This window comes from Arachis stenosperma, chromosome 6, assembly GCF_014773155.1.
Source record: "Arachis stenosperma cultivar V10309 chromosome 6, arast.V10309.gnm1.PFL2, whole genome shotgun sequence".
NCBI classification, from domain to species: domain Eukaryota; kingdom Viridiplantae; phylum Streptophyta; class Magnoliopsida; order Fabales; family Fabaceae; genus Arachis; species Arachis stenosperma.
In genome coordinates, this window is record NC_080382.1 from 97,013,780 (window position 1) to 97,085,868 (window position 72,089).

At 41.4% G+C, this 72,089-nt stretch overlaps 3 non-coding genes across 3 annotated transcripts; 2 read left to right on the top strand and 1 right to left on the bottom strand.

Moving 5' to 3' along the window:
- Window positions 1–17,231: 17,231 nt before the first annotated feature.
- Window positions 17,232–17,335, bottom strand: LOC130937552 (small nucleolar RNA R71). Its single transcript, XR_009068766.1, has one exon. It is a non-coding gene; the product is annotated as a small nucleolar RNA R71 (small nucleolar RNA).
- A 28,227-nt stretch (window positions 17,336–45,562) lies between these two features.
- Window positions 45,563–45,666, top strand: LOC130938182 (small nucleolar RNA R71). Its single transcript, XR_009069357.1, has one exon. It is a non-coding gene; the product is annotated as a small nucleolar RNA R71 (small nucleolar RNA).
- Window positions 45,667–65,207: 19,541 nt separating this feature from the next.
- On the top strand, window positions 65,208–65,311 carry LOC130937734 (small nucleolar RNA R71). Its single transcript, XR_009068937.1, has one exon. It is a non-coding gene; the product is annotated as a small nucleolar RNA R71 (small nucleolar RNA).
- The last annotated feature ends 6,778 nt before the right edge of the window (window positions 65,312–72,089 follow it).

Below are 72,089 nucleotides of genomic sequence, written 5' to 3' on the forward strand. Positions count from 1 at the left end.
AACTAACTTCATGAGGTCTCAACTGTCGTGAGGCATACGCCACCACATTATGATGCTGCATCAGCACGCACCCTAAACCCTTTAATGAGGCATCACAGTACACCTCAAATGGCTCATTCGGCTCAGGTAACACTAACACAGGTGCAGTGGTCAACTTTTTCTTCAATGTCTGAAAGCTCTCCTCGCACTCGGGATTCCAAACAAACGGAGTGTCTTTGCGGGTTAACTTTGTCATTGGCAAAGCTATTTGTGAAAAGCCCTTGATAAACCTTCGGTAATAGCCAGCTAAGCCCAGAAAACTCCTTATCTCCGTTACGGTGGTTGGTTGCTTCCAATCCATCACAGCCTCCACCTTAGTTGGATCTACGGCTATTCCCTTCTTACTCACCACGTGACCCAAAAACTTCACCTCACTCTTCCAAAACTCACACTTAGACAGTTTTGCATAGAGTTTCTTCTCCTTTAGAATCTACAACACGGTCCTCAATGTTCCGCATGCTCTTCTTCAGTGTTGGAATAAATTAGTATGTCATCAATGAAGACAACAACAAATTTATCTAGAAACGGACGGAAAACTCTATTCATGTAATCCATGAATACCGCAGGAGCGTTCGTCAACCCAAAGAACATTACAGTGTACTCATAATGACCATATCGAGTCCTGAAAGCGGTCTTTGGGATATCCTCACCCCTCACCCTTATTTGGTGATAACCGGATCGCAAATCGATCTTGGAGAAAACTCCAGCTCCTTGCAACTGATCCATGAGATCATCAATTCTCGGCAGTGGGTACTTATTTTTTATTGTAACCTTGTTCAACTGCCTGTAATCCACACAGAGCCGCATACTCCCATCTTTCTTCTTTACTAGTAGCACTGGAGCACCCCATGGAGAGACACTTGGTCGGATAAAATTTTTACCCAACAAATCCTCTAACTGAGACTTCAGCTCGTTCATCTCTAACGGTGACATCCTATAAGGGGTGCTTGAGATTGGTCCCGCCCCGGGCACCAACTCAATAGCAAACTCAACCTCTCGGTTAGGTGAAAACTCATCAATATCATCGGGAAACACTTCCGAAAAGTCACACACAACCAGAATCTGCTCCAACCTTTGATCATCACCTGAAATACCCGCGGTTAACAACAGGATACCCTGACATTCGATTCCAGAACAGTTCACCATCATCGAATTCAAATAATAATTATTTACCACGACCGGCCCTTCTGTATCTTCCGGCATAAAGTACACCGACTTTGTAGAACAATCAAGCAGGACATGGTTCTTAGATAACCAGTCCAGTCCCAAGATAAGATCAAGACCGATCATCGGCAAGCAGACTAAATTATGAATAAAATCACGCTGCTTGAACCTAAAGGAAACTTCTGGGCATCCTAGCCTAGTTACCATAGCCTCATGGGTAGCATTATACACTTTTAGATCATAATCTAAGGTTACAATCTTCAAGCCTAACTCATGGGCTTTCTCAAATGCAATGAATGAGTGCGATGCTCCTGAATCAAATAAAGCATTTAAAGTTTGACCAGCTATTTCACAGTTACCTCGAATGAGTGTCTTAGATCCCTCAGCACCTATAGCTGAAGTGGTGAACACCCGACCAGTCTGTTGTGCTTTCCCAGCACCTTGTTTTTGCCTCTCCGGACAACTTGCGGCTTTATGCCCCGCCTTTCCACAATTGTAGCACAAACCCCATCCGGCCTTACATGGTGCTCCCGGATGGTGACTTCCACACCTAGTACAAGCTTGATCGTTCTGAGGTTGCTTCCTAAACTTCTTCCTTTGGAAGTTGTTGTTGTTGGGCCTCCTGAAAGGGCTTCCCCTCTTGAAAGACGGACCTCTAGGTGCAAAGCTCTTCCCTCGGTTCTGTGGGAATGAACCTTTATGACTCCCTTTTCTCAGCGGTTGTCCTTTTCACACACTCTTCAGCAACCCTACACTTGTTCACTAATTCGGAGAAAGTCCTAATCTCCATTGGTCCCACCGAACTGAAGATATCACTCCGGAGTCCTCCTTCATACTTAACACACTTCCATTCCTCATATTCCACCGGAGTCCCTTGGCACATACGAGAGAACCTGAACAGCTCCTCAAACTTGTCAGTATACTCTGATATGGACATAGTACCCTGCTTCAGCTGTAACAATTCAAGTTCCTTAGCCGTCCTAGCAGAAGTCGGAAAGTACTTCTTATAGAACTCTTCTTGAAAAATATTCCAGGTGATATAGTCATCACCCTGCTGCAGAAGACGTCGGATACCTTGCCACCAATGGGACGCTTCACCTGTGAGCATATAGGTAGCAAACTCGACACGCTGCCCTTCAGGTACCACTTGTGCTTGTAGTGCTCGCTCTATAGCCTGAAACCATGTATCAGCCTCAGTCGGGCTAGTAGTTCCCTTGAACATAGGCGGATTAACCTTCAAAAAGTTTGCTAGTGTCATCGGGCCCTAAACTCCACCTCCATCATTACCATGGTTGTTCATCTGTTGACCAAGAGCCTCAGCAGTGGCTTGTATAGCAGCAGCCATGTTCTCCAACGCAGCCATAAAGTTCACTGGGTCATTAGGGTTATTCTCCGGTGCACGAGCATTCGTACGACCTCTCGCACTACCTCTACCGCATCCACGAGGCACCATCTGGTTCCTATACACACCAAACAATCGATATTAAGTTGATCAGTCTCAATATCAGAAGTCTAGTGCTTCAAAGTCCCAAATGCATGCTCATGAACGTTTATGCCAATTATATCAAGTAGATATACTAATAGCACATAACACACACACAGAGAATGCACAGAAGCATAGTCAGTCCATCCCTCAGGCTCTACAGGAACGAACTGCTCTGATACCATAATGTAACACCCTACCATACAGAGTCTTATGCTTAAGTCATAATTCAGAGATGGCAAGGTATTACGACCTCTAAAATAAAAATTTAGTACGTATAGTAGTATGAATGATTGATTATAACTAGGAGCCTTTGTAGAAAAAGGGGTAAACAAAAATCGCAACTCGAAAGCGCAACACTCCGATCGATAACGTAACGAACAAGGATAACCAACGCGAGATTATATATATACAAAGGAGTGTCAAAAACAGGAATATCAGGACTCAAGATCCAGCTGCGAAGATAATCGGTCCAAGCATAGCAATATATACATATGATAAAATAAGGAAAATCCCAAAGGCAACCCAAAGGGACACAAATACCGAAACCTATTCTCCAAAATCTCCCATAAGAGGAGTCATCACAGTTTGTATTATTTAATGGAGATAAAAGTATCTAAGCAAAATATATAAACCAAAACATAGTCCCGAGAATAAAGGATCTTCGCAAATCTAGAAGTCTCCAACATGCCTCAACGGGAAACCTCACGTCCTGCATCTGAAAACCACAAAATCCGCATGGGTGAGAACCAGAGGTCCCCAGCATGGTAACAGCTTCCACATATATAATACATAATAATAGAGGAAAGCCAAAGGCAATCCTAGTACTTCCTCCAGATAATATCAAAGCTTATAAACAAGCTAAACCATATAAGGGCATCTGACTAAAGATTCTTCAGTCTAACTAATACTTCCCTTTCCAATTCCTTCAAACCTCCCAACCACCAGCAGGAGATAATATAGCAAACACAGTTATATCAAACAAGAAATATACAAATAGGAACAATTAAGGCAGTTAGACAATTAGCAAATAGTATGCAGTCAAGTAGGCAATCTCAAACAATTCACATAGTATGCATATGATGAATGCCTGTCCCTAGTGGCTGATGATATCATCTTGTCGGTTATAGAGCCAACCCGACAAGTCCTGGTCGCTAACCATTGGACTGTCCCTCTGTCACGCAACCCCAACTCGAGTTATACTCGTTATAAATTTGATCATAATCATGACCTATATCCATCACCCTCACTGGTGAATATTTACGGGGGCGAGCTCATCCGGGTCTTTCACAGTGCCCGGCCACACTTACGACATAGGGTCAACAGAGTATCAAGTCTCAACCTGGAGCACGTGGTGGCTAGCCACTGCTACTACCCAGGGAAATTCGTATCTCAGATAGTGGAAGTGCAAATCACAATTATCAATAATTCAGCATAAACATGCATGAATTCTCATCCATGGATCAACATCCATATCAGCCATCCGACTTACGGTTCAGTCCAGAACCAGCCAATATTCATATCATACACAGCCATTCCGGCTCACGGTTAAATCCATAACCAGCCGCTTCATTAACAATTATAGCCTTTCGGCCCATGGCATAACAAGCACTTCCACCACCATCCTCCGCATCTCACATAATCATCTTTGATCCTCATTGATCATTCATTTTTCCCTTGCTTCACTCGCAAGTTACCTCATTCACTAGCCCCTTTTTAATAGCTAGGCATGTCATAATGATTTAAGACATAAATGGTGAGATCGGAGGCTTAGAAGTATGAGATTTGGCTTTTAAAACTCAAAAATCAACTTTGGGATGAAAACAGGGCCACGCGTACGCGCACTCCACGTGCACGCGTGGATGGCCTCAAAAACTCATCGACGCGTAAGCATCATGCACGCTAACGCGTGGATTGAAAACTAGCAAATCGACGCGCACGCGTCAACCACGCGTACGCGTGGGTGCCCTCGTGCCCCAGGCACAACACTGGCACAGTTTTGGCATAACTCTCTGGAAAATGGCTGGGCATTGGGTGCAGCACAATCGGCGCGCCTGCGCACACCACGCGCACGCGTGGATGGCGCTTTCTGGAAGATCGGCGCATACGCGCCAGTTGCGCCCACGCGCAAGGGGTCATTCTGCTAAAAATTTTCTAAGTTAAAAGCTGCAGAATTCACAGATTTAAACCGCAATCTTCCGACAGACATAACTTCCTCATTTTAAATCATTTTTCACCCGTTTTTCGAACGGCATGGACATCCCGGATCCAATTTTATTTCTATACAGATTTGGCACAAAATAGAGATCCGTAGTCCAAGTTATGTCCCGTCAAATTATGCCCAAAAACCATGTTTTTCATACAAAACCACAAAGTGCCATTTTCAACTCTTTTTTTTTTTAAAATCAATCAAACATGCCAATTTCATCCCTTTTCTTTGAAATCAATTAAAATATATCAAATTCAACATCAAGCCTCCTCAACTCACACATTGACATAATACCACAATTTACAAAATCACTATCTCATCTTTTTAACCCACTTCACCCAAGTGGCTCAAACTCAAACATATTGACATATCATATACTCTTCATCATGCCAATTCTCAACAACACCAATTCCAATAAATCATCATTGTACACAATTAATATCATACTCACCACCAACATGGTTCAACCCACAATTCAACCATAACCAATCATCAAGCATATATCACAACATGCATATTTCTCATACATCATACTACCAAGGCATCAATAATCATCATCACATATATGACCACATCATATATTTCAACCACTCAACAACATCAACAATTCAATGCCTATCTTAGGGCCTCTAGCCCAAGTATTTCCTACCATATTACATATTAGATACGGGAAACCGAAACCATACCTTAGCCGATTTCCCAAGTTCAACTGGAGCACTTTTAAACCACTTATCCACAAGCTCTCAAGGCCTCAAAACCTCCAAGAACAGATTTTTTTCACCACCAAATCCCTTTTTCAAGCTTTTCAAAATCACCAATCAAGCTCCAATATCCACACATACACAACCTAAGCCACAACTATCATACCCATACACAACATCTCAAAACCCAAACATCATAAAACAACAAAATTACACTAGGGTTGAGAATCTTACCACACCCAAGGTCCAAGGAGACAAGATTAACCTTTTCCTTCAAGAGTGTTGGGTCCTATAACATCAAAGAGCCCAAAATCTCAACATTTTTGCTCATAAAACTCGAAAACAAGGCTGGAATTTTGAGGAGAAAAACGTGGTTTATCTCAAGATTAATTGTATGTGTTTTTTAGAGCTCTCCGCGATGAACGCGTGGCCGTAAACGGAGCGACAATCGGAGCTCTAGATCAAAAGTTATGGTGGTTTGAAGATCAAGTGAGAGAAAGAACTTGAGAGAGTGTTCTTCCCTCCATGGCCTCCATTTTCAGCATGTGAGTGTGTTTAGTGAGGAGAGAGAATGATGAAAACTAGGGTTTTGGTTTAGTTATGTTGGGCCAAGGGCCCACTTTGGGTCCGGTTGTCCCGGTTTGGCCCATTCGGTCCAATCTTGGTCCGAATTCTATAAAATTGGTACCAAAATTCTCATCTCAATCTCCCCTATCACATTTAGCCATAAAAATCACATTTTGGGCTTTCTAGAATAAATTCTCATGTATGGGTTAATTAGCCGTTAATTAACCGGGTTTTATATTCTACCCACCTAATTGGGAATTTTGCCCACAAAATTCAAATGCAATTACCTGAGAATAGATGCGGATACTCCGTGCGCATCTCCGACTCAAGTTCCCAAGTGTGTTCCTCAACACCGCCTCGACTCCATGCCACATTAACTAATGAAACCTCTTTTCCACGCAACCGTTTGATACTAGTATCATCAATTCTGACTGGAGCCACTGGAAGCGTCAAATCTTCCCTTAACTGAACCGACTCAGGTTCTAACACATGGCTAGCATCAGGAGTGTACTTCCGAAGCTGCGACACGTGAAACACGTCGTGCAGGTTGGAAAGATAAGGTGGTAGAGCCATCCGATACACCACCGGTCCAATCCTCTCCAGGATTTGAAATGGGCCAATGTATCGAGGATTCAACTTCTTTGTTTTAATCGCCCTACCTACTCCCGTGGTCGGAGTAACCTTAAGAAAAACATGGTCTCCTTCCTCAAATTCTAAGGGCTTTCGCCTCTGATCGGCGTAACTTTTTTGACGACTCTGCGCCGTAAGCATCCTATCTCGGATTTTCTTGACTTGTTCAGTAGTCTCAGCTATCATTTCCGGTCCCAACAAGCTTTTCTCTCCAGCTTCATACCAATATAGCGGAGATTGACATTTCCTCCCATACAAGGCCTCATACGGAGCCATTCCAATGCTCGCATGATAACTATTATTGTATGCAAACTCCACTAATGGCATATACCGATCCCAACTCGCCGGTTGGTCCAAAACACAAGCTCTCAACATATCCTCTAGTGTTTGGATCGTCCTCTCAGATTGACCATCTGTTTGAGGATGGTAAGCCGTGCTCAAGCTTAATCGGGTTCCAAAAGCTTTCTAAAATGCACCCCAAAACCTTGAAGTGAAACGAGGATCTCTATCAGAGATTATAGTAGCAGGTACACCATGAAGTCTCACAATCTCCTTTATGTATAACCGTGCTAGCTCCTCAAGGGTGTAAGTCATACGAATGGGTAAAAAGTGAGCTGACTTCGTCAGTCGGTCCACAATCACCCAAATAGCATCAAAACCAGCCCTAGTCCTTGGCAATCCTGACACAAAGTCCATTGCAATACTTTCCCACTTCCATTGTGGAATCTCTAAAGGTTGCAACATCCCAGAAGGTCTTTGATGTTCAATCTTTACCTTTTGACAAGTTAAGCACTTGGAAACATATTCCGCCACATCATTCTTCATACCCGGCCACCAAAACATCGCCTTTAAATCATGGTACATCTTAGTACTTCCCGGGTGAATGGAGAATCCGCTTTTGTGTGCCTCCTTTAAGATATCATGCCTCAAAGTGCCAACATCCGGCACAATGATCCTACCCTTGAATCTCCATAACCCATCTTTTTCTTCCGACACTCTCCACTGTTTTCTTTGCTCAATAGCTGGTAACACCTTCCATAATGCTTCATCATTTTGATGAGCCTTTAGGAGCTCGGAATTAAAGTCACTTGAGATTTCTAATCGGCTCAAACACAATGTTCCGGATACTTCTCGAGCACCAATTTTTAGACTCTCGAATCCCTTGAGCAACTTTTCCTCTTGAAGCATCATCCAAGCCGCATATAACGACTTCCGACATAACGCATCCGCCACTACGTTCGCCTTTCCCGGATGGTAATGCAACTCAAAGTCGTAGTCCTTCAACAATTCCATCCACCTTCTCTGCCTCATATTAAGCTCTTTCTGATCAGAGAGATACTTCAAGCTCTTATGATCAGAGAAAACTTGGAACTTAACCCCATAGAGATAATGCCTCCACACCTTCAAGGCAAACACAACCGCAGCGAGTTCCAAATCGTGCGTAGGGTAACTAACTTCATGAGGTCTCAACTGTCGTGAGGCATACGCCACCACATTATGATGCTACATCAGCACGCACCCTAAACCCTTTAATGGGATCACAGTACACCTCAAATGGCTCATTCGGCTCAGGTAACACTAACACAGGTGCAGTGGTCAACTTTTTCTTCAATGTCTGAAAGCTCTCCTCGCACTCGGGAGTCCAAACAAACGGAGTGTCTTTGCGGGTTAACTTTGTCATTGGCAAAGCTATCTGTGTAAAGCCCTTGATAAACCTTCGGTAATAGCCAGCTAAGCCCAGAAAACTCCTTATCTCCGTTACGGTGGTTGGTTGCTTCCAATCCATCACAGCCTCCACCTTAGTTGGATCTACGACTATTCCCTTCTTACTCACCACGTGACCCAAAAACTTCACCTCACTCTTCCAAAACTCACACTTAGACAGTTTTGCATAGAGTTTCTTCTCCTTTAGAATCTGCAACACGGTCCTCAAGTGTTCCGCATGCTCTTCTTCAGTCTTGGAATAAATTAGTATGTCATCAATGAAGACAACAACAAATTTATCCAGAAACGGACGAAAACCTCTATTCATGTAATCCATGAATACCGCAGGAGTTTTCGTCAACCCAAAGGACATTACAGTGTACTCGTAATGACCATATCGAGTCCTGAAAGCGGTCTTAGGGATATCCTCACCCCTCACCCTTATCTGGTGATAACCGGATCGCAAATCGATCTTGGAGAAAACTCCAGCTCCTTGCAACTGATCCATGAGATCATCAATTCTCGGCAGTGGGTACTTATTTTTTATTGTAACCTTGTTCAACTGCCTGTAATCCACACAGAGCCACATACTCCCATCTTTCTTCTTTACTAGTAGCACTGGAGCACCCCATGGAGAGACACTTGGTCGGATAAAATTTTTACCCAACAAATCCTCTAACTGAGACTTCAGCTCATTCATATCTAACGGTGACATCCTATAAGGGGCGCTTGAGATTGGTCCCGCCCCGGGCACCAACTCAATAGCAAACTCAACCTCTCGGTTAGGTGGAAACTCATCAATATCATCGGGAAACACTTCCGGAAACTCACACACAACCGGAATCTGCTCCAACCTTTGATCATCACCTGAAACACCCGCGGTTAACAACAGGATACCCTGACATTCGATTCCAGAACAGTTCACCATCATCGAATTCAAATAATAATTATTTACCACAACCGGCCCTTTTGTATCTTCCGGCATAAAGTACACCGACTTTGTAGAACAATCAAGCAGGACATGGTTCTTAGATAACCAGTCCAGTCCCAAGATAAGATCAAGACCGATCATCGGCAAGCAGACTAAATTATGAATAAAATCATGCTGCTTGAACCTAAAGAAAACTTCTGGGCATCCTAGCCTAGTTACCATAGCCTCATGAGTAGCATTATACACTTTTAGATCATAATCTAAGGTTACAATCTTCAAGCCTAACTCATGGGCTTTCTCAAATGCAATGAATGAATGCGATGCTCCCGAATCAAATAAAGCATTTAAAGTTTGACCAGCTATTTCACAGTTACCTCGAATGAGTGTCTTAGATCCCTCAGCACCTATAGCTGAAGTGGTGAACACCCGACCAGTCTGTTGTGCTTTCCCAGCACCTTGTTTTTGCCTCTCCGGACAACTTGCGGCTTTATGCCCCACCTTTCCATAATTGTAGCACAAACCCCATCCGGCCTTACATGGTGCTCCCGGATGGTGTCTTCCACACCTAGTACAAGCTTGATCATTCTGAGGTTGCTTCCTAAACTTCTTCCCTTGGAAGTTGTTGTTGTTGGGCCTCCTGAAAGAGCTTCCCCTCTTGAAAGACGGACCTCTAGGTGCAAAGCTCTTCCCTCGGTTCTGTGGGAATGAACCTTTGTGACTCCCTTTTCTCATCGGTTGCCCTTTTCACACACTCTTCAGCAACCCTACACTTGTTCACTAATTCGGAGAAAGTCCTAATCTCCATTGGTCCCACCGAACTGAAGATATCACTCCGGAGTCCTCCTTCATACTTAACACACTTCCATTCCTCATATTCCACCGGAGTCCCTTGGCACATACGAGAGAACCTGAACAGCTCCTCAAACTTGTCAGTATACTCTGATATGGACATAGTACCCTGCTTCAGCTGTAACAATTCAAGTTCCTTAGCCGTCCTAGCAGAAGTCGGAAAGTACTTCTTATAGAACTCTTCTTGAAAAATATTCCAGGTGATATAGTCATCACCCTGCTGCAGAAGACGTCGGATACCTTGCCACCAATGGGACACTTCACCTGTGAGCATATAGGTAGCAAACTCGACACGCTGCCCTTCAGGTACCACTTGTGCTTGTAGTGCTCGCTCTATAGCCTGAAACCATGTATCAGCCTCAGTCGGGCTAGTAGTTCCCTTGAACATAGGCGGATTAACCTTCAAAAAGTTTGCTAGTGTCATCGGGCCCTAAACTCCACCTCCATCATTACCATGGTTGTTCATCTGTTGACCAAGAGCCTCAGCAGTGGCTTGTATAGCAGCAGCCATGTTCTCCAACGCAGCCATAAAGTTCACTGGGTCATTAGGGTTATTCTCCAGTGCACGAGCATTCGTACGACCTCTCGCACTACCTCTACCGCATCCACGAGGCACCATCTGGTTCCTATACACACCAAACAATCGATATTAAGTTGATCAGTCTCAATATCGGAAGTCTAGTGCTTCAAAGTCCCAAATGCATAGTCAGTCCATCCCTCAAGCTCTACAGGAACGAACTGCTCTGATACCATAATGTAACACCCTACCATACAGAGTCTTATGCTTAAGTCATAATTCAGAGATGGCAAGGTATTACGACCTCTAAAATAAAAATTTAGTACGTATAGTAGTATGAATGATTGATTATAACTAGGAGCCTTTGTAGAAAAAGGGGTAAACAAAAATCGCAACTCGAAAGCGCAACACTCCGATCGATAACGTAACGAACAAGGATAACCAACGCGAGATTATATATATACAAAGGAGTGTCAAAAACAGGAATATCAGGACTCAAGATCCAGCTGCGAAGATAACCGGTCCAAGCATAGCAATATATACATATGATAAAATAAGGAAAATCCCAAAGGCAACCCAAAGGGACATAAATACCGAAACCTATTCTCCAAAATCTCCCATAAGAGGAGTCATCACAGTTTGTATTATTTAATGGAGATAAAAGTATCTAAGCAAAATATATAAACCAAAACATAGTCCCGAGAACAAAGGATCTTCGCAAATCTAGAAGTCTCCAACATGCCTCAACGGGAAACCTCACGTCCTGCATCTGAAAATCACAAAATCCGCATGGGTGAGAACCAGAGGTCCCCAGCATGGTAACAGCTTCCACATATATAATACATAATAATAGAGGAAAGCCAAAGGCAATCCTAGTACTTCCTCCAGATAATATCAAAGCTTATAAACAAGCTAAACCATATAAGGGCATCTGACTAAAGATTCTTCAGTCTAACTAATACTTTCCTTTCCAATTCCTTCAAACTTCCCAACCACCAGCAGGAGATAATATAGCAAACACAGTTATATCAAACAAGAAATATACAAATAGGAACAATTAAGGCAGTTAGACAATTAGCAAATAGTATGCAGTCAAGTAGGCAATCTCAAACAATTCACATAGTATGCATATGATGAATGCCTGTCCCTAGTGACTGATGATATCATCTTGTCGGTTATAGAGCCAACCCGACAAGTCCTGGTCGCTAACCATTGGACTGTCCCTCTGTCACGCAACCCCAACTCGAGTTATACTCGTTATAAACTTGATCATAATCATGACCTATATCCATCACCCTCACTGGTGAATATTTACGGGGGCGAGCTCATCCGGGTCTTTCACAGTGCCCGGCCACACTTACGACATAGGGTCAACAGAGTATCAAGTCTCAACCTGGAGCACGTGGTGGCTAGCCACTGCTACTACCCAGGGAAATTCGTATCTCAGATAGTGGAAGTGCAAATCACAATTATCAATAATTCAGCATAAACATGCATGAATTCTCATCCATGGATCAACATCCATATCAGCCATCCGGCTTACGGTTCAGTCCAGAACCAGCCAATATTCATATCATACACAGCCATTCCGGCTCACGGTTAAATCCATAACCAGTCGCTTCATTAACAATTACAGCCTTTCGGCCCATGGCATAACAAGCACTTCCACCAGCATCCTCCGCATCTCACATAATCATCTTTGATCCTCATTGATCATTCATTTTTCCCTTGCTTCACTCGCAAGTTACCTCATTCACTAGCCCCTTTTTAATAGCTAGGCATGTCATAATGATTTAAGACATAAATGGTGAGATCGGAGGCTTAGAAGTATGAGATTTGGCTTTTAAAACTCAAAAATCAACTTTGGGATGAAAACAGGGCCACGCGTACGCGCACTCCACGCGCACGCGTGGATGGCCTCAAAAACTCATCGACGCGTAAGCATCATGCACGCTAACGCGTGGATTGAAAACTAGCAAATCGACGCGCACGCGTCAACCACGCGTACGCGTGGGTGCCCTCGTGCCCCAGGCACAACACTGGCACAGTTCTGGCATAACTCTCTGGAAAATGGCTGGGCATTGGGTGCAGCACAATCGGCGCGCCCGCGCACACCACGCGCACGCGTGGATGGCGCTTTCTGGAAGATCGGCGCATACGCGCCAGGTGCGCCCACGTGCAAGGGGTCATTCTGCTAAAAATTTTCTAAGTTAAAAGCTGCAGAATTCACAGATTTAAACCGCAATCTTCCGACGGACATAACTTCCTCATTTTAAATCATTTTTCACCCGTTCTTCGAACGGCATGGACATCCCGGATCCAATTTCATTTTTATACAGATTTGGCACAAAATAGAGATCCGTAGTCCAAGTTATGTCCCGTCAAATTATGCCCAAAAACCATGTTTTTCATACAAAACCACAAAGTGCCATTTTCAAAACAAGCCATTTTCAACTCTTTTTTTTAAAATCAATCAAACATGCCAATTTCATCCCTTTTCTTTGAAATCAATTAAAATATATCAAATTCAACATCAAGCCTCCTCAACTCACACATTGACACATTACCACAATTTACAAAATCACTATCTCATCTTTTTAACCCACTTCACCCAAGTGGCTCAAACTCAAACATATTGACATATCATATACTCTTCATCATGCCAATTCTCAACAACACCAATTCCAATAAATCATCATTGTACACAATTAATATCATACTCACCACCAACATGGTTCAACCCACAATTCAAGCATAACCAATCATCAAGCATATATCACAACATGCATATTTCTCATTGATGAGCGGATAATTTGTACCCTTTTTGGCATTGTTTTTAGTATGTTTTTAGTATCTTTTAGTTAGTTTTTATTATATTTTTATTAGTTTTTAGTTAAAATTCACTTTTCTGGACTTTACTATGAGTTTGTGTATTTTTCTGTGATTTCAGGTATTTTCTGGCTGAAATTAAGGGATCTGAGCAAAAATCTGATCCAGAGACTCAAAAGGACTGCAGATGCTGTTGGATTCTGACCTCCCTGCACTCGAAGTGGATTTTCTGGAGCTACAGTAGCCCAATTGGCGCGCTCTCAACGGCGTTGGAAAGTAGACATCCTGGGCTTTCCAGCAATATATGATAGTCCATACTTTGCCCAAGATTTGATGGCCCAAACCGGCGTTCAAAGTCACCTACAGAAATTCCAGCGTTAAACGCCGGAACTGGCACCTAAATGGGAGTTAAACGCCCAAACTGGCACCAAAGCTGGCGTTTAACTCCAAGAGGAGTCTCTACACGAAAATTCTTCATTTGCTCAGCCCAAGCACACCAAGTGGGCCCGGAAGTGGATTTTTATGTCATTTACTCATCTCTGTACACCCTAGGCTACTAGTTTTCTATAAGTAGGACCTTTTGCTATTGTATGAGACATCTTTTGATCATGCTTTGATGATTAAACCCTCTTTGGGGGAGGCTGGCCATTCGGCCATGCCTAGACCTTGTTCTTATGTATTTTCAATGGTGGAGTTTCTACACACCATAGATTAAGGTGTGGAGCTCTGCTGTACCTCGAGTATTAATGCAATTACTATTGTTCTTCTATTCAATTCCGCTTGTTCTTTGTCCAAGATATCACTTGTTCTTCAACTTGATGAATGTGATGATCCGTGATAGTCATCATCATTCTCACCTATGAATAAGGTGACTGACAACCACTTTTGTTCTACAAGCAAACAAGGCTCTAGTGCTTATCTCTTGGATTCCTGATACACGATGCATGGTTGATCGCCTGACAACCGAGTGCTCGCCTGACAAACGAGCCAGCCATTCCGTGAGATCAGAGTCTTCGTGGTATAGGCAAGAACTGATGGCGGCATTCAAGAGAATCCGGAAGGTCTAACCTTGTCTGTGGTATTATGAGTAGGATTCAATGATTGAATGACTGTGACGTGCTTCAAACTCCTAGCAGGCGGGGCGTTAGTGACAGACGCAAAAGAATCAATGGATTCTATTCCGGCCTGACCGAGAACCGACAGCTGATTAGCCATATGCTGTGACAGAGCATAGGAACATTTTCACTGAGAGGATGGGAGGTAGCCACTGACAACGGTGAAACCCTACATAAGCTTGCCATGGAAAGGAGTAAGAAGGATTGGATGAAGACAGTAGGAAAGCAGAGAGACGGAAGGGAAGGCATCTTCATACGCTTATCTGAAGTTCCTACCAATGAATTACATAAGTACCTCTATCTTTATCTTTATGCTTTATTCGTATATCACCATACCCATTTGAGTCTGCCTGACTAAGATTTACAAGGTGACCATAGCTTGCTTCATACCAACAATCTCCGTGGGATCGACCCTTACTCACGTAAGGTATTACTTGGACGACCCAGTGCACTTGCTGGTTAGTTGTGCAAAGTTGTGTAGTGATCACAATTTCGCGCACCAAGTTTTTGGCGCCGTTGCCGGGGATTGTTTTGTGTATGGACAACTGACGGTTCATCTTGTTGCTTAGATTAGGTATTTTTTTTTCTTCAGAGTTCTTAAGAATGAATTCTAGTGTTTCATGATGATCTGTTGAAGTCTGGCTGGCTGTAAAGCCATGTCTAATCTTATTGGACCGAGGTTTCAACCTATCATCACAAGAGCTTGTTGATTTCTATCAATCTTGCTATTGGAGTAATGATCTGCTAAGACTTGGCTGGCCATTGGCCATGTCTAGTGTTTTGGACCGAAGCTTTCTTTGAAAGCTTGGTTGGCTGTGAAGCCATGTCTAATTCCTGGACCGGAGTCTTAGACTAACATTGCATTGATTCCTGGAATCCAAATTGAGAATTTTGAAACTTTTATTTTCTATTTCCATATAATTTTCGAAAAAAGCACAAAAAAACTTTAAAAATCATAAAAACCAAAAAGATTTTATGTTTCTTGTTTGAGTCTAGTGTCTAATTTTAAGTTTGGTGTCTTGCATGTATTGTTTATTTGATCTTGGTTCTATTTTCAAGTCAATAGTACAGGGAACTGAAGACTCAGAACATGCAGCAGAGGAATTACACAGAAAAAGCTGGGCGTTCAAAACGCCCAGTGAAGAAGGACAGACTGGCGTTTAAACGCCAGCCAGGGTACCTGGTTGGGCGTTTAACGCCCAAAAAGGTAGCATTTTGGGCGTTAAACGCCAGAATGGATACCATTCTGGGCGTTTAACGCCAGGATGGCACAAGGGGGAGGATTTTGTTTTCAAATCAATTTTTTTTCAAGTTTTCAAAGTTTTTCAAAATCAAATCTTTTTCAAATCATATCTTTTCAATCAAATGTTTTCAAAATCAATTTCTTTCCTTTTTCAAAGATACTTACTAACAATTAATGATTTGATTGAACATCTCAAGTATATTGCCTTTTCTGTTGAGAAAGGTTTAATGTTTGAATCATATCTTTTCTTGTTAGGCAAGTCATTAATTTTTAAAATCAAATCTTTTTAAAATTGTTTTCAAATCATTTTTTCTCAATCACATATTTTTTTTAAAAAATCAATCATATCTTCTTAACCTCATCTTTTTCAAAATAGCTTTCAATCAAATCTTTTTGACTTCTAATTTCAAAATCTTTTTCAAAAATCACTTGATTTCTTTCCCACTCTTATTTTCGAAAATTAATTAGTGTTTTTCAAAATGTTTTCAATTTCTTTAACTTAATTTTCGAAAATTCTCTTCCCCTCTTACCACATCCTTCTATTTATGGAGTACCACTCCTTCTCAATGCACAATTCGAACTCTCTCTGATTAAGTTCGAATTCTTCTACCTCTTTCTTCTATTTTTTTCTGTTCTTCTGACACCTCAAGGAATCTCTATACTGTGACATAGAGGATTCTACATTTTCTTGTTCTCTTCTCTTTCATATGAGCAGGAGCAGAGACAAAGGCATTCTTGTTGAAGCTGACCCTGAACCTGAGAGGACCTTGAAGCGAAAGCTAAGAGAAGCTAAGGCATAACTCTCTGTTGAGGACCTGACCGAATTCTTCAAAGAAGAAGAACCTATGGCAGCCGAAAACAACAACAATGCCAACAATGCAAGGAAGGTGCTGGGTGACTTTACTGCACCTACTCCCGACTTCTATGGGAGAAGCATCTCTATCCCTGCCATTGGAGCAAACAACTTTGAGCTTAAGCCTCAATTAGTTTCTCTAATGCAACAGAATTGCAAGTTCCATGGACTTCCATTGGAAGATCCTCATCAGTTTTTAGCTGAGTTCTTGCAAATCTGTGACACAGTCAAGACTAATGGGGTTGACCCTGAGGTCTACAGACTGATGCTATTCCCTTTTGCTGTAAGAGACAGAGCTAGAATATGGTTGGACTTTCAACCTAAAGAAAGCCTGGACTCTTGGGAAAAGCTAGTCAATGCCTTCTTGGCAAAGTTCTTTCCACCTCAAAAATTGAGTAAGCTTAGAGTGGAAGTCCAAACCTTCAGACAGAAGGATGGAGAATCCCTCTATGAAGCTTGGGAAAGATACAAACAATTAATCAGAAAATGTCCTTCTGACATGCTCTCTGAATGGAGCATCATAGGTATTTTCTATGATGGTCTCTCTGAACTATCCAAGATGTCTTTGGATAGCTCTGCTGGAGGATCTCTTCATTTGAAGAAGACGCCTACAGAAGCTCAAGAGCTGATTGAAATGGTTGCAAATAACCAATTCATGTACACTTCTGAAAGGAATCCTGTGAACAATGGGACTAATCAGAAGAAAGGAGTTCTTGAGATTGATGCTCTGAATGCCATTCTGGCTCAGAACAAGATATTGACTCAACAAGTCAATTTGATTTCTCAAAGTCTGTCTGGAATGCAAAATGCACCAAGCAGTACTAAGGATGCTTCATCTGAGGAAGAAGCTTATGATCCTGAGAACCCTTCAATGGAAGAGGTGAATTACCTAGGAGAACCCTATGGAAACACCTATAATTCTTCATGGAGAAATCACCCAAATTTCTCATGGAAGAATCAAGAGAAACCTCAACAAGGTTTCAACAACAATAATGGTGAAAGAAACAAGTTTAGCAATGGCAAGCCTTTTCCATCATCTTCTCAGCAACAGACAGAGAGCTCTAAGCAGAACACCTCTGACTTAGCAACCATGGTCTCTGATCTAATCAAAACCACTCAAAGTTTTATGACTGAAACACGGTCCTCCATTAGGAATTTGGAGGCACAAGTGGGACAGCTGAGCAAGAAAGTTACTGAACTCCCTCCTAGTACTCTCCCAAGCAATACAGAAGAAAATCCAAAAGGAGAGTGCAAGGCCATCAACATGGCCGAATTTGGAGAGGAAGGAGAGGAAGTGAACGCCACTGAGGAAGACCTCAGTGGGCGTGCACTGACCTCTAATGAGTTCCCCAATGAGGAACCATGGGAATCTGAGGCTCAAAATGAGACCATAGAGATTCCATTGGACTTACTTCTGCCTTTCATGAGCTCTGATGAGTATTCTTCCTCTGAAGAGGATGAGTATGTCACTGAAGAGCAAGTTGCTAAATACCTTGGAGCAATCATGAAGCTAAATAACAAGTTATTTGGAAATGAGACTTGAGAGAATGAACCTCCTTTGCTCACCAAAGAACTGGATGACTTGTTTAGGCAGAAATTACCTCAAAAGAGACAAGATCCTGGGAAGTTTTTAATACCTTGTACCATAGGAAACAAGACCTTTACGAAGGCTCTGTGTGACTTAGGGTCAAGTGTAAACCTCATGCCTCTCTCTGTAATGGAGAAGCTAGGGATCTTTGAGGTGCAAGCTGCAAGAATCTCACTGGAGATGGCAGACAACTCAAGAAAACAAGCTCATGGACTTGTAGAGAATGTTTTGGTAAAAGTTGAAGACCATTACATCCCTACTGATTTCATAGTCCTAGAGACTGAGAAGTGCATGGATGAATCCATCATCCTTGGCAGACCCTTCCTAGCCACAGCAAAGGCTGTGATTGATGTTGATGGAGGTGAACTGATCATTCAAGTGAATGAAGAATCCTTTGTGTTTAAGGCTCAAGGATATCCCTCTGTCACCATGGAGAGGAAGCATGAAGAGCTTCTCTCAATTCAGAGTCAAACAGAGCCCCCACAGTCAAACTCTAAGTTTGATGTTGGGAGGCCACAACCAAACTCTAAGTTTGGTGTTGAACCCCCACATTCAAACTCTAAGTTTGGTGTTGGGAGGTTCCAACATTGCTCTGAGTATCTGTGAGGCTCCATGAGAGCCCTCTGTCAAGCTACTGACATTAAAGAAGCGCTTGTTGGGAGGCAACCCAATGATTATATTTTATCTATTTCTCTTTGTTATTTTATGTTTTTTATAGGTTGATGATCATAAGAAGACAAAAAATCAATTGAAAAAGCAAAAACAGAATGAAAAACAGGAAGAAAAACAGCACACCCTGGAGGAAGAACCCACTGGCGTTTAAACGCTAGTGAGGCTAGCAATTGGGCGTTTAACACCCAGTCTGGCACCATTCTGGGCGTTTAACACCAGAAAGGGGGCACCAGACTGGCGTTAAACGCCAGAAAAGGGCAAGAACCTGGCGTTAAACGCCAGGAATGGGCACCAGCCCGGTGTTTAACGCCAGAAATGGCTCAAAACGTGATTTTGAATGCCATTTGGTGCAGGGATGACTTTTCCTTGACACCACAGGATCTGTGGACCCCACAGGACCCCCACAAACCCCACCACCACCCTCTCTCTTCTTCACCCATTCACCAATCACCTCAATACCTCTTCCCCAAAAATCCTTCACCTATCAAATCCCTTCTTTCTCTTCACCACTCACATCCATCCTTCATAAAACCCCACCAACCTCACCCTTCAAATTCAAACCACTTTCCCTCCCAAACCCACCCATAATGGCCGAACCCCATCTCCCCCCTCTCCTATATAAACCCTTCTTCACCCCTTCATTTTCACACAACCTAAAACACCACTTCTCCCCCTCTTTGGCCGAATACATAAGCCACTCCCTTCTTCCTCATTTCTTCTTCTTCTACTCTCTTCTTTCTTCTTTTGCTCGAGGACGAGCAAATCTTTTAAGTTTGGTGTGGTAAAAGCATTGCTTTTTGTTTTTCCATAACCATTTATGGCATCCAAGGCCGGAGAAACCTCTAGAAAGAGGAAAGGGAAGGCAAAAGCTTCCACCTCCGAGTTATGGGAGATGGATAGATTCATCTCAAGGGTGCATCAAGACCACTTCTATGAAGTTGTGGCCTTGAAGAAGGTGATCCCCGAGGTCCCCTTTTCACTCAAAAAGGGTGAATATCCGGAGATCCGGCATGAGATCCGAAGAAGAGGTTGGGAAGTGCTTACCAACCCCATTCAACAAGTCGGAATCTTGATGGTTCAAGAGTTCTATGCCAATGCATGGATCACCAAGAACCATGATCAAAGTGTGAACCCGGATCCAAAGAATTATCTTACAATGGTTCGGGGGAAATACTTGGATTTTAGTCCGGAAAGTGTAAGGTTGGCATTCAATTTGCCCATGATGCAAGGAGATGAACATCCTTACACTAGAAGGGTCAACTTTGATCAAAGGTTGGACCAAGTCCTCACAGTCATATGTGAAGAGGGCGCACAATGGAAGAGAGATTCAAGAGGCAAGCCGGTTCAATTGAGAAGGCATGACCTCAAGCCCGTGGCTAGAGGATGGTTGGAGTTCATCCAACGCTCAATCATTCCCACTAGCAACCGGTCCGAAGTTACTCTAGACCGGGCCATCATGATTCATAGCATCATAATTGAAGAAGAAGTGGAAGTTCATGAGGATAAGCCCATCACTAAGAAAAGGATGGAGCACACAAGAGACCCCACTCATCATGAGATCCCTGAGATGCCCCAAGGGATGCACTTTCCTCCACAAGGCTATTGGGAGCAACTGAACACCTCCCTAGGAGAACTAAGTTCCAACATGGGACAACTAAGGGTGGAGCACCAAGAACATTCCATCCTCCTCCATGAAATTAGAGAAGATCAAAGAATCATGAGAGAGGAGCAACAAAGACAAGGAAGAGACATTGAGGAGCTCAAGCACTTCATAAGACCTTCAAGAGGAAGAACAAGCCGCCATCACTAAGGTGGACCCGTTCTTTAATCTCCTTGTTCTTTATTTTTCTTGTTTTTTTTTTCGAAATTTTCATGCTTATGTTATCTATGTTTGTGTCTTATGATCATTAGTGGCTTAGTGTCTATGCCTTAAAGTTATGAATGTCCTATGAATCCATCACCTTTCTTAAAAATTGTTCTTAATTGAAAAAGAAAAGAATTGCATGAATTTTGAATTTTACAACAGTTTAATTATTTTGATGTGGTGGCAACACTTTTGTTCTCTGAATGTATGCTTAAACAGTGCATATGTCTTTTGAATTTGTGGTTCATGAATGTTGGCTCTTGAAAGAATGATGAAAAAGGAGACATGTTACTGAGGATCTGAAAAATCATAAAAAATGATTCTTGAAGCAAGAAAAAGCAGTGAATACAAAAAAAAAAAAGAAAGAGAAGACAAGCGAAAAAAAAAACGAAAAAAAAAGAGAAAAAGAAAGAGAAAGAAAGAAATAAAGTTGTGATCCAAGGCAATAAGAGTGTGCTTAAGAACCCTGGACACCTCTAATTGGGGACTCTAGCAAAGCTGAGTCACAATCTGAAAAGGTTCACCCAATTATGTGTCTGTGGCATGTATGTATCCGGTGGTAATACTGGAAGACAGAGTGCTTTGGGCCACGGCCAAGACTCAAAAAGTAGCTGTGTTCAAGAATCATCATACTTAACTAGGAGAATCAATAACACTATCTGGATTCTGAGTTCCTAAAGAAGCCAATCATTCTGAATTTCAAAGGTAGAGTGAGATGCCAAAACTGTTCAGAGGCAAAAAGCTAAAAGCCCCGCTCATCTAATTAATACTGATCTTCATAGATGTTTTTGGAATTCATTGCATATTCACTTCTTTTTATCTTATTTGATCTTCAGTTGCTTGAGGACAAGCAACAATTTAAGTTTGGTGTTGTGATGAGCGGATAATTTGTACCCTTTTTGGCATTGTTTTTAATATGTTTTTAGTATCTTTTAGTTAGTTTTTATTATATTTTTATTAGTTTTTAGTTAAAATTCACTTTTCTGGACTTTACTATGAGTTTGTGTGTTTTCTTGTGATTTCAGGTATTTTCTGGCTGAAATTGAGGGATCTGAGCAAAAATCTGATCCAGAGACTCAAAAGGACTGCAGATGCTGTTGGATTCTGACCTCCCTGCACTCGAAGTGGATTTTCTGGAGCTACAGAAGTCCAATTGGCGCGCTCTCAACGGCGTTGGAAAGTAGACATCCTGGGCTTTCCAGCAATATATGATAGTCCATACTTTGCCCAAGATTTGATGGCCTAAACCGGCGTTCAAAGTCACCTACAGAAATTCCAGCGTTAAACGCCGGAACTGGCACCTAAATGGGAGTTAAACGCCCAAACTGGCACCAAAGCTGGCGTTTAACTCCAAGAGGAGTCTCTACACGAAAATGCTTCATTTGCTCAGCCCAAGCACACAGCAAGTGGGCCCGGAAGTGGATTTTTATGTCATTTACTCATCTCTGTACACCCTAGGCTACTAGTTTTCTATAAGTAGGACCTTTTGCTATTGTATGAGACATCTTTTGATCATGCTTTGATGATTAAACCCTCTTTGGGGGAGGCTGGCCATTCGGCCATGCCTAGACCTTGTTCTTATGTATTTTCAACGGTGGAGTTTCTACACACCATAGATTAAGGTGTGGAGCTCTGCTGTACCTCGAGTATTAATGCAATTACTATTGTTCTTCTATTCAATTCCGCTTGTTCTTTGTCCAAGATATCACTTGTTCTTCAACTTGATGAATGTGATGATCCGTGACACTCATCATCATTCTCACCTATGAATAAGGTGACTGACAACCACTTTTGTTCTACAAGCAAACAAGGCTCTAGTGCTTATCTCTTGGATTCCTGATACACGATGCATGGTTGATCGCCTGACAACCGAGTGCTCGCCTGACAAACGAGCCAGCCATTCCGTGAGATCAGAGTCTTCATGGTATAGGCAAGAACTGATGGCGGCATTCAAGAGAATCCGGAAGGTCTAACCTTGTCTGTGGTATTCTGAGTAGGATTCAATGATTGAATGACTGTGACGTGCTTCAAACTCCTAGCAGGCGGGGCGTTAGTGACAGACGCAAAAGAATCAATGGATTCTATTCCGGCCTGACCGAGAACCGACAGCTGATTAGCCATATGCTGTGACAGAGCATAGGAACATTTTCACTGAGAGGATGGGAGGTAGCCACTGACAACGGTGAAACCCTACATAAGCTTGCCATGGAAAGGAGTAAGAAGGATTGGATGAAGACAGTAGGAAAGCAGAGAGACGGAAGGGAAGGCATCTTCATACGCTTATCTGAAGTTCCTACCAATGAATTACATAAGTACCTCTATCTTTATCTTTATGCTTTATTCGTATATCACCATACCCATTTGAGTCTGCCTGACTAAGATTTACAAGGTGACCATAGCTTGCTTCATACCAACAATCTCTGTGGGATCGACCGTTACTCACGTAAGGTATTACTTGGACGACCCAGTGCACTTGCTGGTTAGTTGTGCAAAGTTGTGTAGTGATCACAATTTCGCGCACCACTCATACATCATACTACCAAGGCATCAATAATCATCATCACATATATGACCACATCATATATTTCAACCACTCAACAACATCAACAATTCAATGCCTATCTTAGGGCCTCTTGCCCAAGTATTTCCTACCATATTACATATTAGATACGGGAAACCGAAACCATACCTTAGCCGATTTCCCAAGTTCAACTGGAGCACTTCTAAACCACTTATCCACAAGCTCTCAAGGCCTCAAAACCTCCAAGAACAGATTTTTTTCACCACCAAATCCCTTTTTCAAGCTTTTCAAAATCACCAATCAAGCTCCAATATCCACACATACACAACCTAAGCCACAACTATCATACCCATACACAACATCTCAAAACCCAAACATCATAAAACAACAAAATTACACTAGGGTTGAGAATCTTACCACACCCAAGGTCCAAGGAGACAAGATTAACCTTTTCCTTCAAGAGTGTTGGGTCCTATAACATCAAAGAGCCCAAAATCTCAACATTTTTTCTGGAGTTAAACGCCAGCTTTCATGCCAGTTTGGGCGTTTAACTCCAAGTTTTATGCCAGTTCCGGCGTTTAACACTGGAATTTCTGAGGCCGAATTGCTACGCCGGTTTGGGCCATCAAATCTTGGGCAAATTATGGACTATCATATATTGCTGGAAAGCCCAGGATGTCTACTTTCCAATGCCGTTGGGAGCACGCCAATTGGGCTTCTGTAGCTCCAGAAAATCCACTTCGAGTGCAGGGAGGTCAGAATCCAACAGCATCTACAGTCCTTTTCAGTCTCTGAATCAGATTTTTGCTCAGAACCTTCAATTTCAGTCAGAAAATACCTGAAATCACAGAAAAACACACAAACTCATAGTAAAGTCCAGAAAAGTGAATTTTAATTAAAAACTAATAAAAATACACTAAAAACTAACTAAATCATACTAAAAACATACTAAAAACACTGCCAAAAAGCATACAAATTATCCGCTCATCAATACGCCACCCATCCAATCCTCTCCAGGATTTGAAATGGACCAATGTATCGAGGATTCAACTTCTTTGTTTTAATCGCCCTACCTACTCCCGTGGTCGGAGTAACCTTAAGAAAAACATGGTCTCCTTCCTCAAATTCTAAGGGCTTTCGCCTCTGATCGGCGTAACTCTTTTGACGACTCTGCGCCGTAAGCATCCTATCTCGGATTTTCTTGACTTGTTCAGTAGTCTCAGCTATCATTTCCGGTCCCAACAAGCTTTTCTCTCCAGCTTCATACCAATATAGCGGAGATTGACATTTCCTCCCATACAAGGCCTCATACGGAGCCATTCCAATGCTCGCATGATAACTATTATTGTATGCAAACTCCACTAATGGCATATACCAATCCCAACTCGCCGGTTGGTCCAAAACACAAGCTCTCAACATATCCTCTAGTGTTTGGATTGTCCTCTCAGATTGACCATCTGTTTGAGGATGGTAAGCCGTGCTCAACCTTAATCGGGTTCCAAAAGCTTTCTGAAATGCACCCCAAAACCTTGAAGTGAAACGAGGATCTCTATCAGAGATTATAGTAGCAGGTACACCATGAAGTCTCACAATCTCCTTTATGTATAACCGTGCTAGCTCCTCAAGGGTGTAAGTCATACGAATGGGTAAAAAGTGAGCTGACTTCGTCAGTCGGTCCACAATCACCCAAATAGCATCAAAACCAGCCCTAGTCCTTGGCAATCCAGACACAAAGTCCATTGCAATACTTTCCCACTTCCATTGTGGAATCTCTAAAGGTTGCAACATCCCGGAAGGTCTTTGATGTTCAATCTTTACCTTTTGACAAGTTAAGCACTTGGAAACATATTCCGCCACATCATTCTTCATACCCGGCCACCAAAACATCGCCTTTAAATCATGGTACATCTTAGTACTTCCCGGGTGAATGGAGAATCCGCTTTTGTGTGCCTCCTTTAAGATATCATGCCTCAAAGTGCCAACATCCGGCACAATGATCCTACCCTTGAATCTCCATAACCCATCTTTTTCTTCCGACACTCTCCACTGTTTTCTTTGCTCAATAGCCGGTAACACCTTCCATAATGCTTCATCATTTTGATGAGCCTTTAGGAGCTCGGACTTAAAGTCACTTGAGATTTCTAATCGGCTCAAACACAATGTTCCGGATACTTCTCGAGCACCAATTTTTAGACTCTCAAATCCCTTGAGCAACTTCTCCTCTTGAAGCATCATCCAAGCCTCGTATAACGACTTTCGACTTAACGCATCCGCCACTACATTCGCCTTTCCCGGATGGTATTGCAACTCAAAGTCGTAGTCCTTCAACAATTCCATCCACCTTCTCTGCCTCATATTAAGCTCTTTCTGATCAAAGAGATACTTCAAGCTCTTATGATCAGAGAAAACTTGGAACTTAACCCCATAGAGATAATGCCTCCACACCTTCAAGGCAAACACAACCGCAGCGAGTTCCAAATCGTGCGTAGGGTAACTAACTTCATGAGGTCTCAACTGTCGTGAGGCATACGCCACCACATTATGATGCTGCATCAGCACGCACCCTAAACCCTTTAATGAGGCATCACAGTACACCTCAAATGGCTCATTCGGCTCAGGTAACACTAACACAGGTGCAGTGGTCAACTTTTTCTTCAATGTCTGAAAGCTCTCCTCGCACTCGGGATTCCAAACAAACGGAGTGTCTTTGCGGGTTAACTTTGTCATTGGCAAAGCTATTTGTGAAAAGCCCTTGATAAACCTTCGGTAATAGCCAGCTAAGCCCAGAAAACTCCTTATCTCCGTTACGGTGGTTGGTTGCTTCCAATCCATCACAGCCTCCACCTTAGTTGGATCTACGGCTATTCCCTTCTTACTCACCACGTGACCCAAAAACTTCACCTCACTCTTCCAAAACTCACACTTAGACAGTTTTGCATAGAGTTTCTTCTCCTTTAGAATCTGCAACACGGTCCTCAATGTTCCGCATGCTCTTCTTCAGTGTTGGAATAAATTAGTATGTCATCAATGAAGACAACAACAAATTTATCTAGAAACGGACGGAAAACTCTATTCATGTAATCCATGAATACCGCAGGAGCGTTCGTCAACCCAAAGAACATTACAGTGTACTCATAATGACCATATCGAGTCCTGAAAGCGGTCTTTGGGATATCCTCACCCCTCACCCTTATTTGGTGATAACCGGATCGCAAATCGATCTTGGAGAAAACTCCAGCTCCTTGCAACTGATCCATGAGATCATCAATTCTCGGCAGTGGGTACTTATTTTTTATTGTAACCTTGTTCAACTGCCTGTAATCCACACAGAGCCGCATACTCCCATCTTTCTTCTTTACTAGTAGCACTGGAGCACCCCATGGAGAGACACTTGGTCGGATAAAATTTTTACCCAACAAATCCTCTAACTGAGACTTCAGCTCGTTCATCTCTAACGGTGACATCCTATAAGGGGTGCTTGAGATTGGTCCCGCCCCGGGCACCAACTCAATAGCAAACTCAACCTCTCGGTTAGGTGGAAACTCATCAATATCATCGGGAAACACTTCCGAAAAGTCACACACAACCAGAATCTGCTCCAACCTTTGATCATCACCTGAAATACCCGCGGTTAACAACAGGATACCCTGACATTCGATTCCAGAACAGTTCACCATCATCGAATTCAAATAATAATTATTTACCACGACCGGCCCTTCTGTATCTTCCGGCATAAAGTACACCGACTTTGTAGAACAATCAAGCAGGACATGGTTCTTAGATAACCAGTCCAGTCCCAAGATAAGATCAAGACCGATCATCGGCAAGCAGACTAAATTATGAATAAAATCACGCTGCTTGAACCTAAAGGAAACTTCTGGGCATCCTAGCCTAGTTACCATAGCCTCATGGGTAGCATTATACACTTTTAGATCATAATCTAAGGTTACAATCTTCAAGCCTAACTCATGGGCTTTCTCAAATACAATGAATGAGTGCGATGCTCCCGAATCAAATAAAGCATTTAAAGTTTGACCAGCTATTTCACAGTTACCTCGAATGAGTGTCTTAGATCCCTCAGCACCTATAGCTGAAGTGGTGAACACCCGACCAGTCTGTTGTGCTTTCCCAGCACCTTGTTTTTGCCTCTCCGGACAACTTGCGGCTTTATGCCCCGCCTTTCCACAATTGTAGCACAAACCCCATCCGGCCTTACATGGTGCTCCCGGATGGTGACTTCCACACCTAGTACAAGCTTGATCGTTCTGAGGTTGCTTCCTAAACTTCTTCCTTTGGAAGTTGTTGTTGTTGGGCCTCCTGAAAGGGCTTCCCCTCTTGAAAGACGGACCTCTAGGTGCAAAGCTCTTCCCTCGGTTCTGTGGGAATGAACCTTTGTGACTCCCTTTTCTCAGCGGTTGTCCTTTTCACACACTCTTCAGCAACCCTACACTTGTTCACTAATTCGGAGAAAGTCCTAATCTCCATTGGTCCCACCGAACTGAAGATATCACTCCGGAGTCCTCCTTCATACTTAACACACTTCCATTCCTCATATTCCACCGGAGTCCCTTGGCACATACGAGAGAACCTGAACAGCTCCTCAAACTTGTCAGTATACTCTGATATGGACATAGTACCCTGCTTCAGCTGTAACAATTCAAGTTCCTTAGCCGTCCTAGCAGAAGTCGGAAAGTACTTCTTATAGAACTCTTCTTGAAAAATATTCCAGGTGATATAGTCATCACCCTGCTGCAGAAGACGTCGGATACCTTGCCACCAATGGGACGCTTCACCTGTGAGCATATAGGTAGCAAACTCGACACGCTGCCCTTCAGGTACCACTTGGGCTTGTAGTGCTCGCTCTATAGCCTGAAACCATGTATCAGCCTCAGTCGGGCTAGTAGTTCCCTTGAACATAGGCGGATTAACCTTCAAAAAGTTTGCTAGTGTCATCGGGCCCTAAACTCCACCTCCATCATTACCATGGTTGTTCATCTGTTGACCAAGAGCCTCAGCAGTGGCTTGTATAGCAGCAGCCATGTTCTCCAACGCAGCCATAAAGTTCACTGGGTCATTAGGGTTATTCTCCGGTGCACGAGCATTCGTACGACCTCTCGCACTACCTCTACCGCATCCACGAGGCACCATCTGGTTCCTATACACACCAAACAATCGATATTAAGTTGATCAGTCTCAATATCAGAAGTCTAGTGCTTCAAAGTCCCAAATGCATGCTCATGAACGTTTATGCCAATTATATCAAGTAGATATACTAATAGCACATAACACACACACAGAGAATGCACAGAAGCATAGTCAGTCCATCCCTCAGGCTCTACAGGAACGAACTGCTCTGATACCATAATGTAACACCCTACCATACAGAGTCTTATGCTTAAGTCATAATTCAGAGATGGCAAGGTATTACGACCTCTAAAATAAAAATTTAGTACGTATAGTAGTATGAATGATTGATTATAACTAGGAGCCTTTGTAGAAAAAGGGGTAAACAAAAATCGCAACTCGAAAGCGCAACACTCCGATCGATAACGTAACGAACAAGGATAACCAACGCGAGATTATATATATACAAAGGAGTGTCAAAAACAGGAATATCAGGACTCAAGATCCAGCTGCGAAGATAATCGGTCCAAGCATAGCAATATATACATATGATAAAATAAGGAAAATCCCAAAGGCAACCCAAAGGGACACAAATACCGAAACCTATTCTCCAAAATCTCCCATAAGAGGAGTCATCACAGTTTGTATTATTTAATGGAGATAAAAGTATCTAAGCAAAATATATAAACCAAAACATAGTCTCGAGAATAAAGGATCTTCGCAAATCTAGAAGTCTCCAACATGCCTCAACGGGAAACCTCACATCCTGCATCTGAAAACCACAAAATCCGCATGGGTGAGAACCAGAGGTCCCCAGCATGGTAACAGCTTCCACATATATAATACATAATAATAGAGGAAAGCCAAAGGCAATCCTAGTACTTCCTCCAGATAATATCAAAGCTTATAAACAAGCTAAACCATATAAGGGCATCTGACTAAAGATTCTTCAGTCTAACTAATACTTCCCTTTCCAATTCCTTCAAACCTCCCAACCACCAGCAGGAGATAATATAGCAAACACAGTTATATCAAACAAGAAATATACAAATAGGAACAATTAAGGCAGTTAGACAATTAGCAAATAGTATGCAGTCAAGTAGGCAATCTCAAACAATTCACATAGTATGCATATGATGAATGCCTGTCCCTAGTGGCTGATGATATCATCTTGTCGGTTATAGAGCCAACCCGACAAGTCCTGGTCGCTAACCATTGGACTGTCCCTCTGTCACGCAACCCCAACTCGAGTTATACTCGTTATAAATTTGATCATAATCATGACCTATATCCATCACCCTCACTGGTGAATATTTACGGGGGCGAGCTCATCCGGGTCTTTCACAGTGCCCGGCCACACTTACGACATAGGGTCAACAGAGTATCAAGTCTCAACCTGGAGCACGTGGTGGCTAGCCACTGCTACTACCCAGGGAAATTCGTATCTCAGATAGTGGAAGTGCAAATCACAATTATCAATAATTCAGCATAAACATGCATGAATTCTCATCCATGGATCAACATCCATATCAGCCATCCGACTTACGGTTCAGTCCAGAACCAGCCAATATTCATATCATACACAGCCATTCCGGCTCACGGTTAAATCCATAACCAGCCGCTTCATTAACAATTATAGCCTTTCGGCCCATGGCATAACAAGCACTTCCACCACCATCCTCCGCATCTCACATAATCATCTTTGATCCTCATTGATCATTCATTTTTCCCTTGCTTCACTCGCAAGTTACCTCATTCACTAGCCCCTTTTTAATAGCTAGGCATGTCATAATGATTTAAGACATAAATGGTGAGATCGGAGGCTTAGAAGTATGAGATTTGGCTTTTAAAACTCAAAAATCAACTTTGGGATGAAAACAGGGCCACGCGTACGCGCACTCCACGTGCACGCGTGGATGGCCTCAAAAACTCATCGACGCGTAAGCATCATGCACGCTAACGCGTGGATTGAAAACTAGCAAATCGACGCGCACGCGTCAACCACGCGTACGCGTGGGTGCCCTCGTGCCCCAGGCACAACACTGGCACAGTTTTGGCATAACTCTCTGGAAAATGGCTGGGCATTGGGTGCAGCACAATCGGCGCGCCTGCGCACACCACGCGCACGCGTGGATGGCGCTTTCTGGAAGATCGGCGCATACGCGCCAGTTGCGCCCACGCGCAAGGGGTCATTCTGCTAAAAATTTTCTAAGTTAAAAGCTGCAGAATTCACAGATTTAAACCGCAATCTTCCGACAGACATAACTTCCTCATTTTAAATCATTTTTCACCCGTTTTTCGAACGGCATGGACATCCCGGATCCAATTTCATTTCTATACAGATTTGGCACAAAATAGAGATCCGTAGTCCAAGTTATGTCCCGTCAAATTATGCCCAAAAACCATGTTTTTCATACAAAACCACAAAGTGCCATTTTCAAAACAAGCCATTTTCAACTCTTTTTTTTTTTTAAAATCAATCAAACATGCCAATTTCATCCCTTTTCTTTGAAATCAATTAAAATATATCAAATTCAACATCAAGCCTCCTCAACTCACACATTGACATAATACCACAATTTACAAAATCACTATCTCATCTTTTTAACCCACTTCACCCAAGTGGCTCAAACTCAAACATATTGACATATCATATACTCTTCATCATGCCAATTCTCAACAACACCAATTCCAATAAATCATCATTGTACACAATTAATATCATACTCACCACCAACATGGTTCAACCCACAATTCAACCATAACCAATCATCAAGCATATATCACAACATGCATATTTCTCATACATCATACTACCAAGGCATCAATAATCATCATCACATATATGACCACATCATATATTTCAACCACTCAACAACATCAACAATTCAATGCCTATCTTAGGGCCTCTAGCCCAAGTATTTCCTACCATATTACATATTAGATACGGGAAACCGAAACCATACCTTAGCCGATTTCCCAAGTTCAACTGGAGCACTTTTAAACCACTTATCCACAAGCTCTCAAGGCCTCAAAACCTCCAAGAACAGATTTTTTTCACCACCAAATCCCTTTTTCAAGCTTTTCAAAATCACCAATCAAGCTCCAATATCCACACATACACAACCTAAGCCACAACTATCATACCCATACACAACATCTCAAAACCCAAACATCATAAAACAACAAAATTACACTAGGGTTGAGAATCTTACCACACCCAAGGTCCAAGGAGACAAGATTAACCTTTTCCTTCAAGAGTGTTGGGTCCTATAACATCAAAGAGCCCAAAATCTCAACATTTTTGCTCATAAAACTCGAAAACAAGGCTGGAATTTTGAGGAGAAAAACGTGGTTTATCTCAAGATTAATTGTATGTGTTTTTTAGAGCTCTCCGCGATGAACGCGTGGCCGTAAACGGAGCGGCAATCGGAGCTCTAGATCAAAAGTTATGGTGGTTTGAAGATCAAGTGAGAGAAAGAACTTGAGAGAGTGTTCTTCCCTCCATGGCCTCCATTTTCAGCATGTGAGTGTGTTTAGTGAGGAGAGAGAATGATGAAAACTAGGGTTTTGGTTTAGTTATGTTGGGCCAAGGGCCCACTTTGGGTCCGGTTGTCCCGGTTTGGCCCATTCGGTCCAATCTTGGTCCGAATTCTATAAAATTGGTACCAAAATTCTCATCTCAATCTCCCCTATCACATTTAGCCATAAAAATCACATTTTGGGCTTTCTAGAATAAATTCTCATGTATGGGTTAATTAGCCGTTAATTAACCGGGTTTTATATTCTACCCACCTAATTGGGAATTTTGCCCACAAAATTCAAATGCAATTACCTGAGAATAGATGCGGATACTCCGTGCGCATCTCCGACTCAAGTTCCCAAGTGTGTTCCTCAACACCGCCTCGACTCCATGCCACATTAACTAATGAAACCTCTTTTCCACGCAACCGTTTGATACTAGTATCATCAATTCTGACTGGAGCCACTGGAAGCGTCAAATCTTCCCTTAACTGAACCGACTCAGGTTCTAACACATGGCTAGCATCAGGAGTGTACTTCCGAAGCTGCGACACGTGAAACACGTCGTGCAGGTTGGAAAGATAAGGTGGTAGAGCCATCCGATACACCACCGGTCCAATCCTCTCCAGGATTTGAAATGGGCCAATGTATCGAGGATTCAACTTCTTTGTTTTAATCGCCCTACCTACTCCCGTGGTCGGAGTAACCTTAAGAAAAACATGGTCTCCTTCCTCAAATTCTAAGGGCTTTCGCCTCTGATCGGCGTAACTTTTTTGACGACTCTGCGCCGTAAGCATCCTATCTCGGATTTTCTTGACTTGTTCAGTAGTCTCAGCTATCATTTCCGGTCCCAACAAGCTTTTCTCTCCAGCTTCATACCAATATAGCGGAGATTGACATTTCCTCCCATACAAGGCCTCATACGGAGCCATTCCAATGCTCGCATGATAACTATTATTGTATGCAAACTCCACTAATGGCATATACCGATCCCAACTCGCCGGTTGGTCCAAAACACAAGCTCTCAACATATCCTCTAGTGTTTGGATCGTCCTCTCAGATTGACCATCTGTTTGAGGATGGTAAGCCGTGCTCAAGCTTAATCGGGTTCCAAAAGCTTTCTGAAATGCACCCCAAAACCTTGAAGTGAAACGAGGATCTCTATCAGAGATTATAGTAGCAGGTACACCATGAAGTCTCACAATCTCCTTTATGTATAACCGTGCTAGCTCCTCAAGGGTGTAAGTCATACGAATGGGTAAAAAGTGAGCTGACTTCGTCAGTCGGTCCACAATCACCCAAATAGCATCAAAACCAGCCCTAGTCCTTGGCAATCCTGACACAAAGTCCATTGCAATACTTTCCCACTTCCATTGTGGAATCTCTAAAGGTTGCAACATCCCAGAAGGTCTTTGATGTTCAATCTTTACCTTTTGACAAGTTAAGCACTTGGAAACATATTCCGCCACATCATTCTTCATACCCGGCCACCAAAACATCGCCTTTAAATCATGGTACATCTTAGTACTTCCCGGGTGAATGGAGAATCCGCTTTTGTGTGCCTCCTTTAAGATATCATGCCTCAAAGTGCCAACATCCGGCACAATGATCCTACCCTTGAATCTCCATAACCCATCTTTTTCTTCCGACACTCTCCACTGTTTTCTTTGCTCAATAGCTGGTAACACCTTCCATAATGCTTCATCATTTTGATGAGCCTTTAGGAGCTCGGAATTAAAGTCACTTGAGATTTCTAATCGGCTCAAACACAATGTTCCGGATACTTCTCGAGCACCAATTTTTAGACTCTCGAATCCCTTGAGCAACTTTTCCTCTTGAAGCATCATCCAAGCCGCATATAACGACTTCCGACATAACGCATCCGCCACTACGTTCGCCTTTCCCGGATGGTAATGCAACTCAAAGTCGTAGTCCTTCAACAATTCCATCCACCTTCTCTGCCTCATATTAAGCTCTTTCTGATTAGAGAGATACTTCAAGCTCTTATGATCAGAGAAAACTTGGAACTTAACCCCATAGAGATAATGCCTCCACACCTTCAAGGCAAACACAACCGCAGCGAGTTCCAAATCGTGCGTAGGGTAACTAACTTCATGAGGTCTCAACTGTCGTGAGGCATACGCCACCACATTATGATGCTGCATCAGCATGCACCCTAAACCCTTTAATGGGGATCACAGTACACCTCAAATGGCTCATTCGGCTCAGGTAACACTAACACAGGTGCAGTGGTCAACTTTTTCTTCAATGTCTGAAAGCTCTCCTCGCACTCGGGAGTCCAAACAAACGGAGTGTCTTTGCGGGTTAACTTTGTCATTGGCAAAGCTATCTGTGTAAAGCCCTTGATAACCCTTCGGTAATAGCCAGCTAAGCCCAGAAAACTCCTTATCTCCGTTACGGTGGTTGGTTGCTTCCAATCCATCACAGCCTCCACCTTAGTTGGATTTACGACTATTCCCTTCTTACTCACCACGTGACCCAAAAACTTCACCTCACTCTTCCAAAACTCACACTTAGACAGTTTTGCATAGAGTTTCTTCTCCTTTAGAATCTGCAACACGGTCCTCAAGTGTTCCGCATGCTCTTCTTCAGTCTTGGAATAAATTAGTATGTCATCAATGAAGACAACAACAAATTTATCTAGAAACGGACGGAAAACTCTATTCATGTAATCCATGAATACCGCAGGAGTGTTCGTCGACCCAAAGGACATTACAGTGTACTCATAATGACCATATCGAGTCCTGAAAGCGGTCTTAGGGATATCCTCACCCCTCACCCTTATCTGGTGATAACCGGATCGCAAATCGATCTTGGAGAAAACTCCAGCTCCTTGCAACTGATCCATGAGATCATCAATTCTCGGCAGTGGGTACTTATTTTTTATTGTAACCTTGTTCAACTGCCTGTAATCCACACAGAGCCACATACTCCCATCTTTCTTCTTTACTAGTAGCACTGGAGCACCCCATGGAGAGACACTTGGTCGGATAAAATTTTTACCCAACAAATCCTCTAACTGAGACTTCAGCTCGTTCATATCTAACGGTGACATCCTATAAGGGGCGCTTGAGATTGGTTCCGCCCTGGGCACCAACTCAATAGCAAACTCAACCTCTCGGTTAGGTGGAAACTCATCAATATCATCGGGAAACACTTCCGGAAACTCACACACAACCGGAATCTGCTCCAACCTTTGATCATCACCTGAAACACCCGCGGTTAACAACAGGATACCCTGACATTCGATTCCAGAACAGTTCACCATCATCGAATTCAAATAATAATTATTTACCACAACCGGCCCTTTTGTATCTTCCGGCATAAAGTACACCGACTTTGTAGAACAATCAAGCAGGACATGGTTCTTAGATAACCAGTCCAGTCCCAAGATAAGATCAAGACCGATCATCGGCAAGCAGACTAAATTATGAATATAATCACGCTGCTTGAACCTAAAGGAAACTTCTGGGCATCCTAGCCTAGTTACCATAGCCTCATGGGTAGCATTATACACTTTTAGATCATAATCTAAGGTTACAATCTTCAAGCCTAACTCATGGGCTTTCTCAAATGCAATGAATGAATGCGATCCTCCCGAATCAAATAAAGCATTTAAAGTTTGACCAGCTATTTCACAGTTACCTCGAATGAGTGTCTTAGATCCCTCAGCACCTATAGCTGAAGTGGTGAACACCCGACCAGTTTGTTGTGCTTTCCCAGCACCTTGTTTTTGCCTCTCCGGATAACTTGCGGCTTTATGCCCCACCTTTCCACAATTGTAGTACAAACCCCATCCGGCCTTACATGGTGCTCCCGGATGGTGACTTCCACACCTAATACAAGCTTGATCATTCTGAGGTTGCTTCCCAAACTTCTTCCCTTGGAAGTTGTTGTTGTTGGGCCTCCTGAAAGAGCTTCCCCTCTTGAAAGACGGACCTCTAGGTGCAAAGCTCTTCCCTCGGTTCTGTGGGAATGAACCTTTGTGACTCCCTTTCTCAGTGGTTGCCCTTTTCACACACTCTTCAGCAACCCTACACTTGTTCACTAATTCGGAGAAAGTCCTAATCTCCATTGGTCCCATCGAACTGAAGATATCACTCCGGAGTCCTCCTTCATACTTAACACACTTCCATTCCTCATATTCCACCGGAGTCCCTTGGCACATACGAGAGAACCTGAACAGCTCCTCAAACTTGTCAGTAAACTCTGATATGGACATAGTACCCTGCTTCAGCTGTAACAATTCAAGTTCCTTAGCCGTCCTAGCAGAAGTCAGAAAGTACTTCTTATAGAACTCTTCTTGAAAAATATTCCAGGTGATATAATCATCACCCTGCTGCAGAAGACATCGGATACCTTGCCACCAATGGGACGCTTCACCTGTGAGCATATAGGTAGCAAACTCGACACGCTGCCCTTCAGGTACCACCTGTGCTTGCAGTGCTCGCTCTATAGCCTGAAACCATGTATCAGCCTCAGTCGGGCTAGTAGTTCCCTTGAACTTAGGCGGATTAACCTTCAAAAAGTTTGCTAGTGTCATCGGGCCCTGAACTCCACCTCCATCATTACCATGGTTGTTCATCTGTTGACCAAGAGCTTCAGCAGTGGCTTGCATAGCAGCAGCCATGTTCTCCAACGCAGCCATAAAGTTCACCGGGTCATTAGGGTTATTCTCCAGTGCACGAGCATTCGTACGACCTCTCGCACTACCTCTACCGCGTCCACGAGGCGCCATCTGGTTCCTATACACACCAAACAATCGATATTAAGTTGATCAGTCTCAATATCGGAAGTCTAGTGCTTCAAAGTCCCAAATGCATGCTCATGAATGTTTATGCCAATTATATCAAGTAGATATACTAATAGCACATAACGCACACACAGAGAATGCACAGAAGCATAGTCAGTCCATCCCTCAGGCTCTACAGGAACGAACTGCTCTGATACCATAATGTAACACCCTACCATACAGAATCTTATGCTTAAGTCATAATTCAGAGATGGCAAGGTATTACGACCTCTAAAATAAAAATTTAGTACGTATAGTAGTATGAATGATTGATTATAACTAGGAGCCTTTGTAGAAAAAAGGGTAAACAAAGGAGTGTCAAAAACAGGAATATCAGGACTCAAGATCCGGCTGCGAAGATAACCGGTCCAAGCATAGCAATATATACATATGATAAAATAAGGAAAACCCCAAAGGCAACCCAAAAGGACACAAATACCGAAACCTATTCTCCAAAATCTCCCATAAGAGGAGTCATCACAGTTTGTATTATTTAATGGAGATAAAAGTATCTAAGCAAAATATATAAACCAAAACATAGTCCCGAGAACAAAGGATCTTCGCAAATCTAGAAGTCTCCAGCATGCCTCAACGGGAAACCTCACGTCCTGCATCTGAAAACCACAAAATCTGCATGGGTGAGAACCAGAGGTCCCCAGCATGGTAACAGCTTCCACATATATAATACATAATAATAGAGGAAAGCCAAAGGCAATCCTAGTACTTCCTCCAGATAATATCAAAGCTTATAAACAAGCTAAACCATATAAGGGCATCTGACTAAAGATTCTTCAGTCTAACTAATACTTCCCTTTCCAATTCCTTCAAACCTCCCAACCACCAGCAGGATATAATATAGCAAACACAGTTATATCAAACAAGAAATATACAAATAGGAACAATTAAGGCAGTTAGACAATTAGCAAATAGTATGCAGTCAAGTAGGCAATCTCAAACAATTCACATAGTATGCATATGATGAATGCCTGTCCCTAGTGGCTGATGATATCATCTTGTCGGTTATAGAGTGGTGCACGAAATTGTGATCACTACACAACTTTGCACAACTAACCAGCAAGTGCACTGGGTCGTCCAAGTAATAAACCTTACGCGAGTAAGGGTCGATCCCACGGAGATTGTTGGTATGAAGCAAGCTATGGTCACCTTGTAAATCTTAGTCAGGCAGACTCAAATGGGTATAGTGATATACGAATAAAGCATAAAGATAAAGATAGAGGTACTTATGTAATTCATTGGTAGGAACTTCAGATAAGCGTATGAAGATGCCTTCCCTTCCGTCTCTCTGCTTTCCTACTGTCTTCATCCAATCCTTCTTACTCCTTTCCATGGCAAGCTCATGTAGGGTTTCACCGTTGTCAGTAGCTACCTCCCATCCTCTCAGTGAAAATGTTCCTATGCTCTGTCACAGCATATGGCTAATCAGCTGTCGGTTCTCGGTCAGGCCGGAATAGAATCCAGTGATTCTTTTGCGTCTGTCACTAACGCCCCGCCTGCTAGGAGTTTGAAGCACGTCACAGTCATTCAATCATTGAATCCTACTCAGAATACCACAGACAAGGTTAGACCTTCCGGATTCTCTTGAATGCCGCCATCAGTTCTCGCCTATACCACGAAGATTCCGGTTAAAGAATCCAAGAGATAAACACTAGAGCCTTGTTTGCTTGTAGAACAGAAGTGGTTGTCAGTCACTTTGTTCATAAGTGAGAATGATGATGAGTGTCACGGATCATCACATTCATCAAGTTGAAGAACAAGTGATATCTTGGACAAAGAACAAGCGGAATTGAATAGAAGAACAATAGTAATTGCATTAATACTCGAGGTACAGCAGAGCTCCACACCTTAATCTATGGTGTGTAGAAACTCCACCGTTAAAAATACATAAGAACAAGGTCTAGGCATGGCCGAATGGCCAGCCTCCCAAAGAGGGTTGGTGGACGAAATTGTGATCACTTGTTATTTGTTTATAAAGGATGTATACTCTTATGGCACTGTTTATTTTCTTCACAACTCCGTTCAACTAACCAGCAAGTGTACTGGGTCGTCCAAGTAATAACCTTACGTGAGTAAGGGTCGAATCCACAGAGATTGTTGGTATGAAGCAGGCTATGGTCACCTTGTAGATCTCAGTCAGGCGGATTTAAACATGATATTTAATTAGATTCCAATAAAATAGAAAATAAATAATAAAAAGGAAAGAAATACTTATGTAGATTCATTGGTAGGAATTTCAGATAAGCGGAATGGAGATGCTGTAGAGCTCTCGGGCGCCTGCTCTCCTATTCCTTCTACTCAATCCTTCTTACTCCTTTCCATGGCAAGCTTTGTATAGGGGTTCACCATCAGCTGTGGCTACTTTCAATCCTCTCGGGGAAATATCCTATGCGGCTGTCACTCGCACAGCTAACCAGTCTGGAGGCATCACCCATGGCTGATGGCTACATCCCATCCTCGCAGTGAAAGCTAATGCTCACGCACTCTGTCACAGTACGGCCAATCACCGGTTGGTTCCCTCCCCTACTGGAATAGAGTCCCTCTTTTGCGTCTGTCACCAACGCCCAGCAGGTTACAAGTTTGAAGCACGTCACAGTCATTCATTACCGGAATCCTACTCGGAATACCACAGACAAGGTGAGACTTTCCGGATTCCCAGGATCCTACTCGGAACACCACAGACAAGGTTGGACTTTCCGGATCCTCATAAATGCCGCCATCCATCTAGCTTATACCACGAAGATTCTGTTGGTGAATCTAAGAGATACACATTCAAGCTTCTTTGCATGTAGAACGGAAGTGGTTGTCAATCACGCGCGTTCATAAGTGAGAATAATAATGAGGGTTATCTAACTCATCACATTCATCATGTTCTTGAGTACGAATGAATATCTTGGAATAAGAATAAGAGAGATTTGAATAAAAGAAGATAGAATTTCATTAATACTTGAGGTACAGCAGAGCTCCACACCCTTAATCTATGGTGTGCAGAAACTCCACCGTTGAAAATACATAAGCAAAAGAGGTTCAGGCATGGCAGAATGGCCAGCCCTCTCCATGATCAAGTGACCGAATGAATAAAGAGTTTAAAGTGGTCAAAAGATGTCTAATACAATAGATAAGTGTCCTATATATACTAGACTAGCTACTAGGGTTTACATGAGTAAGTAATTGATGCATGAATTCACTTCCGGGGCCCATTTGGTGTGTGCTTGGGCTGAGCTTGAGCAATCCACGAGCTAAGGCATTTCTTGGCGTTGAACTTTGAGTTATGACGTGTTTTGGGCGTTCAACTCCGGATCATGACGTTTTTCTGGCGTTTAACTCCAGACAGCAGCATGAACTTGGCGTTTAACGCCAAGTTACGTCGTCAATCTTCGAATAAAGCATGGACTATTATATATTGCTGGAAAGCCCTGGATGTCTACTTTCCAACGCCGTTGAGAGCGTGCCAATTGGAGTTCTGTAGCTCCAGAAAATCCATTTCGAGTGCAGGGAGGTCAGATTCCAACAGCATTAGCAGTCCTTTTGTCAGCCTTCTTCAGAGTTTTGCTCAAATCCCTCAATTTCAGTCAGAATTTACCTGAAATCACAGAAAAACACACAAACTCATAGTAAAGTCCAGAAATGTGAATTTAACATAAAAACTAAGGAAAACATCCCTAAAAGTAGCTTAAACTTACTAAAAACTATGTAAAAACTATGCCAAAAAGCGTATAAATTATCCGCTCATCACAACACCAAACTTAAATTGTTGCTTGTCCCCAAGCAACTGAAAATCAAATAGGATAAAAAGAAGAGAATATACTATAAAGTCCAAAATATCAATGAATATTAATTTAATTAGATGAGCGGGACTTGTAGCTTTTTGCTTCTGAACAGTTTTGGCATCTCACTTCTTCCTTTGTAGTTTAGAGGTATTGGCGTCTCTCTTGGAACTTAGAATTTGGGATAGTGTTATTGACTTTCCTAGTTGAGCATGTTGATTCTTGAACACAGCTACTTATGAGTCTTGGCTGTGGCCCTAAGCACTTTGTCTTCCAGTATTACCACCGGATACACAAATGCCACAGACACATAACTGGGTGGACCTTTTCAGATTGTGACTTAGCTTTGCTAAAGTCCCCAATTAGTGGTGTCCAGAACTCTTAGGCACACTCTTTTGCTTTGGATCACGACTTTAACCACTCAGTCTCAAGCTTTTCACTTGGACCTTCATGACACAAGCACATGGTTAGGGACAGCTTGATTTAGCCGCTTAGGCCTGGATTTAATTTCCTTGGGCCCTCCTATCCATTAATGCTCAAAGCCTTGGATCCTTGCTTTAAAATTTTCGCCATTTTTTTTTTCACTGCTTTTTCTTGCTTCAAGAATCAATTTCATGGTGTTTTTCAGATCATCAATAACATTTCTCTTTGTTCCTCATTCTTTCAAGAACCAACAATTTTAACACTCATAAACAACAAGATCCAAAGACATATGCACTGTTCATTCATTCATTCAGAAAACAAAAAGCATTGTCACCACATCAATATAATCAAACTAAATTCAATAATAATTTCGAAAATTATGTACTTCTTGTTCTTTTGAATTAAAACATTTTTCTTTTTAAGAGAGGTGAAGGACTAATGGAATTTATTCATAGCTTTAAGGCATGGTTACATACTAATGATCATGAAATAAAGACACAAAACATAGATAAACACAATAATTAAAAACCGAAAACAGAAAGAAATAAAGAACAAGGAATGAATCCACCTTTAGTGGCGTCTTCTTCTTGAAGGACCAATGATGTTCTTCAACTCTTCTATGTCCCTTCCTTGCCTTTGTTGCTCCTCCCTCATTGCTCTTTTGATCTTCTCTTATTTCTTGGAGAATGATGGAGTGTTCATGATGTTCCACCCTTAGTTGTTCAACATTATGGCTCAAATCTTCTAAGGAGGTATTAAGTTGCTCCCAATAGTTGTTGGGAGGAAAGTGCATTCCTTGAGGCATTTGTTGATGATGAACTTCCTCATGTTCTCCTTGAGGCCCGTGAGGAACTTCCCTTGTTTGCTCCATCTTTTTCTTGGTGATGGGCTTGTCTTCTTCAATGGAGACATCTCCTTCTATGATAACTCCAGCTGAGTAACATAGATGGCATATAAGGTGGGGGAAGGCTAGCCGTGCCATGTATGAAGGCTTGTCAGCTATTTTGTAGAGTTCATTGGAGATGACTTCATGAACTTCCACCTCCTCTCCAATCATGATGCTATGAACCATGATGGCCCGATCCACAGTAACTTCAGATCGGTTGCTTGTAGGGATGATGGATCTTTGGATGAACTCCAACCATCCTCTAGCTACAGGCTTGAGGTCCAGTCTTCTTAGTTGGACTGGCTTGCCTTTGGAGTCTACTCTCCATTGGGCGCCTTCCACACATATGTCCATAAGGACTTGGTCCAACCTTTGGTTAAAGTTGACCCTTCTTGTGTAGGGGCGTTCATCACCTTGCATCATGGGTAAGTGAAACGCCAACCTCACATTTTCCGAACTAAAATCTAAGTATTTCCCCCTAACCATTGTGAGATAATTCTTTGGGCTTGGGTTCATACTTTGGTCATGGTTCCTAGTGATCCATGCATTGGCATAGAACTCTTGAACCATCAATAATCCGACTTGTTACATTGGGTTGGTTATGACTTCCCACCCTCTTCTTTGAATTTCATGTCGGATTTCCGGATACTCATTCTTTTTGAGCTTGAAAGGGACCTCAGGGATCACCTTCTTCTTTGCCACAACATCATAGAAGTGGTCTTGGTGGCTTTTGGAGATGAATCTTTCCATCTCCCATGACTCGGAAGTGGAAGCTTTTGCCTTCCCTTTTCCTTTTCTTGAAGGAACTCCGGTCTTGGGTGCCATTGATGGTGAATGAAAAATGAAAAGCTTAGGCTTTTTACCACACCAAACTTAAAATTTGCTCGTCCTCGAGCAAAAAAGAAAAAAAGAGTAGAAGAAGAAGAAGAAGAAAATATGGTAGAGAGGGAGAAGAGAGGATTCGGCTATGTAGGAGAATGTGGGGTTTGTGTTGTGTGAAAATGTAAAAGAAAAGAAGGGTATTTATAGGGAGAGGGGGAGGTATAGGTTCGGCCATTTTGGGTGGGAAAGGGTGGGAAAGGGATTTTGAATTTTATGAAGGTAGGTGGGGTTTATGGGGAAGAGGGGGTTGATGTGAATGGTGAATGGGGTAATTGGGAAGAGGAATTGAGGTGATTGATGAGGAAGATGTTGGGAATTGTGACATGGGGAATCACATCACAAAAACTAGGATTGGGAAGTAAGGTGGGAATATGTTAGGTGGGGATCCTGTGGGGTCCACAGATCCTGAAGTGGGGATCCTGTGGGGTCCACAGATCCTGAGGTGAAAACAAATACCATTCCTTCACCATATAGGCATGTAACATGCCTTCATGCATCATTCTGGCGTTCAAATGCCCATTGATGCACGTTCTGGGCGTTAAACGCCCATGTGATGCTTGTTTCTGGCGTTGAACGCCAGTTTCAAGCTTGTTTCTGGCGTTCAGCGCCAGATTGTCCTCTGTGTGCGCATCCTGGCGTTAAACGCCAGAATGTAGCCTGTTTTGGGCGTTCAGCGCCAGAATGGTGCTCTGTTCTGGCGTTGAACGCCGGCCAGATGCACCTTTTGGGCGTTGAACGCCAGCCTGTGCGTCCTCCAGGGTGAAAAATTTTTTTCTTCTGTTTTTGACTCTGTTTTTAATTTTTTTTTTTTCGTGACTCCTCATGATCATGTACCTAATTAAACACAAAAATAACAAAGAAACAAAATAAAATAAAATTAGATAAATAAAATTGGGTTGCCTCCCAACAAGCACTTCTTTAATGTCAATAGCTTGATAGTGGCTCTCATGGAGCCACAAGGTGATCAGGTCAACTTAAGTGTGGTATTCCCAACACCAAACTTAGAGTTTGGATATGGGGTTTGGACACCAAACTTAGAGTTTGGTTGTGGCTTCTCAACACCAAACTTAGAGTTTGACTGTGTGGGCTCTTCTTGACTCTGAACTGAGAGAAGTTCTTTATGCTTACTCTCTTTTGTCACAGAGGGATGGCCATGTGCCTGAAACACAAGGTAATCCCCATTCAATTGAAGGACTAACTCACCTCTGTTGACATCTATCACAGCTCCTGCTGTGGCTAGGGAAGGTCTTCCTAGGATGATGCATTCATCATCTTCCTTCCTAGTGTCAAGGATTATGAAATCAGTGGGGATGTAAAGGCCTTCAACCCTTACTAGCACGTCCTCCACTATTCCATAAGCTTGTCTTATGGACTTATCTGCCAATTGTAATGAGAACAAGGCAGGTTGTACCTCAATGATTCCCAGCTTCTCCATCACAGAGAGTGGCATAAGATTTATCCCTGACCTAAGATCACATAGAGCTTTTTCAAAGCTCATGGTGCCAATGGTGCAAGGTATTAAGAACTTGCCAGGATCTTGTTTCTTTTGAGGTAGAGTTCTTTGAATCCAAGTATCTAGTTCACTAATGAGCAAGGGAGGTTCACTTTCCCAAGTCTCATTACCAAACAGCTTGGCATTCAGCTTCATGATAGCTCCTAAATATTGAGCAACTTGCTCTCCAGTCACATCTTCATTCTCTTCAGAAGATGAATATTCTTCAGAGCTCATGAATGGCAGAAGGAGATTTAAAGGAATCTCTATGGTCTCTAGATGAGCCTCAGATTCTTCAGGATCCTTAATAGGAAACTCCTTCTTGCTTGAGGGACGTCTCAGGAGGTCTTCCTCACTGGGATTTTCGTCCTCCTCCTCCTTGGTGCATTTGGCCACTTTGATTAAATCAATGGCCTTGCACTCTCCTTTTGGATTTTCTTCTGTATTACTTGGGAGAGTACTGGGAGGAGTGTCAATGACTTTCTTACTCAGCTGGCCCACTTGTGCCTCCAGATTTCTAATGGAAGATCTGGTTTCATTCATGAAACTGAAAGTGGCCTTTGACAGATCAGAGACTATATTGGCTAAATTGGAATTATTTTGTTTAGAATTCTCTGTCTGTTGCTGAGAAGATGATGGATATGGCTTACTATTATTCAGCCTTGTGCGTCCACCATTGTTAAAACCTTGTTGAGGTTTTTGTTGATCCTTCCATGAGAAATTTGGATGATTTCTCCATGATGAGTTATAGGTGTTTCCATAAGGTTCACCCATATAATTAACCTCTGCCATGGCAGGGTTCTCAGGATCATAAGCTTCTTCAGAAGCTGCCTCTCTAGTACTGTTGGATGCATGTTGCAAGCCATTCAGATTTTGAGAGATCATGTTGACCTGTTGAGTCAACACTTTGTTCTGAGCCAATATAGCATTCAGAGCATCAATTTCAAGAACTCCTTTCTTCTGAGGTACCCCATTGTTCACGGAATTCCTCTCAGAGGTGTACATAAACTGGTTGTTTGCAACCATGTCAATGAGTTCTTGAGCCTCTTCAGGCGTTTTCGTCAGGTGAATAGATCCACCTGCAGAATGGTCCAATGACATTTTCGAAAATTCAGAGAGACCATAATAGAATATATCTAATATGGTCCATTCTGAGAACATGTCAGATGGACATCTCTTGGTCAACTGCTTGTATCTTTCCCAAGCTTCATAGAGGGATTCACCATCTTTTTGTTTGAAGGTTTGAACATCCACTCTCAGCTTGCTCAGCTTTTGAGGAGGAAAGAACTTATCTAAGAATGCAGTGACAAGCTTATCCCATGAGTCCAGGCTATCCTTGGGTTGTGAATCCAACCATACTCTAGCTCTGTCTCTTACAGCAAAAGGGAAAAGCATGAGTCTGTAGACTTCAGGATCAACCCCATTCGTCTTTACAGTCTCACAGATCTGCAAGAACTCAGTTAAAAACTGGTAAGGATCTTCAGATGGAAGTCCATAAAACTTGCAGTTTTGTTGCATTAAAGCAACTAGTTGAGGCTTAAGCTCAAAGTTATTGGCTCCAATGGCAGGAATGGAGATGCTTCTTCCATCAAATTTGGACGTTGGTTTTGTGAAGTCACCAAGCATTCTCCTTGCATTATTATTATTATTTTCTTCTGCCATCTCTTTCTCTTGTTCGAAATTTTCTAAAAGGTTGCTTCTGGATTGTTGTATTTTAGCTTCTCTTAATTTTCTCTTCAGAGTCCTTTCAGGTTCTGGATCAATTTCAACAAGAGTGCCTTTATCCCTGTTCCTGCTCATATGAGAGAGAAGAAAACAAGAAAAGAAAGGAAGCCTCTATGTCACAGTATAGAGATTCCTTTATGTTAGTAGAAGAAGAAAGGGGTAGAAGAAGAGGGGGAGACAAAGAATGTAATGTAATGGAAGAAACACAACTGTGAGGATGGCAGAGATGTGAGATGAGATATTAGGATATGAATGAATAATTAGAATAAGATGGGGGAGGGATAATTTTCGAAAATTAGAAGAGGGAAAAGTAGTTAGGTGGTTTTGAAAAAGGATAAGAAACAAACAAAAAGTTAGTTAGTTGATTGAAAAAGATTTGAAATCAAAATTTTAAGAAGATAAGAAGATAAGAAGTTAGATAAGATATTTTAAAATTAAATTTTGAAAAAGATAAAATTTTGAAAAGGATAAGATAAAAAGATAAGATAAAAATTTTAAAAAAAAGATATTTTAAAAAAGATTTAATTTTTAAAAAGACTTAACTAACAAGAAACTACAAGATAAGATTCTAGAATTTAAAGATTGAACCTTTCTTAACAAGAAAGTAACAAACTTCAAATTTTTGAATCAATCACATTAATTATTAGCTAAATTTCGAAAATTAGATGTAAAGATAAGGAAAAGATTTTGAAAATAATTTGAAAAAGATTTTTTTGAAATTTTCGAGAATTATATATAAAAAAATGAAAAAGATATGATTTTTGAAAAAGATTTTGAAAAGATAAGATTTTTAAAATTGAAATTTTGACTTGACTTGTAAGAAACAACTAATTTTAAAAATTTTTGACCAAGTCAACCCAAAATTTCGAAATTGTGAGGGAAATAAGGAAAAGATATTTTTTTGATTTTTGAATTTTTAATTATGAAAGAGAAAAACAAAAAATACTTTATGCATGAAATTTTTAGATCAAAACCATGAATGCATGCAAGAATGCTATGAATGTCAAGATGAACACCAAGAACACTTTGAAGATCATGATGAACATCAAGAACATAATTTTGAAAAAATTTTGATGCAAAGAAAACATGCAAGACACCAAACTTAGAAATCTTTAATGCATGGAAATTATGAATGCAAAAGTGCACAAGAAAAACAACAAAAGACACAAAACAAGAAATCATCAAGATTAAACAAGAAGACTTGTCAAGAACAACTTGAAGATCATGAAGAATACTATGAATGCATGAGATTTTCGAAAAAATGCAAGAAAAATTTTAAAAGCATGCAATTGACACCAAACTTAAAAATTAACACAAGATTCAAACAAGAAACACAAAATATTTTTGATTTTTATGATTTTCTAATTTTTTTGGATTTTATTAAATTTTTTCGAAAATAAAGTTTTGAAAAACGAAAAATAAAAGAAAAAATTTTGAAAAAGATTTTTGAAAAGAAAATTACCTAATCTGAGCAACAAGATGAACCGTCAGTTGTCCATACTCGAACAATCCCCGGCAACGGCGCCAAAAACTTGGTGGACGAAATTGTGATCACTTGTTATTTGTTTATAAAGGATGTATACTCTTATGGCACTGTTTATTTTCTTCACAACTCCGTTCAACTAACCAGCAAGTGTACTGGGTCGTCCAAGTAATAACCTTACGTGAGTAAGGGTCGAATCCACAGAGATTGTTGGTATGAAGCAGGCTATGGTCACCTTGTAGATCTCAGTCAGGCGGATTTAAACATGATATTTAATTAGATTCCAATAAAATAGAAAATAAATAATAAAAAGGAAAGAAATACTTATGTAGATTCATTGGTAGGAATTTCAGATAAGCGGAATGGAGATGCTGTAGAGCTCTCGGGTGCCTGCTCTCCTATTCCTTCTACTCAATCCTTCTTACTCCTTTCCATGGCAAGCTTTGTATAGGGGTTCACCATCAGCTGTGGCTACTTTCAATCCTCTCGGGGAAATATCCTATGCGGCTGTCACTCGCACAGCTAACCAGTCTGGAGGCATCACCCATGGCTGATGGCTACATCCCATCCTCGCAGTGAAGCTAATGCTCACGCACTCTGTCACAGTACGGCCAATCACCGGTTGGTTCCCTCCCCTACTGGAATAGAGTCCCTCTTTTGCGTCTGTCACCAACGCCCAGCAGGTTACAAGTTTGAAGCACGTCACAGTCATTCATTACCGGAATCCTACTCGGAATACACAGACAAGGTGAGACTTTCCGGATTCCCAGGATCCTACTCGGAACACCACAGACAAGGTTGGACTTTCCGGATCCTCATAAATGCCGCCATCCATCTAGCTTATACCACGAAGATTCTGTTGGTGAATCTAAGAGATACACATTCAAGCTTCTTTGCATGTAGAACGGAAGTGGTTGTCAATCACGCGCGTTCATAAGTGAGAATAATAATGAGGGTTATCTAACTCATCACATTCATCATGTTCTTGAGTACGAATGATATCTTGGAATAAGAATAAGAGAGATTTGAATAAAAGAAGATAGAATTTCATTAATACTTGAGGTACAGCAGAGCTCCACACCCTTAATCTATGGTGTGCAGAAACTCCACCGTTGAAAATACATAAGCAAAAGAGGTTCAGGCATGGCAGAATGGCCAGCCCTCTCCATGATCAAGTGACCGAATGAATAAAGAGTTTAAAGTGGTCAAAAGATGTCTAATACAATAGATAAGTGTCCTATATATACTAGACTAGCTACTAGGGTTTACATGAGTAAGTAATTGATGCATGAATTCACTTCCGGGCCCATTTGGTGTGTGCTTGGGCTGAGCTTGAGCAATCCACGAGCTAAGGCATTTCTTGGCGTTGAACTTTGAGTTATGACGTGTTTTGGGCGTTCAACTCCGGATCATGACGTTTTTCTGGCGTTTAACTCCAGACAGCAGCATGAACTTGGCGTTTAACGCCAAGTTACGTCGTCAATCTTCGAATAAAGCATGGACTATTATATATTGCTGGAAAGCCCTGGATGTCTACTTTCCAACGCCGTTGAGAGCGTGCCAATTGGAGTTCTGTAGCTCCAGAAAATCCATTTCGAGTGCAGGGAGGTCAGATTCCAACAGCATTAGCAGTCCTTTGTCAGCCTTCTTCAAGTTTTGCTCAAATCCCTCAATTTCAGTCAGAATTTACCTGAAATCACAGAAAACACACAAACTCATAGTAAAGTCCAGAAATGTGAATTTAACATAAAAACTAAGGAAACATCCCTAAAAGTAGCTTGAACTTACTAAAAACTATGTAAAAACTATGCCAAAAGCGTATAAATTATCCGCTCATCACAACACCAAACTTAAATTGTTGCTTGTCCCCAAGCAACTGAAAATCAAATAGGATAAAAAGAAGAGAATATACTATAAAGTCCAAAATATCAATGAATATTAATTTAATTAGATGAGCGGGACTTGTAGCTTTTTGCTTCTGAACAGTTTTGGCATCTCACTTCTTCCTTTGTAGTTTAGAGGTATTGGCGTCTCTCTTGGAACTTAGAATTTGGGATAGTGTTATTGACTTTCCTAGTTGAGCATGTTGATTCTTGAACACAGCTACTTATGAGTCTTGGCTGTGGCCCTAAGCACTTTGTCTTCCAGTATTACCACCGGATACACAAATGCCACAGACACATAACTGGGTGGACCTTTTCAGATTGTGACTTAGCTTTGCTAAAGTCCCCAATTAGTGGTGTCCAGAGCTCTTAGGCACACTCTTTTGCTTTGGATCACGACTTTAACCACTCAGTCTCAAGCTTTTCACTTGGACCTTCATGACACAAGCACATGGTTAGGGACAGCTTGATTTAGCCGCTTAGGCCTGGATTTAATTTCCTTGGGCCCTCCTATCCATTAATGCTCAAAGCCTTGGATCCTTGCTTTAAAATTTTTGCCATTTTTTTTTCACTGCTTTTTCTTGCTTCAAGAATCAATTTCATGGTGTTTTTCAGATCATCAATAACATTTCTCTTTGTTCCTCATTCTTTCAAGAACCAACAATTTTAACACTCATAAACAACAAGATCCAAAGACATATGCACTGTTCATTCATTCATTCAGAAAACAAAAAGCATTGTCACCACATCAATATAATCAAACTAAATTCAATAATAATTTCGAAAATTATGTACTTCTTGTTCTTTTGAATTAAAACATTTTTCTTTTTAAGAGAGGTGAAGGACTAATGGAATTTATTCATAGCTTTAAGGCATGGTTACATACTAATGATCATGAAATAAAGACACAAAACATAGATAAACACAATAATTAAAAACCGAAAACAGAAAGAAATAAAGAACAAGGAATGAATCCACCTTTAGTGGCGTCTTCTTCTTGAAGGACCAATGATGTTCTTCAACTCTTCTATGTCCCTTCCTTGCCTTTGTTGCTCCTCCCTCATTGCTCTTTTGATCTTCTCTTATTTCTTGGAGAATGATGGAGTGTTCATGATGTTCCACCCTTAGTTGTTCAACATTATGGCTCAAATCTTCTAAGGAGGTATTAAGTTGCTCCCAATAGTTGTTGGAGGAAAGTGCATTCCTTGAGGCATTTGTTGATGATGAACTTCCTCATGTTCTCCTTGAGGCCCGTGAGGAACTTCCCTTGTTTGCTCCATCTTTTTCTTGGTGATGGGCTTGTCTTCTTCAATGGAGACATCTCCTTCTATGATAACTCCAGCTGAGTAACATAGATGGCATATAAGGTGGGGGAAGGCTAGCCGTGCCATGTATGAAGGCTTGTCAGCTATTTTGTAGAGTTCATTGGAGATGACTTCATGAACTTCCACCTCCTCTCCAATCATGATGCTATGAACCATGATGGCCCGATCCACAGTAACTTCAGATCGGTTGCTTGTAGGGATGATGGATCTTTGGATGAACTCCAACCATCCTCTAGCTACAGGCTTGAGGTCCAGTCTTCTTAGTTGGACTGGCTTGCCTTTGGAGTCTACTCTCCATTGGGCGCCTTCCACACATATGTCCATAAGGACTTGGTCCAACCTTTGGTTAAAGTTGACCCTTCTTGTGTAGGGGCGTTCATCACCTTGCATCATGGGTAAGTGAAACGCCAACCTCACATTTTCCGAACTAAAATCTAAGTATTTCCCTTAACCATTGTGAGATAATTCTTTGGGCTTGGGTTCATACTTTGGTCATGGTTCCTAGTGATCCATGCATTGGCATAGAACTCTTGAACCATCAATAATCCGACTTGTTACATTGGGTTGGTTATGACTTCCCACCCTCTTCTTTGAATTTCATGTCGGATTTCCGGATACTCATTCTTTTTGAGCTTGAAAGGGACCTCAGGGATCACCTTCTTCTTTGCCACAACATCATAGAAGTGGTCTTGGTGGCTTTGGAGATGAATCTTTCCATCTCCCATGACTCGGAAGTGGAAGCTTTTGCCTTCCCTTTTCCTTTTCTTGAAGGAACTCCGGTCTTGGGTGCCATTGATGGTGAATGAAAAATGAAAAGCTTAGGCTTTTTACCACACCAAACTTAAAATTTGCTCGTCCTCGAGCAAAAAAGAAAAAAAGAGTAGAAGAAGAAGAAGAAGAAAATATGGTAGAGAGGGAGAAGAGAGGATTCGGCTATGTAGGAGAATGTGGGGTTTGTGTTGTGTGAAAATGTAAAAGAAAAGAAGGGTATTTATAGGGAGAGGGGGAGGTATAGGTTCGGCCATTTTGGGTGGGAAAGGGTGGGAAAGGGATTTTGAATTTTATGAAGGTAGGTGGGGTTTATGGGGAAGAGGGGGTTGATGTGAATGGTGAATGGGGTAATTGGGAAGAGGAATTGAGGTGATTGATGAGGAAGATGTTGGGAATTGTGACATGGGGAATCACATCACAAAAACTAGGATTGGGAAGTAAGGTGGGAATATGTTAGGTGGGGATCCTGTGGGGTCCACAGATCCTGAAGTGGGGATCCTGTGGGGTCCACAGATCCTGAGGTGAAAACAAATACCATTCCTTCACCATATAGGCATGTAACATGCCTTCATGCATCATTCTGGCGTTCAAATGCCCATTGATGCACGTTCTGGGCGTTAAACGCCCATGTGATGCTTGTTTCTGGCGTTGAACGCCAGTTTCAAGCTTGTTTCTGGCGTTCAGCGCCAGATTGTCCTCTGTGTGCGCATCCTGGCGTTAAACGCCAGAATGTAGCCTGTTTTGGGCGTTCAGCGCCAGAATGGTGCTCTGTTCTGGCGTTGAACGCCGGCCAGATGCACCTTTTGGGCGTTGAACGCCAGCCTGTGCGTCCTCCAGGGTGAAAAATTTTTTTCTTCTGTTTTTGACTCTGTTTTTAATTTTTTTTTTTTTCGTGACTCCTCATGATCATGTACCTAATTAAACACAAAAATAACAAAGAAACAAAATAAAATAAAATTAGATAAATAAAATTGGGTTGCCTCCCAACAAGCACTTCTTTAATGTCATAGCTTGATAGTGGCTCTCATGGAGCCACAAGGTGATCAGGTCAACTTAAGTGTGGTATTCCAACACCAAACTTAGAGTTTGGATATGGGGTTTGGACACCAAACTTAGAGTTTGGTTGTGGCTTCTCAACACCAAACTTAGAGTTTGACTGTGTGGGCTCTTCTTGACTCTGAACTGAGAGAAGTTCTTTATGCTTACTCTCTTTTGTCACAGAGGGATGGCCATGTGCCTGAAACACAAGGTAATCCCCATTCAATTGAAGGACTAACTCACCTCTGTTGACATCTATCACAGCTCCTGCTGTGGCTAGGGAAGGTCTTCCTAGGATGATGCATTCATCATCTTCCTTCCTAGTGTCAAGGATTATGAAATCAGTGGGGATGTAAAGGCCTTCAACCCTTACTAGCACGTCCTCCACTATTCCATAAGCTTGTTTATGGACTTATCTGCCAATTGTAATGAGAACAAGGCAGGTTGTACCTCAATGATTCCCAGCTTCTCCATCACAGAGAGTGGCATAAGATTTATCCCTGACCTAAGATCACATAGAGCTTTTTCAAAGCTCATGGTGCCAATGGTGCAAGGTATTAAGAACTTGCCAGGATCTTGTTTCTTTTGAGGTAGAGTTCTTTGAATCCAAGTATCTAGTTCACTAATGAGCAAGGGAGGTTCACTTTCCCAGTCTCATTACCAAACAGCTTGGCATTCAGCTTCATGATAGCTCCTAAATATTGAGCAACTTGCTCTCCAGTCACATCTTCATTCTCTTCAGAAGATGAATATTCTTCAGAGCTCATGAATGGCAGAAGGAGATTTAAAGGAATCTCTATGGTCTCTAGATGAGCCTCAGATTCTTCAGGATCCTTAATAGGAAACTCCTTCTTGCTTGAGGGACGTCTCAGGAGGTCTTCCTCACTGGGATTTTCGTCCTCCTCCTCCTTGGTGCATTTGGCCACTTTGATTAAATCAATGGCCTTGCACTCTCCTTTTGGATTTTCTTCTGTATTACTTGGGAGAGTACTGGGAGGAGTGTCAATGACTTTCTTACTCAGCTGGCCCACTTGTGCCTCCAGATTTCTAATGGAAGATCTGGTTTCATTCATGAAACTGAAAGTGGCCTTTGACAGATCAGAGACTATATTGGCTAAATTGGAATTATTTTGTTTAGAATTCTCTGTCTGTTGCTGAGAAGATGATGGATATGGCTTACTATTATTCAGCCTTGTGCGTCCACCATTGTTAAAACCTTGTTGAGGTTTTTGTTGATCCTTCCATGAGAAATTTGGATGATTTCTCCATGATGAGTTATAGGTGTTTCCATAAGGTTCACCCATATAATTAACCTCTGCCATGGCAGGGTTCTCAGGATCATAAGCTTCTTCAGAAGCTGCCTCTCTAGTACTGTTGGATGCATGTTGCAAGCCATTCAGATTTTGAGAGATCATGTTGACCTGTTGAGTCAACACTTTGTTCTGAGCCATATAGCATTCAGAGCATCAATTTCAAGAACTCCTTTCTTCTGAGGTACCCCATTGTTCACGGAATTCCTCTCAGAGGTGTACATAAACTGGTTGTTTGCAACCATGTCAATGAGTTCTTGAGCCTCTTCAGGCGTTTTCGTCAGGTGAATAGATCCACCTGCAGAATGGTCCAATGACATTTTCGAAAATTCAGAGAGACCATAATAGAATATATCTAATATGGTCCATTCTGAGAACATGTCAGATGGACATCTCTTGGTCAGCTGCTTGTATCTTTCCCAAGCTTCATAGAGGGATTCACCATCTTTTTGTTTGAAGGTTTGAACATCCACTCTCAGCTTGCTCAGCTTTTGAGGAGGAAAGAACTTATCTAAGAATGCAGTGACAAGCTTATCCCATGAGTCCAGGCTATCCTTGGGTTGTGAATCCAACCATACTCTAGCTCTGTCTCTTACAGCAAAAGGGAAAAGCATGAGTCTGTAGACTTCAGGATCAACCCCATTCGTCTTTACAGTCTCACAGATCTGCAAGAACTCAGTTAAAAACTGGTAAGGATCTTCAGATGGAAGTCCATAAAACTTGCAGTTTTGTTGCATTAAAGCAACTAGTTGAGGCTTAAGCTCAAAGTATTGGCTCCAATGGCAGGAATGGAGATGCTTCTTCCATCAAATTTGGACGTTGGTTTTGTGAAGTCACCAAGCATTCTCCTTGCATTATTATTATTATTATTTTCTTCTGCCATCTCTTTCTCTTGTTCGAAATTTTCTAAAAGGTTGCTTCTGGATTGTTGTATTTTAGCTTCTCTTAATTTTCTCTTCAGAGTCCTTTCAGGTTCTGGATCAATTTCAACAAGAGTGCCTTTATCCCTGTTCCTGCTCATATGAGAGAGAAGAAAACAAGAAAAGAAAAGGAAGCCTCTATGTCACAGTATAGAGATTCCTTTATGTTAGTAGAAGAAGAAAGGGGTAGAAGAAGAGGGGGAGACAAAGAATGTAATGTAATGGAAGAAACACAACTGTGAGGATGGCAGAGATGTGAGATGAGATATTAGGATATGAATGAATAATTAGAATAAGATGGGGGAGGGATAATTTTCGAAAATTAGAAGAGGGAAAAGTAGTTAGGTGGTTTTGAAAAAGGATAAGAAACAAACAAAAAGTTAGTTAGTTGATTGAAAAAGATTTGAAATCAAAATTTTAAGAAGATAAGAAGATAAGAAGTTAGATAAGATATTTTAAAATTAAATTTTGAAAAAGATAAAATTTTGAAAAGGATAAGATAAAAATTTTAAAAAAAAGATATTTTAAAAAAGATTTAATTTTTAAAAAGACTTAACTAACAAGAAACTACAAGATAAGATTCTAGAATTTAAAGATTGAACCTTTCTTAACAAGAAAGTAACAAACTTCAAATTTTGAATCAATCACATTAATTATTAGCTAAATTTCGAAAATTAGATGTAAAGATAAGGAAAGATTTTGAAAATAATTGAAAAAGATTTTTTTGAAATTTTCGAGAATATATATAAAAAAATGAAAAAGATATGATTTTTGAAAAAGATTTTGAAAAGATAAGATTTTTAAAATTGAAATTTGACTTGACTTGTAAGAAACAACTAATTTTAAAAATTTTTGACCAAGTCAACCCAAAATTTCGAAATTGTGAGGGAAATAAGGAAAAGATTTTTTTGATTTTTGAATTTTTAATTATGAAAGAGAAAAACAACAAAAATACTTTATGCATGAAATTTTAGATCAAAACCATGAATGCATGCAAGAATGCTAGAATGTCAAGATGAACACCAAGAACACTTTGAAGATCATGATGAACATCAAGAACATAATTTTGAAAAAATTTTGATGCAAAGAAAACATGCAAGACACCAACTTAGAAATCTTAATGCATGGAAATTATGAATGCAAAAGTGCACAAGAAAAACAACAAAAGACACAAAACAAGAAATCATCAAGATTAAACAAGAAGACTTGTCAAGAACAACTTGAAGATCATGAAGAATACTATGAATGCATGAGATTTTCGAAAAAATGCAAGAAAAATTTTAAAAGCATGCAATTGACACCAAACTTAAAAATTAACACAAGATTCAAACAAGAAACACAAAATATTTTTGATTTTTATGATTTTCTAATTTTTTTGGATTTTATTAAATTTTTTCGAAAATAAAGTTTTGAAAAACGAAAAATAAAAGAAAAAATTTTGAAAAAGATTTTTGAAAAGAAAATTACCTAATCTGAGCAACAAGATGAACCGTCAGTTGTCCATACTCGAACAATCCCCGGCAACGGCGCCAAAAACTTGGTGGACGAAATTGTGATCACTTGTTATTTGTTTATAAAGGATGTATACTCTTATGGCACTGTTATTTTCTTCACAACTCCGTTCAACTAACCAGCAAGTGTACTGGGTCGTCCAAGTAATAACCTTACGTGAGTAAGGGTCGAATCCACGAGATTGTTGGTATGAAGCAGGCTATGGTCACCTTGTAGATCTCAGTCAGGCGATTTAAACATGATATTTAATTAGATTCCAATAAAATAGAAAATAAATAATAAAAAGGAAAGAAATACTTATGTAGATTCATTGGTAGGAATTTCAGATAAGCGGAATGGAGATGCTGTAGAGCTCTCGGGCGCCTGCTCTCCTATTCCTTCTACTCAATCCTTCTTACTCCTTTCCATGGCAAGCTTTGTATAGGGGTTCACCATCAGCTGTGGCTACTTCAATCCTCTCGGGGAAATATCCTATGCGGCTGTCACTCGCACAGCTAACCAGTCTGGAGGCATCACCCATGGCTGATGGCTACATCCCATCCTCGCAGTGAAAGCTAATGCTCACGCACTCTGTCACAGTACGGCCAATCACCGGTTGGTTCCCTCCCCTACTGGAATAGAGTCCCTCTTTTGCGTCTGTCACCAACGCCCAGCAGGTTACAAGTTTGAAGCACGTCACAGTCATTCATTACCGGAATCCTACTCGGAATACCACAGACAAGGTGAGACTTTCCGGATTCCCAGGATCCTACTCGGAACACCACAGACAAGGTTGGACTTTCCGGATCCTCATAAATGCCGCCATCCATCTAGCTTATACCACGAAGATTCTGTTGGTGAATCTAAGAGATACACATTCAAGCTTCTTTGCATGTAGAACGGAAGTGGTTGTCAATCACGCGCGTTCATAAGTGAGAATAATAATGAGGGTTATCTAACTCATCACATTCATCATGTTCTTGAGTACGAATGAATATCTTGGAATAAGAATAAGAGAGATTTGAATAAAAGAAGATAGAATTTCATTAATACTTGAGGTACAGCAGAGCTCCACACCCTTAATCTATGGTGTGCAGAAACTCCACCGTTGAAAATACATAAGCAAAAGAGGTTCAGGCATGGCCGAATGGCCAGCCCTCTCCATGATCAAGTGACCGAATGAATAAAGAGTTTAAGTGGTCAAAAGATGTCTAATACAATAGATAAGTGTCCTATATATACTAGACTAGCTACTAGGGTTTACATGAGTAAGTAATTGATGCATGAATTCACTTCCGGGGCCCATTTGGTGTGTGCTTGGGCTGAGCTTGATCAATCCACGAGCTAAGGCATTTCTTGGCGTTGAACTTTGAGTTATGACGTGTTTTGGGCGTTCAACTCCGGATCATGACGTTTTTCTGGCGTTTAACTCCAGACAGCAGCATGAACTTGGCGTTTAACGCCAAGTTACGTCGTCAATCTTCGAATAAAGCATGGACTATTATATATTGCTGGAAAGCCCTGGATGTCTACTTTCCAACGCCGTTGAGAGCGTGCCAATTGGAGTTCTGTAGCTCCAGAAAATCCATTTCGAGTGCAGGGAGGTCAGATTCCAACAGCATTAGCAGTCCTTTTGTCAGCCTTCTTCAGAGTTTTGCTCAAATCCCTCAATTTCAGTCAGAATTTACCTGAAATCACAGAAAAACACACAAACTCATAGTAAAGTCCAGAAATGTGAATTTAACATAAAAACTAAGGAAAACATCCCTAAAAGTAGCTTGAACTTACTAAAAACTATGTAAAAACTATGCCAAAAAGCGTATAAATTATCCGCTCATCAAGGGTTCAATCATAAAAACATGATCAAAAGCTCTCTAATACAATAGCAAAAGGTCCTACTTATAGAAAACTAGTAGCCTAGGGTGTACAGAGATGAGTAAATGACATAAAAATCCACTTCCGGGCCCACTTGGTGTGTGCTTGGGCTGAGCAATGAAGAAATTTCGTGTAGAGACTCTTCTTGGAGTTAAACGCCAGCTTTTATGCCAGTTTGGGCGTTTAACTCCCATTTAGGTGCCAGTTCCGGCGTTTAACGCTGGAATTTCTGAGGGTGACTTTGAACGCCGGTTTGGGCCATCAAATCTTGGGCAAAGTATGGACTATCATATATTGCTGGAAAGCCCAGGATGTCTACTTTCAAACGCCGTTGAGAGCGCGCCAATTGGGCTTCTGTAGCTCCAGAAAATCCACTTCGAGTGCAGGGAGGTCAGAATCCAACAGCATCTGCAGTCCTTTTCAGTCTCTGGATAAGATTTTTGCTCAGGTCCCTCAATTTCAGCCAGAAAATACCTGAAATCCCAGAAAAACACACAAACTCATAGTAAAGTCCAGAAAAGTAAATTTTAACTAAAAACTAATAAAAATATACTAAAAACTAACTAGATCATACTAAAAACATACTAAAAATAATGCCAAAAAGGGTACAAATTATCCGCTGATCACAACACCAAACTTAAATTGTTGCTTGTCCTCAAGCAACTGAAAATCAAATAAGATAAAAAGAAGAGAATATACTATAGACTCCAAATTATCAATGAAACTTAGCTCCAAATTAGATGAGCGGGACTAGTAGCTTTTTGCCTCCGAACAGTTTTGGCATCTCACTTTATCCTTTGAAATTCCGAATGATTGGCATCTTTAGGAACTCAGAATCCAGATAGTGTTATTGATTCTCCTAGTTAAGTATGATGATTCTTGAACACAGCTACTTATTGAGTCTTGGCCGTGGCCCAAAGCACTCTGTTTTCCAGTATTACCACCGGATACATACATGCCACAGACACATAATTGGGTGAACCTTTTCAGATTGTGACTCAGCTTTGCTAGAGTCCCCAATTAGAGGTGTCCAGGGTTCTTAAGCACACTCTTTTTGCCTTGGATCACAACTTTATTTTTTTTTTCTTTCTTTTTCTCTTTCCTTCTTTTTTTTTTCGTCTCTTTTTTTTTCTTTTTTTTTTGTATTCACTGCTTTTTCTTGCTTCAAGAATCATTTTTATGATTTTTCAGATTCTCAGTAACATGTCTCCTTTTTCATCATTCTTTCAAGAGCCAACAATTTTAACATTCATGAACAACAAATTCAAAAGACATATGCACTGTTTAAGCATACATTCAGAAAACAAAAAGTATTGTCACCACATCAAACTAATTAAGCTAGTTTTAAAGATGAATTTGAAATCCTGTACTTCTTGTTCTTTTGTGATAAAAACAGTTTTCATTTAAGAGAGGTGATGGATTCATAGGACATTCATAACTTTAAGGCATAGACACTAAGACACTAATGATCATAAGACACAAACATAGACAAACATAAGCATGAAAATTTCGAAAAACAGAAGAATAAAGAACAAGGAGATTAAAGAACGGGTCCACCTTAGTGATGGCGGCTCTTTCTTCTTCTTGAAGATCCTATGGAGTGCTTGAGCTCCTCAGTGTCTCTTCCTTGTCTTTGTTGCTCCTCTCTCATGATTCTTTGATCTTCTCTAATTTCATGGAGGATGATGGAGTGTTCTTGATGCTCCACCCTTAGTTGTCCCATGTTGGAACTCAATTCTCCTAGGGAGGTGTTTAGTTGCTCCCAATAGTTTTGTGGAGGAAAGTGCATCGCTTGAGGTATCTCAGGGATCTCATGATGAGTGGGGTCTCTTGTGTGCTCCATCCTTTTCTTGGTGATGGGCTTATCCTCATCAATGGGGATGTCTCCCTCTATGTCAACTCCAACTGAATAACAGAGGTGACAAATGAGATGAGGAAAGGCTAACCTTGCTAAGGTAGAGGACTTGTCCGCCACCTTATAGAGTTCTTGGGCTATAACCTCATGAACTTCCACTTCTTCTCCAATCATGATGCTATGAATCATGATGGCCCGGTCTAGAGTAACTTCGGACCGGTTGCTAGTGGGAATGATTGAGCGTTGGATAAACTCCAACCATCCTCTAGCCACGGGTTTGAGGTCATGCCTTCTCAATTGAACCGGCTTCCCTCTTGAATCTCTCTTCCATTGGGCGCCCTCTTCACAAATTTCAGTGAGGACTTGGTCCAACCTTTGATCAAAGTTGACCCTTCTAGTGTAAGGATGTTCATCTCCTTGCATCATGGGCAAATTGAATACCAACCTTATACTTTCCGGACTAAAATCCAAGTATTTCCCCCGAACCATAGTAAGATAATTCTTTGGATTCGGGTTCACACTTTGATCATGGTTCTTGGTGATCCATGTATTGGCATAGAACTCTTGAACCATCAAGATTCCGACTTGTTGAATGGGGTTGGTAAGGACTTCCCAACCTCTTCTTCGGGTCTCATATCGGATCTCCGGATATTCACTCTTTTTGAGTGAAAAAGGGACCTCGGAGATCACCTTCTTCAAGGCCACAACTTCATAGAAGTGGTCTTGATGCACCCTTGAGATGAATCTTTCCATCTCCCATGACTCGGAGGTGGAAGCTTTTGCCTTCCCTTTCCTCTTTCTAGAGGTTTTTCCGGCCTTGGATGCCATAAATGGTTATGGAAAAATGAAAAATCAACGCCTTTACCACACCAAACTTAAAAGGTTTGCTCGTCCTCGAGCAAAAGAAGAAAGAAGAGAGTAGAAGAAGAAGAAATGAGGAAGAAGGGAATGGCTTTGTGTTCGGCCAAAGAGGGGGAGAAGTGGTGTTTAGGTTGTGTGAAGATGAAGGGGTGAAGAAGGGTATATATAGGAGAGGGGGGGTCATGGTTCGGCCATTGATGGGTGGGTTTGGGAGGGAAAGTGGTTTGAATTTGAATGGTGAGGTAGGTGGGGTTTTATGGAGGATGGATGTGAGTGGTGAAGAGGAAGAAGGGGTTTGATAGGTGAAGGGTTTTTGGGGAAGAGGAGTTGAGGTGATTGGTGAATGGGTGAAGAAGAGAGAGAGTGGTGGGGTTGGTGGGGATCCTGTGGGGTCCACAGATCCTGTGGTGTCAAGGAAAAGTCATCCCTGCACCAAATGGCACTCAAAATCACGTTTTGAGCCATTTCTGGCGTTAAACGCCGGGCTGGTGCCCATTCCTGGCGTTTAACGCCAGGTTCTTGCCCTTTTCTGGCGTTTAATGCCAATCTGGTGCCCCTTTCTGGCGTTAAACGCCCAGAATGGTGCCAGACTGGGCGTTAAACGCCCAATTGCTAGCCTCACTGGCGTTTAAACGCCAGTGGGTTCTTCCTCCAGGGTGTGCTGTTTTTCTTCCTGTTTTTCATTATGTTTTTGCTTTTTCAATTGATTTTGTGTCTTCTTATGATCATCAACCTACAAAAAACATAAAATAACAAAAGAAAATAGTCAAAATATAACATTGGGTTGCCTCCCAACAAGCGCTTCTTTAATGTCAGTAGCTTGACAGATGGCTCTCAGGGAGCCTCACATTTTCTCAGAGCAATGTTGGAACCTCCCAACACCAAACTTAGAGTTTGAATGTGGGGGTTCAACACCAAACTTAGAGTTTGGTTGTGGCCTCCCAACACCAAACTTAGAGTTTGACTGTGGGGGCTCTGGTTGACTCTGATTTGAGAGAAGCTCTTCATGCTTCCTCTCCATGGTGACAGAGGGATATCCTTGAGCCTTAAACACAAAGGATTCTTCATTCACTTGAATGATCAGTTCGCCTCTATCAACATCAATCACAGCCTTTGCTGTGGCTAGGAAGGGCCTGCCAAGGATGATGGTTTCATCCATGCACTTCCCAGTCTCTAGGACTATGAAATCAGCAGGGATGTAATGGTCTTCAATCTTCACCAAAACATCCTCTACAAGTCCATGAGCTTGTTTTCTTGAGTTGTCTGCTATCTCTAATGAGATTCTTGCAGCTTGCACCTCAAAGATCCCTAGCTTCTCCATTACAGAGAGAGGCATGAGGTTTATACTTGACCCTAAGTCACACAGAGCCTTCTTGAAGGTTATGGTGCCTATGGTACAAGGTATTGAAAACTTCCCAGGATCTTGTCTCTTTTGAGGTAATTTCTGCCTAGACAAGTCATCCAGTTCTTTGGTGAGCAAAAGGAGGTTCATTCTCCCAAGTCTCATTTCCAAATAACTTGTCATTTAGCTTCATGATTGCTCCAAAGTATTTAGCAACTTGCTCTTCAGTGACATACTCATCCTCTTCAGAGGAAGAATACTCATCAGAGCTCATGAAAGGCAGAAGTAAGTCCAATGGAATCTCTATGGTCTCATTTTGAGCCTCAGATTCCCATGGTTCCTCATTGGGGAACTCAATGGAGGTCAGTGCACGTCCACTGAGGTCTTTCTCAGTGGCATTCACTTCCTCTCCTTCCTCTCCAAATTCGGCCATGTTGATGGCCTTGCACTCTCCTTTTGGATTTTCTTCTGTGTTGCTTGGGAGAGTACTAGGAGGGAGTTCAGTAATTTTCTTGCTCAGCTGTCCCACTTGTGCCTTCAAATTCCTAATGGAGGACCGTGTTTCAATCATAAAACTTTGAGTGGTTTTGATTAGATCAGAGACCATGGTTGCTAAGTGGTGGACGAAATTGTGATTCGCACAACTAATTATTTTGAGATGAAGGCTTCTAAGGGGCAGCACCTGAATTCACAACTCCGTTCAACTAACCAGCAAGTGTACTGGGTCGTCCAAGTAATAAACCTTACGTGAGTAAGGGTCGAATCCACAGAGATTGTTGGTATGAAGCAAGCTATGGTCACCTTGTAAATCTCAGTTAGGGAGATTAAAGGGTAATTGTGATTATTATAAAATAAAAAGAAAATACATAATAAAAGGGATAGAATACTTATGCAGATTCATTGGTGGGAATTTCAGATAAGCGGATGGAGATGTTGTAGAGCTCAAGGACGCCTGCTCTCCTACTGCTTCTACTCAATCCTTCTTACTCCTTTCCATGGCAAGCTGTGTATAGGGGTTCACCATCAGCGGTGGCTACTTTCAATCCTCTCGGGAAAATATCCTATGCGGCTGTCACTCGCACAGCTAATCAGTCTGGAGGCATCACCCATGGTTGATGGCTACATCCCATCCTCGCAGTGAAAACTAATGCTCACGCACTCTGTCACAGTACGGCTAATCACTGGTTGGTTCCCGCGCCTACTGGAATAGAATCCCTTGATTCTTTTGCGTTTGTCACTAACGCCCAGCACTTGCAAGTTTGAAGCACGTCACAGTCATTCATTACCGGAATCCTACTCGGAATACCACAGACAAGGTTTAGACTTTCCGGATCCTCATGAATGCCGCCATCTATCTAACTTATACCACGAAGATTCTGTTGGGGAATCTAAGAGATAGGCATTCAAGCTCTGTTGCATGTAGAACGGAAGTGGTTGTCAATCACGTGCGTTCATAAGTGAGAATGACGATGAGGGTTATCTAATCATCACATTCATCATGTTCTTGGGTGCGAATGAATATCTTGGAATAAGAATAAAAGAGAATTGAATAAAAGAAAATAGAATTGCATTAATACTTGAGGTACAGCAGAGCTCCACACCCTTAATCTATGGTGTGCAGAAACTCCACCGTTGAAAATACATAAGTAAAAGGTTCAGGCATGGCCGAATGGCCAGCTCCCATGATCTGAGAACTATGCGTCCCAAGATGTCAAATACATTAGTTAAATGTTCTATTTATAATAAACTAGCTCCTAGGGTTTACATGAGTAAGTAATTAATGCATAAATCCACTTCCGGGGCCCACTTGGTGTATGTTTGGGCTGAGCTTGATCAATCCACGAGCTGAGGCTTCTCTTGGAGTTGAACTCCGAGTTATGACGTGTTTTGGGCGTTCAACTCCGAATCATGACGTTTTTCTGGCGTTTAACTCCAGACAGCAGCATGTACTTGGCGTTCAACGCCAAGTTACGTCATCAATTTCCGAATAAAGTATGGACGATTATATATTGCTGGAAAGCTCTGGATGTCTACTTTCCAACGCCGTTGAGAGCGCGCCATTTGGAGTTCTGTAGCTCCAGAAAATCCATTTTGAGTGCAGGGAGGTCAGATTCCAACAGCATCAGCAGTCCTTTTGTCAGCCTTTTACAGAGTTTTGCTCAAGTCCCTCAATTTCAGTTAGAATTTACCTGAAATCACAGAAAAACACACAAACTCATAGTAAAGTCCAGAAATGTGAATTTAACATAAAAACTAATGAAAACATCCCTAAGAGTAGCTTGAACTTACTAAAAACTACCTAAAAACAATGCCAAAAAGCGTATAAATTATCCGCTCATCACTAAGTCAGAGGGGTTCTGCTTAGAACTCTCTGTCTGTTGCTGAGAAGATGATGGAAAAGGCTTGCCATTGCTAAACCTATTTCTTCCACCATTATTGTTGTTGAAACCTTGTTGAGGTCTCTCTTGATTCTTCCATGAGAAATTTGGGTGATTTCTCCATGAAGAATTATAGGTGTTTCCATAGGGTTCTCCTAGGTAATTCACCTCTTCCATTGAAGGGTTCTCAGGATCATAGGCTTCTTCTTCAGATGAAGCATCCTTAGTACTGCTTGGTGCATTTTGCATTCCAAACAGACTTTGAGAGATCAAATTGACTTGTTGAGTCAATATTTTGTTCTGAGCCAGAATGGTATTCAGAGCATCAATCTCAAGAACTCCTTTCTTCTGATTAGTCCCATTGTTCACAGGATTCCTTTCAGAAGTGTACATGAATTGGTTATTTGCAACCATTTCAATCAGCTCTTGAGCTTCTGTAGGCGTCTTCTTCAGATGAAGAGATCCTCCAGCAGAGCTATCCAAAGACATCTTTGATAGTTCAGAGAGACCATCATAGAAAATACCTATGATGCTCCATTCAGAAAGCATGTCAGATGGACATTTTCTGATCAATTGTTTGTATCTTTCCCAAGCTTCATAGAGGGATTCTCCATCCTTCTGTCTGAAGGTTTGGACTTCCACTCTAAGCTTACTCAATTTTTGAGGTGGAAAGAACTTTGCCAAGAAGGCATTGACTAGCTTTTCCCATGAGTCCAGGCTTTCTTTAGGTTGTGAGTCCAACCATGTCCTAGCTCTGTCTCTTACAGCAAAAGGGAATAGCATAAGTCTGTAGACCTCAGGGTCTACCCCATTAGTCTTGACAGTGTCACAGATTTGCAAGAATTCAGCTAAGAACTGATGAGGATCTTCCAATGGAAGTCCATGGAACTTACAATTCTGTTGCATTAGAGAAACTAATTGAGGCTTAAGCTCAAAGTTGTTTGCTCCAATGGCAGGGATAGAGATGCTTCTCCCATAGAAGTCGGAAGTAGGTGCAGTAAAGTCACCCAGCACCTTCCTTGCATTGTTTGCATTGTTGTTGTTTTCGGCTGCCATGTCTTCTTCCTTGAAGATTTCTGTTAGGTTCTCTGTAGAGAGTTGTGCCTTAGCTTCTCTTAGCTTTCGCTTCAAGGTCCTTTCAGGTTCAGGGTCAGCTTCAACAAGAATGCCTTTGTCTTTGTTCCTGCTCATATGAAAGAGAAGAGAACAAGAAAATGTGGAATCCTCTATGTCACTGTATAGAGATTCCTTGAGGTGTCAGAAGAAAAGAAAAGTAGAAGACAGAAGTAGAAAATTCGAACTTATCAAAGAAGATGGAGTTCGAATTTTGCATTAAGGAATAGTGTTAGTCCATAAATAGAAGGATGTGAGAAGAGGGGAAGAGAATTTTCGAAAATTAAGTAAAAAGTCTTTTTAAAATCATTTTGAAAAATTGATTGATGATTTTCGAAAACTCAAAGTGGAAAAGGAATCAAGTGATTTTTGAAAAAGATTTTTGAAATTAGAAGTCAAAAAGATTTGATTGAAAACTATTTTGAAAAAGATGAGGTTAAGAAGATATGATTGGTTTAAAAAAATGTGATTGGGAGGATATGATTTGAAAACAATTTTAAGAAGATTTGATTTTAAAAATTAATAACTTGGCTATCAAGAAAAGATATGATTCAAACATTAAACCTTTCTCAACAGAAAAGGCAACATACTTGAGATGTTGAATCAAATCATTAATTGATAGCAAGTATCTTAAAAAAAGGAAAGAAATTAATTTTGAAAACATTTGATTGAAAAGATATGATTTGAAAAAGATATAATTTTGAAAAACTTTGAAAACTTGAAAAAAAATTTGATTTGAAAACAAAATCCTCCCCCTTGTGCCATCCTGGCGTTAAACGCCCAGAATGGTGCACATCCTGGCGTTTAACGCCCAAAACTATACCCTTTTGGGCGTTAAACGCCCAACCAGGTACCCTGGCTGGCGTTTAAACGCCAGTCTGTCCTTCTTCACTGGGCGTTTTGAACGCCCAGCTTTTTCTGTGTAATTCCTCTGCTGTATGTTCTGAATCTTTAATTCTCTGTATTATTGACTTGAGAAGACACAAATTAAAAAATATTTTTGGATTTTTAATAATCAAAATGTAACTAAAATCAGATAACAATGCATGCAAGACACCAAACTTAGCAGTTTGTATACTACTGACACTAATGAGAATGCATATGAGACACACAAAACACTCAAGTCAAGAGAATTTAAAGATTAGAGTAAGAAATCATCAATAACATCTTGAAGATCCTTAAGACACATGAATGAATGCATGCAATTGACACCAAACTTAAGATGAAACACTAAACTCAAACAAGAAACATAAAATATTTTTGGTTTTTATGATTTTGTAAATTTTTTTGTGCTTTTTCGAAAATTATATGGAAAAGAAAATAAACGTATCAAAATTCTTAATGAGAATTCCAGGAATCATGCAATGTTAGTCTAAAGCTTTAGTCTAAAGGAATTAGACATGGCTAGCCAAGCTTCAGCAGGACATTGCATTCAAGAGCTAAATTGATGAGAATCAATCAGCTTTGGTGATGATAAGAACATCACCTTGAAACACTAGAATTCATTCTTAAGAACTCTGAAAAAAAAATACCTAATCTAAGCAACAAGATGAACCGTCAGTTGTCCATACACAAAACAATCCCCGGCAACGGCGCCAAAAACTTGGTGCGCGAAATTGTGATCACTACACAACTTTGCACAACTAACCAGCAAGTGCACTGGGTCGTCCAAGTAATAAACCTTACGCGAGTAAGGGTCGATCCCACGGAGATTGTTGGTATGAAGCAAGCTATGGTCACCTTGTAAATCTTAGTCAGGCAGACTCAAATGGGTATAGTGATATACGAATAAAGCATAAAGATAAAGATAGAGGTACTTATGTAATTCATTGGTAGGAACTTCAGATAAGCGTATGAAGATGCCTTCCCTTCCGTCTCTCTGCTTTCCTACTGTCTTCATCCAATCCTTCTTACTCCTTTCCATGGCAAGCTCATGTAGGGTTTCACCGTTGTCAGTGGCTACCTCCCATCCTCTCAGTGAAAATGTTCCTATGCTCTGTCACAGCATATGGCTAATCAGCTGTCGGTTCTCGGTCAGGCCGGAATAGAATCCAGTGATTCTTTTGCGTCTGTCACTAACGCCCCGCCTGCTAGGAGTTTGAAGCACGTCACAGTCATTCAATCATTGAATCCTACTCAGAATACCACAGACAAGGTTAGACCTTCCGGATTCTCTTGAATGCCGCCATCAGTTCTCGCCTATACCACGAAGATTCCGGTTAAAGAATCCAAGAGATAAACACTAGAGCCTTGTTTGCTTGTAGAACAGAAGTGGTTGTCAGTCACTTTGTTCATAAGTGAGAATGATGATGAGTGTCACGGATCATCACATTCATCAAGTTGAAGAACAAGTGATATCTTGGACAAAGAACAAGCGGAATTGAATAGAAGAACAATAGTAATTGCATTAATACTCGAGGTACAGCAGAGCTCCACACCTTAATCTATGGTGTGTAGAAACTCCACCGTTGAAAATACATAAGAACAAGGTCTAGGCATGGCCGAATGGCCAGCCTCCCAAAGAGGGTTCAATCATAAAAACATGATCAAAAGTTCTCTAATACAATAGCAAAAGGTCCTACTTATAGAAAACTAGTAGCCTAGGGTGTACAGAGATGAGTAAATGACATAAAAATCCACTTCCGAGCCCACTTGGTGTGTGCTTGGGCTGAGCAATGAAGAAATTTTGTGTAGAGACTCTTCTTGGAGTTAAACGCCAGCTTTTATGCCAGTTTGGGCGTTTAACTCCCATTTAGGTGCCAGTTCCGGCGTTTAACGCTGGAATTTCTGAGGGTGACTTTGAACGCCAGTTTGGGCCATCAAATCTTGGGCAAAGTATGGTCTATCATATATTTCTGGAAAGCCCAGGATGTCTACTTTCCAACGCCGTTGAGAGCGCGCCAATTGGGCTTCTGTAGCTCCAGAAATTCCACTTCGAGTGCAGGGAGGTCAGAATCCAACAGCATCTGCAGTCCTTTTCAGTCTCTGGATCAGATTTTTGCTCAGGTCCCTCAATTTCAGCCAGAAAATACCTGAAATCACAGAAAAACACACAAACTCATAGTAAAGTCCAGAAAAGTGAATTTTAACTAAAAACTAATAAAAATATACTAAAAACTAACTAGATCATACTAAAAACAATGCCAAAAAGGGTACAAATTGTTCGCTCATCATAGAGCCAACCCGACAAGTCCTGGTCGCTAACCATTGGACTGTCCCTCTGTCACGCAACCCCAACTCGAGTTATACTCGTTATAAACTTGATCATAATCATGACCTATATCCATCACCCTCACTGGTGAATATTTACGGGGGCGAGCTCATCCGGGTCTTTCACAGTGCCCGGCCACACTTACGACATAGGGTCAACAGAGTATCAAGTCTCAACCTGGAGCACGTGGTGGCTAGCCACTGCTACTACCCAGGGAAATTCGTATCTCAGATAGTGGAAGTGCAAATCACAATTATCAATAATTCAGCATAAACATGCATGAATTCTCATCCATGGATCAACATCCATATCAGCCATCCGGCTTACGGTTCAGTCCAGAACCAGCCAATATTCATATCATACACAGCCATTCCGGCTCACGGTTAAATCCATAACCAGCCGCTTCATTAACAATTACAGCCTTTCGGCCCATGGCATAACAAGCACTTCCACCACCATCCTCCGCATCTCACATAATCATCTTCGATCCTCATTGATCATTCATTTTTCCCTTGCTTCACTCGCAAGTTACCTCATTCACTAGCCCCTTTTTAATAGCTAGGAATGTCATAATGATTTAAGACAAAAATGGTGAGATCGGAGGCTTAGAAGTATGAGATTTGGCTTTTAAAACTCAAAAATCAACTTTGGGATGAAAACAGGGCCACGCGTACGCGCACTCCACGCGCACGCGTGGATGGCCTCAAAAACTCATCGACGCGTAAGCGTCATGCACGCTAATGCGTGGATTGAAAACTAGCAAATCGACGCGCACGCGTCAACCACGCGTACGCGTGGGTGCCCTCGTGCCCCAGGCACAACACTGGCACAGTTCTGGCATAACTCTCTGGAAAATGGCTGGGCATTGGGTGCAGCAAAATCGGCGCGCCCACGCACACCACGCGCACGCGTGGATGGCGCTTTCTGGAAGATCGGCGCGTACGCGCCAGGTGCGCCCACGCGCAAGGGGTCATTCTGCTAAAAATTTTCTAAGTTAAAAGCTGCAGAATTCACAGATTTAAACCCCAATCTTCCGACGGACATAACTTCCTCATTTTAAATCGTTTTTCACCCGTTCTTCGAACGACATGGACATCCCAGATCCAATTTCATTTCTATACAGATTTGGCACAAAATAGAGATCCGTAGTCCAAGTTATGTCCCGTCAAAGTATGCCCAAAAACCATGTTTTTCATACAAAACCACAAAGTGCCATTTTCAAAACAAGCCATTTTCAACTCTTTTTTTTTTTAAAAATCAATCAAACATGCCAATTTCATCCCTTCTCTTTGAAATCAATTAAAATATATCAAATTCAACATCAAGCCTCCTCAACTCACACATTGACACATTACCACAATTTACAAAATCACTATCTCATCTTTTTAACCCACTTCACCCAAGTGGCTCAAACTCAAACATATTGACATATCATATACTCTTCATCATGCCAATTCTCAACAACACCAATTCCAATAAATCATCATTGTACACAATTAATATCATACTCACCACCAACATGGTTCAACCCACAATTCAACCATAACCAATCATCAAGCATATATCACAACATGCATATTTCTCATACATCATACTACCAAGGCATCAATAATCATTATCACATATATGAACACATCATATATTTCAACCACTCAACAACATCAACAATTCAATGCCTATCTTAGGGCCTCTAGCCCAAGTATTTCCTACCACATTACATATTAGATACGGGAAACCGAAACCATACCTTAGCCGATTTCCCAAGCTCAACCGGAGCACTTTTAAACCACTTATCCACAAGCTCTCAAGGCCTCAAAACCTCCAAGAACAGATTTTTTTCACCCCCAAATCCCTTTTTCAAGCTTTTCAAAATCACCAATCAAGCTCCAATATCCACACATACACAACCTAAGCCACAACCATCATACCCATACACAACATCTCAAAACCCAAACATCATAAAACAACAAAATTACACTAGGGTTGAGAATCTTACCACACCCAAGGTCCAAGGAGACAAGATTAACCTTCTCCTTCAAGAGTGTTGGGTCCTATAACATCAAAGAGCCCAAAATCTCAACATTTTTGCTCATAAAACTCGAAAACAAGGCTGGAATTTCGAAGAGAAAAACGTGGCTTACCTCAAGATTAATTGTATGGGTTTTTTAGAGCTCTCCGCGATGAACGCGTGGCCGCAAACGGAGCGGCAATCGGAGCTCTAGATCAAAAGTTATGGTGGTTTGAAGATCAAGTGAGAGAAAGAACTTGAGAGAGTGTTCTTCCCTCCATGGCCTCCATTTTCAGCATGTAAGTGTGTTTAGTGAGGAGAGAGAATGCTGAAAACTAGGGTTTTGGTTTAGTTATGTTGGGCCAAGGGCCCACTTTGGGTCCAGTTGGCCCGGTTTGGCCCGTTCGGTTCAATCTTGGTCCGAATTCTATAAAATTGGTACCAAAATTCTCATCTCAATCTCCCCTATCACATTTAGCCATAAAAATCACATTTTGGGCTTTCTAGAATAAATTCTCATATATGGGTTAATTAGTCGTTAATTAACCGGGTTTTACACTCTTCCAAGACAACTAACCAATTGAATTGAGATCGAAAGCTTTCTAGTAAATCAAGAGAAAAGAAAGAGGAAGAAGAATGTAAACTATAATTGATCCATCAAATTACAACAGAGCTCCCTAACCCAATGAAAGGGTGGTTTAGTTGTTCATAGCTCTGGAAATGGAAAATGTTAGAAAAGAATACAATCCCCAGTAACTAGAAAAGTGTAGAAAAGTAAATATACAAGGTGTAGTTCTCCAAATTGCCAAGCTCCTTTTTAGTTCAAAACTACTCCTATATATACTACTCTTCTTGATCTTCTAGTTAGTTCTCCAAGTCTTGGATATGGGCCTTTGATCTTGAGTTGAAGCAGTTACAATCTTCAGTGAGCTCAGCTTTGCTTGCAGAAAGTGTGAGTTAGGCATGAACGTTAGTTAGGACGTTAGTTGTGTTAAGTGAGAATGTGGGTTCAAGAACATTAGTGACGATCACCTTTTCCACTAACGTTCCAACCCACTAGTGATCAACGTTAACTTCAACGTTAGTGGCACTAACGT